At 42.3% G+C, this 72,089-nt stretch overlaps 1 protein-coding gene across 1 annotated transcript; it reads right to left on the bottom strand.

The window, feature by feature from the left end:
• Window positions 1–14,170: 14,170 nt before the first annotated feature.
• On the bottom strand, window positions 14,171–63,044 carry LOC129844180 (NACHT, LRR and PYD domains-containing protein 12-like). Its single transcript, XM_055912601.1, has 12 exons — window positions 62,788–63,044; window positions 61,978–62,094; window positions 60,689–60,773; window positions 53,368–53,599; window positions 51,197–52,988; window positions 50,738–50,911; window positions 27,278–27,451; window positions 20,454–20,510; window positions 20,172–20,288; window positions 17,991–18,164; window positions 17,404–17,450; window positions 14,171–16,992 (listed from the first exon to the last, which is right to left on the bottom strand). Exons 1-12 carry the CDS (start codon window positions 63,003–63,005, stop codon window positions 16,463–16,465), a joined length of 3,717 nt encoding a protein of 1,238 aa, XP_055768576.1. The 5' UTR covers window positions 63,006–63,044; the 3' UTR covers window positions 14,171–16,462.
• Window positions 63,045–72,089: the final 9,045 nt, after the last annotated feature.

Raw genomic sequence — 72,089 nt, 5'->3', positions numbered from 1 at the left:
ACTCTCCTTCTGGATGATAGTGGGGTGAACAGGCAGTGGCTCGAGTGGTGAGGATGCACCTGTACTGACCTCACCTTCTGGATGACAGTGGGGTGAACAGGCAGTGGCTCGGGTGGTGAGGATGCACCTGTACTCTCCTTCTGGATGATAGTGGGGTGAACAGGCAGTAGCTCAGGTGGTGAGGATGCACCTGACCTCTGCTTCTGGATGATAATGGGGTGAACAGGCAGTGGCTCGAGTGGTGAGGATGCACCTGTACTCTCCTTCTGGATGATAGGGGGGTGAACAGGAAGTGACTCGGGTGGTGAGGATGCACCTGTACTCTCCTTCTGGATGATAGTGGGGTGAACAGGAAGTGGCTCGGGTGGTGAGGATGCACCTGTACTCTCCTTCTGGATGATATTGGGGTGAAAAGGCAGTGGCTCGAGTGGTGAGGATGCACCTGTACTCTCCTTCTGGATGATATTGGGGTGAACAGGCAGTGGCTCGAGTGGTGAGGATGCACCTGACCTCTCCTTCTGGATGATAGTGGGGTGAACAGGCAGTGGCTCGAGTGGTGAGGATGCACCTGTACTCTCCTTCTGGATGACAGTGTTGTGAACAGGCAGTGGCTCGGGTGGTGAGGATGCACCTGTACTCTCCTTCTGGATGATAGTGGGGTGAACAGGCAGTGGCTCGAGTGGTGAGGATGCACCTGTACTCTCCTTCTGGATGATAGCGGGGTGAACAGGCAGTGGCTCGGGTGGTGAGGATGCACCTGACCTCTCCTTCTGGATGATAATGGGGTGAACAGGCAGTGGCTCGAGTGGTGAGGATGCACCTGTACTCTCCTTCTGAATGATAGTGGGGTGAACAGGCAGTAGCTCAGGTGGTGAGGATGCACCTGACCTCTCCTTCTGGATGATAGTGGGGTGAACAGGCAGTGGCTCGGGTGGTGAGGATGCACCTGTACTCTCCTTCTGGATGATAGGGGAGTGAACAGGAAGTGACTCGGGTGGTGAGGATGCACCTGTACTCTCCTTCTGGATGATAGGGGGGTGAACAGGAAGTGACTCGAGTGGTGAGGATGCACCTGTACTCTCCTTCTGGATGATAGGGGAGTGAACAGGAAGTGGCTCAGGTGGTGAGGATGCACCTGACCTCTCAATCTGGATGATAGCGGGGTGAACAGGCAGTGGCTCGAGTGGTGAGGATGCACCTGTACTCTCCTTCTGGATGATAGCGGGGTGAACAGGCAGTGGCACAGGTGGTGAGGATGCACCTGACCTCTCCTTCTGGATGATAATGGGGTGAACAGGCAGTGGCTCGAGTGGTGAGGATGCACCTGACCTCTCCTTCTGGATGATAGTGGGGTGAACAGGCAGTGGCTCGAGTGGTGAGGATGCACCTGTACTCTCCTTCTGGATGATAGCGGGGTGAACAGGCAGTGGCTCAGGTGGTGAGGATGCACCTGACCTCTCAATCTGGATGATAGCGGGGTGAACAGGCAGTGGCTCGAGTGGTGAGGATGCACCTGTACTCTCCTTCTGGATGATAGCGGGGTGAACAGGCAGTGGCACAGGTGGTGAGGATGCACCTGACCTCTCCTTCTGGATGATAATGGGTTGAACAGGCAGTGGCTCGAGTGGTGAGGATGCACCTGACCTCTCCTTCTGGATGATAATGGGGTGAACAGGCAGTGGCTCGAGTGGTGAGGATGCACCTGACCTCTCCTTCTGGATGATAATGGGGTGAACAGGCAGTGGCTCGAGTGGTGAGGATGCACCTGTACTCTCCTTCTGTATGATAGTGGGGTGAACAGGCAGTGGCTCGGGTGGTGATGATGCACCTGTACTCTCCTTCTGGATGATAGCGGGTTGAACAGGAAGTGGCTCGGGTGGTGATGATCTTATTGGCCTTCCTGTGACATTGGGTGCTGTAGGTGTCCTGGAGGGCAGGCAGTGTGCCCACGGTGATGCAGTAGGCAGACCGCACCACCCTCTGGTTGTGTTTCGGAGGATGCAAGGCTCTCGACAATCGCCTCTTGTATACACACCTTTTTTGCTGATGGTGGACATCTTGGATGGCTCATCTTGACTGCACTGCACAGGACGAACAAATTACACAGAACGTAATTTCACTTAATACCTAGTACCTTCACCTTGATAAATTGACACAAACAATGTACTGAACACAGTACCGGTTTCTCAGCACACAATAACGTTGGATACCAGCCGCCACCAATAAACCAACAGAAGAAGGTGCTGGAGTGACAACGGTAGCTAGCTAGCCTTACACCGATAAACCAACAGAAGAAGGTGCTGGAGTGACAACGGTAGCTAGCTAGCCGTACACCGATAAACCAACAGAAGAAGTTGCTGGAGTGACAACGGTTGCTAGCTAGCCGTACACCGATAAACCAACAGAAGAAGGTGCTGGAGTGACAACGGTAGCTAACTAGACGTACACCGATAAACCAACAGAAGAAAGTGCTGGGGCGACAATGGTAGCTAGCTAGCCGTACACCGATAAACCAACAGAAGAAGGTGCTGGAGTGACAACGGTAGCTAGCTAGCCGTACACCGATAAACCAACAGAAGAAGGTGCTGGGGCGAAAACGGTAGCTAGCTAGCCGTACACCGATAAACCAACAGAAGAAGGTGCTGGGGCGACAACGGTAGCTAGCTAGCCGTACACCGATAAACCAACAGAAGAAGGTGCTGGGGTGACAACGGTAGCTAGCTAGCCGTACACCGATAAACCAACAGAAGAAGGTGCTGGGGTGACAACGGTAGATAGCTAGCCGTACAACGATAAACCAACAGGAGAAAGTGCTGGGGCGACAACGGTAGCAAGCTAGCCGTACACCGATAAACCAACAGAAGAAGGTGCTGGGGCGACAACGGTAGATAGCTAGCCGTACACCGATAAACCAACAGAAGAAGGTGCTGGAGTGACAACGGTAGTTAGCTAGCCGTACACCGATAAACCAACAGAAGAAGGTGCTGGGGTGACAACGGTAGCTAGCTAGCCGTACACCGATAAATCAACAGAAGAAGGTGCTGGAGTGACAACGGTAGTTAGCTAGCCGTACACCGATAAACCAACAGAAGAAGGTGCTGGAGTGACAACGGTAGCTAGCTAGCCGTACACGATAAACCAACAGAAGAAGGTGCTGGAGTGACAACGGTAGCTAGCTACCCGTACACCGATAAACCAACTGAAGAAGGTGCTGGGGCGACAACGGTAGCTAGCTAGCAGTACATCGATAAACCAACAGAAGAAGGTGCTGGAGTGACAACGGTAGCTAGCTAGCCGTACACCGATAAACCAACAGAAGAAGGTGCTGGAGTGACAACGGTAGCTAACTAGCCGTACACCGATAAACCAACAGAAGAAAGTGCTGGGCCGACAATGGTAGCTAGCTAGCCGTACACCGATAAACCAACAGAAGAAGGTGCTGGAGTGACAACGGTAGCTAGCTAGCCGTACACCGATAAACCAACAGAAGAAGGTGCTGGGGCGACAACGGTAGCTAGCTAACCGTACACCGATAAACCAACAGAAGAAGGTGCTGGGGCGACAACGGTAGATAGCTAGCCGTACACCGATAAACCAACAGAAGAAGGTGCTGGAGTGACAACGGTAGTTAGCTAGCCGTACACCGATAAACCAACAGAAGAAGGTGCTGGGGAGACAACGGTAGCTAGCTAGCCGTACACCGATAAACCAACAGAAGAAGGTGCTGGAGTGACAACGGTAGTTAGCTAGCCGTACACCGATAAACCAACAGAAGAAGGTGCTGGAGTGACAACGGTAGCTAGCTACCCGTACACCGATAAACCAACTGAAGAAGGTGCTGGGGCGACAACGGTAGCTAGCTAGCAGTACATCGATAAAGCAACAGATGAAGGTGCTGGAGTGACAACGGTAGCTAGCTAGCCGTACACTGGTATACAGGGTCCTTCATCCCCGCCTCATCCCCGCCATCCCCGCCAGGGTCCTTCATCCCCGCTTTCCCACAGTTCTGTTAACGAAGGCGAGAGCAGGTAGGCGGGATCGAAGGATGTTGTCTTTTAATTAAATCAAACCCAGTCGGGGGCTGGGAAAGTGGGGGTCCTGTCCCCATACAGAAGGTGGTGGTCCTGTCCCCATACAGAAGGTGGTGGTCCTGTCCCCATACAGAAGGTGGGGGTCCTGTCCCCATACAGAAGGTGGGGGGCCTGTCCCCATACACCATGTGGGGTTCCTGTGCCCATACAGCAAACAAAAAACTCAGAGCTGGTTTAAACTCTGGTTTGGAAACAATGGGGTCGTTGGTATGCAGGAACCAATGGGGTCATTGGTATGCTAGCTACAACATGTTATAATTGACCAGAGGTAATTGACATTAGCTAGCTAAAATTAGCCAGCTAGCTAGCAAAACCTTCCTTGACATTCTTCTCCCTAAAGAATGCAGAACAGGGACTACCACTTAGCAGGAGTTTGTTGTGTAAATTTTGAGAAACTGTTTTCCAGCAAGTGTTGTTGTGTAGCTACCAGTCTGTCCTGGAATGGAATGTTGTTGTGTAGCTACCAGTCTGTCCTGGAATGGAATGTTGTTGTGTAGCTACCAGTCTGTCCTGGAATGGAATGTTGTTGTGTAGCTAGCAGTCTGTCCTAGAATGGAATGTTGTTGTGTAGCTACCAGTCTGTACTGGAATGGAATGTTGATGTGGGTGGTAGTATCTGTTCAGAGACCCTTTCTTCCTAGAATGGGTTGTTGATGTGGGTGGTTGTAGTCATGCGGAAGCTATTGATAATAAGAGGGCGCCAGCATATTTTCGCCTTCAGGTTCCTCCAAGAACCATTTATGATAAGAAAGGTTAAAATATGAATCCGTTGATTAGGAAAGGTTCCCAGAAGAACTCTAAACATGAAAAGGTTCTTGTAAGAATATTTTTTACATTTCAATTTTCCTAACTGAACCCCTAATTATTTACATTTTTTATTATATTTTTTATTTAACTGGGCAAGTCAGTTCTTATATAATACACTGCTCAAAAAAATAAAGGGAACACTAAAATAACACATCCTAGATCTGAATGAATGAACTATTCTTATTAAATACTTTTTTCTTTACATAGTTTAATGTGCTGACAACAAAATCACACAAAAATAATCAATGGAAATCAAATTTATCAACCCATGGAGGTCTGGATTTGGAGTCACACTCAAAATTAAAGTGGAAAACCACACTACAGGCTGATCCAACCTTGATGTAATGTCCTTAAAACAAGTCAAAATGAGGCTCAGTAGTGTGTGTGGCCTCCACGTGCCTGTATGACCTCCCTACAACGCCTGGGCATGCTCCTGATGAGGTGGCGGATGGTCTCCTGAGGGATCTCCTCCCAGACCTGGACTAAAGCATCCGCCAACTCCTGGACAGTCTGTGGTGCAACGTGGCATTGATGGATGGAGCGAGACATGATGTCCCAGATGTGCTCAATTGGATTCAGGTCTGGGGAACGGGCGGGCCAGTCCATAGCATCAATGCCTTCCTCTTTCAGGAACTGCTGACACACTCCAGCCACATGAGGTCTAGCATTGTCTTGCATTAGGAGGAACCCAGGGCCAACCCAGGGCCAACCAGCATATGGTCTCACAAGGGGTCTGAGGATCTCATCTCGGTAACTAATGGCAGTCAGGCTACCTCTGGCGAGCCCATGGAGGGCTGTGCGGCCCCACAAAGAAATGCCACCCCACACCATGACTGACCCACCGCCAAACCGGTCATGCTGGAGGATGTTGCAGGCAGCAAAACGTTCTCCACGGCGTCTCCAGACTGTCACGTCTGTCACATGTGCTCAGTGTGAACCTGCTTCATCTGTGAAGAGCACAGGGCGCCAGTGGCGAATTTGCCAATCTTGGTGTTCTCTGACAAATGCCAAACGTCCTGCACGGTGTTGGGCTGTAAGCACAACCCCCACCTGTCGACGACGGGCCCTCATACCACCCTCATGGAGTCTGTTTCTGACCGTTTGAGCAGACACATGCACATTTGTGGCCTGCTGGAGGTCATTTTGCAGGGCTCTGGCAGTGCACCTCCTTGCACTAAGGCGGAGGTAGTGGTCCTGCTGCTGGGTTGTTGCCTTCCTACGGCCTCCTCCACGTCTCCTGATGTACTGGCCTGTCTCCTGGTAGCGCCTCCATGCTCTGGACACTACGCTGACAGACACAGCAAACCTTCTTGCCACAGCTCGCATTGATGTGCCATCCTGGATGATCTGCACTACCTGAGCCACTTGTGTGGGTTGTAGACTCCGTCTCATGCTACCACTAGAGTGAAAGCACCGCCAGCATTCAAAAGTGACCAAAACATCAGCCAGGAAGCATAGGAACTGAGAAGTGGTCTGTGGTCACCACCTGCAGAACCACTCCTTTATTGGGGGTGTCTTGCTAATTGCCTATAATTTCCACCTTTTGTCTATTCCATTTACATAACAGCATGTGAAATTTATTGTCAATCAGTGTTGCTACCTAAGTGGACATTTTGATTTCACAGAAGTGTGATTGACTTGGAGTTACATTGTGTTGTTTAAGTGTTCCCTTTATTTTTTTGAGCAGTGTATAATAATAAAACGTTCTTATTTACAATGACGGCCTACCCCGGCCAAACCTGGACGACGCTGGGCCAATTGTGCGTTGCCCTATGGGACTCCCAATCACTGTCGGATGTGATACAGCCTGGATTCTTAGTGTGTTCTTCTGAAATAGATTTTCTTCATGTCATGTTTCTTTAGACCTGTCTAAAATTAATAAATAGTTATTGTGATGGTGTAGAATATATTACATGGAGTTATTGTGATGGTGTAGAATATATTACATGGAGTTATTGTGATGGTGTAGAATATATTACATGGAGTTATTGTGATGGTGTAGAATATATTACATGGAGTTATTGTGATGGTGTAGAATATATTACATGGAGTTATTGTGATGGTGTAGAATATATTACATGGAGTTATTGTGATGGTGTAGAATATATTATATGGAGTTATTGTGATGGTGTAGAATATATTATATGGAGTTATTGTGATGGTGTAGAATATATTACATGGAGTTATTGTGATGGTGTAGAATATATTATATGGAGTTATTGTGATGGTGTAGAATATATTACATGGAGTTATTGTGATGGTGTAGAATATATTACATGGAGTTATTGTGATGGTGTAGAATATATTACATGGAGTTATTGTGATGGTGTAGAATATATTACATGGAGTTATTGTGATGGTGTAGAATATATTACATGGAGTTATTGTGATGGTGTAGAATATATTACATGGAGTTATTGTGATGGTGTAGAATATATTACATGGAGTTATTGTGATGGTGTAGAATATATTACATGGAGTTATTGTGATGGTGTAGAATATATTACATGGAGTTATTGTGATGGTGTAGAATATATTACATGGAGTTATTGTGATGGTGTAGAATATATTACATGGAGTTATTGTGATGGTGTAGAATATATTACATGGAGTTATTGTGATGGTGTAGAATATATTACATGGAGTTATTGTGATGGTGTAGGCTATATTACATGGATTTATTCTACTTTTTAAAATGTTAAACAAAGGTCTGTATCAGTGGCTTGTAGGCTGTGAGTGGAATCCAGGAGATGCTTAATGTGTTGATGTTAATTAAGGGTCAATTACCATGAGACTGTCAGTTGTCAGCATGACAATCACCGGCTGACAAAACGTCATGACCGACACAGCCCTAGGTGACATCAATAAGGGATCATAGCTTTCACCTGGATTTACCTGGTCGGTCTATGCCATGGAATAAACAGTTATTCCTAATGTTTTGTACACACAGTGTATATCATGTGTATATAACAAATAAACAAACTTAAACTGAGAAGGGAAGGGGGAGGGCAGCCAGGAAGGGAGGGGAAAAGAACGACAGATTTGTGTTTAGTTTGTAGGTGAACAAAACATGAAAAACACATAGGTCCTTAAATGATGTGTCCTCAAATATTATGTAATCTAAAAACCTCAGATGAGTCAAGGAGGACAGATGACAACAGCAGCAGCCAGGAGGAAATGATATGGTAGATGATGATTTAGGTGACCCAGACACAGACCTAGAGCAGTGGGGTCAGGATGTAGGAGACCCAGAAACAGACCTAGAGCAGTGGGGTCAGGATGTAGGAGACCCAGAAACAGACCTAGAGCAGTGGGGTCATGATTTATTGTCAGCCGTTTATTGTCATGCAAAAGGCTGTTGGTCTCAAGGTAAATGACCGTTAGTTAACATTGACACGTTTATCAACTCCAGGCCTCCACTGTCTACCAGCTGCTGATGAGCACATTTGGAACATCTACATTTTATAAAGTCAGAATTGAATGTTCACCATCACAATAAATCCATTATTTATTTTAGGCAGGTCTAAAGAAACATGATATGAAGAAAATGTTTTTAGAAGAACAGAATATGAGTCGCCTACTTTATGTTAACTGGCTCCATGATATAGACAGTAGGCTTGTTCATTTAGCAGACTAGATACTGTATGTTATCTGGCTAGATACTGTATGTTATCTGACTAGATACTGTATGTTATCTGGCTAGATACTGTGTGTTATCTGACTAGATACTGTATGTTATCTGGCTAGATACTGTGTGTTATCTGACTAGATACTGTATGTTATCTGGCTAGATACTGTGTGTTATCTGACTAGATACTGTATGTTAACTGGCTATGCTCCATGATATAGGATGTAGGCTTGTTCATTTAGCAGACTAGATACTGTATGTTATCTGGCTCCATGATATAGGATGTAGGCTTGTTCATTTAGTAGACTAGATACTGTATGTTATCTGACTAGATACTGTATGTTAACTGGCTATGCTATAGACTATAGGCTTGTTCATTTAGCAGGCTAGATACTGTATGTTATCTGACTAGATACTGTATGTTAACTGGCTATGCTCCATGATATAGGATGTAGGCTTGTTCATTTAGCAGACTAGATACTGTATGTTAACTGGCTATGCTCCATGATATAGGATGTAGGCTTGTTCATTTAGCAGACTAGATACTTTATGTTAACTGGCTATGCTCTGTCACGGTGCTGACTTTTGCCCTTCGCCTGCAGCAAAAGCCTCTATCCCGTCCTCTGGCAGAGTACTTTAGGATTTTAGTCACTTCGGTGTAACCAGGGCCTAGCCGTGCGGCCCTACCAACCCTTCTATTTATTCGTACTGGCCCTTCGCGTGAGTTGGGTTTGTTCCTTCGTTCACGTTGTCACTCCCTTATTTCCCCGGTCTAGTGTGGGGCCTTGGATAGATGAGTACTTTATTACTTTATGTTTATAGATTCCTCCTATACTCCCTTAACCCGTCTCTTCCTCTCTTGTATACCAATACCTAATAATTAACTTCTGTTAGTTATTATGCTCGTCAGCTAGTAGTCACTTGGAAACTAGTATTGTTATATGTTTGATTTTTCCAAAGATATATTATTGTCCACACAATGAAATATTCTTTAGTGCTATCCCTTTAACCTATAACCAGGGTCACTTTCCGTTCAGTGAGAGTGTCAAAGGCGTTCGCTCTCCGGGTAGGTTCCCCGGCCTAGTTGTCAAAGTTTCAAGCATTTATTTAACTCACTCTGTTTTTTGTCATATACTGTTATGCTGATGAAGGAGGACCCAAAAGCGACGTAATAGAAACAGAGTCTTTATTCCAGTCTTAGACAAAAACGATACTCCTGATATATCTAAGGTAAAAACAAAACAGGAAAACTGAAATCCTCTCGTCAGTAGAGATGAACGACTGGAGACGCGACCACTAGACACCTGCTCACATGCAGCATCTGATGAAGGCAAAAACACGACAGGGCGGAACAAGGACACAGAACAGCAAACATCAAACAAGAATCCGACAAGGACTGAAGCGGAAAACAGAGGAAGAAATAGGAACTCTAATGAGGGCAAAAATAGGGGACAGGTGTGAAAGAGTAAATGAGGTCGTTAGGAGAATGAGAAACAGCTGGGAGCAGGAACGGAACGATAGAGAGAGAGCGGGAGAGGGAGAAAGGGAGGAGGAGAGAGAAGGATAGAAAGAGGGAAAGAACCTAATAAGACCAGCAGAGGGAAGCACAGGGACAAGACATGATGATCAAAAACATGACATATACACGTTATTACAGTTAAATGGTTATACAGTCCTAATGCATCAATACTGCTCAATCAATCCTTAACGCGTTATGCTGTGCCAGATACTATTGCAAATATAAATCAGCTTAAACACTTCTTATAACTCTTAAACAAAGCAAATAGCAATATATTTACCTTAAAACTCTATTCCCTTGGTCCTTCCCGAAACTGGCGTCTATAAGAGTAATATTGGCAGCCTCTGCTGTGTATAATATTTCAATCTCTTATTGTCTCCAAATTTCTTAAGGTTACACTTTTCACTGCCTACTGCTTAGATACTGACTCCTTTTTAGTGACTCTGGGCTTTCTACGAGGCTTACTTGTATATGGGCTTTTTTTCAATCCTTCAAATTGGAATTGTTTCTGGTACTCCCAAGAATAGCGCTTGTTGCTCTCTAGGAGATTGCTCTCCTACACAACTGCTTCCTTTAAATGGAGCGACTTTCCAGAATACAACACAACTCTCAAGATATACCAGTCAATATAATGCTCGTGCCTTAATGATAAAGTAGTCAATACAAGCAGAGTATAGTGAAGAGTAATTTACCTTGCCTGATTACATTTACATTTACATTTAAGTCATTTAGCAGACGCTCTTATCCAGAGCGACTTACAAATTGGTGCATTCACCTTATGACATCCAGTGGAACAGCCACTTTACAATAGTGCATCTAGATCTTTTAAGGGGGGGGGGGGGGGGGGGGGGGGGGGGCAGAAGGATTGCTTTATCCTAGGTATTCCTTGAAGAGGTGGGGTTTCAGGTGTCTCCGGAAGGTGGTGATTGACTCCGCTGTCCTGGCGTCGTGAGGGAGTTTGTTCCACCATTGGGGTGCCAGAGCAGCGAACAGTTTTGACTGGGCTGAGCGGGAACTGTACTTCCTCAGTGGTAGGGAGGCGAGCAGGCCAGAGGTGGATGAACGCAGTGCCCTTGTTTGGGTGTAGGGCCTGATCAGAGCCTGAAGGTACTGAGGTGCCGTTCCCCTCACAGCTCCGTAGGCAAGCACCATGGTCTTGTAGCGGATGCGAGCTTCAACTGGAAGCCAGTGGAGAGAGCGGAGGAGCGGGGTGACGTGAGATGTGACGTGAGGGGTGACCTTGCCTGATGATTCTCTATGATGTCCAAATCATATGTGTCGAGGATCATGCCCTAGGCACTGACCTCCCTTTCTTTTATACCTCTCTGTAGACGCTCAGTTTTGGGGGAAGACCCTTAGGAGTGCAATCAATTTCTCACATTGTGCCCCTACTATTTTTCTTATAGCATACTCAAAACGTTTCGGTCTTTCAGCACTGATGCCGATAAGTCTTCTTCCGGCTGGGGCATCAGTTTGGTCGAGCGGTTCATACCACTCTCCCTCAGTCTTCGTGCTGATTGGTTCTTGTTTTATCTCTAGTTATTTTAGGTCCTGTTCATTTGGCTCCCTCTGCTGGTTGATTTCCGTTGTGGCAGTCCTTCCCCAGTCTATAATTGGTCCTAGAGCCCATAGTTGTAGCTCTGGGTCTGGCCCAATTTCTAGGGGAGGGGTCAGATTTCTTTTACTTTTTGTTACAGGGGATATATATACACCTGTGATGGGAGACATGTTGGCTGAATTACAGCTGTACAGAAGCTTTGGGAAGAATTACACTTGGTTAATCTTGAGAATACAGGGGGTGCTGTTTCAACGTTAACATTTTGCGTCTCCAAATTAAACTGCTTCCTACTCAATTCTTGATCGTACAATATGCATATTATTATTACTATTGGAAAGAAAACAATCAGTAGTTTCTAAAACCGTTTAAATTATGTCTGTGGGTGGAACATAACTCCTTTTACAGCGAAAATCCTGACATGACTTGCGATGGTCTGAGAATTATACTCTGATCTGTGCTCAGTTTTAAAGTCTGTGTATATGCCATGGCTGGAAATTAAGTGCACCCGCCTTCCCCTGAATGTCAGTAACCAATGAGAAGTGGAATGGGCTCTCTGCGTAGCTGTCCGAGGTTATAAAGCCATGTGGAACGAGGGGACCTTCCTTTTTCTCCTTCGTCAGGACGCAAGGACAGAGCTCAGGATGAAATTTTGGAACGCTCAGTTATCGACCTTAGATGTATCCCTCTGTAATTTAATTAAATATAGGTGATGGAAACATCATAACGTAGTTATTTTAAACCGAGTTATATCAGTTTATGCGAGTATATTGTTATTTTCGGCATTTTCTTAGTATGCTATTATCAGGGTTAGACGATGTCTGTTCCACATGGCTGTTGTTAGCTGCTACATACGAAGTTGAAGACAATGTTTTACAAGCAAGAAACGATTCTTCTGGACACTGGACACTTTGCCCAAGATACTGATGGAAGCTCGACCAAAAGTAAGAACTATTTATGATGTTATTCTGTATTTATGTGGAAAAATGTAATAGGGTTTGATCAGCATGTTTGCAGGCACTGGTCTGGCTGCAACGCACACTATATGTCTAGTAACGTTAATTTAAAAAATCTACGACAGCGATTGCATTAAGAACTAATTTATCTTTCAATTGGTGTCCAACTTATATTTTTAGTCAAGTTTATGAATAGTTTTTTTATTATAGTAGGCGCTAATTCAAGATGGCGCCGGCAGGAATGCATGCAATGTTTTGATAGATTACATCGATTTATGCTGCTAAATATGCACATTTTCGAACAAAAGCTATATGCATTGTGTAATATGATGTTACAGGACTGTCATCTGAAGAATTCTGAGAAGGTTAGTGAAAAAATTAATATATTTTGGTAATGATAACGTTATGGCTCTCTTTGCCTTGAATTCATGCTGGGGTAACGTTTGCACATGTGGTATGCTAATATAACGATTTATTGTGTTTTCGCTGTAAAACGTTTAGAAAATCTGAAATATTGTCTGAATTCACAAGATCTGTGTCTTTCCATTGCTATGCTTTGTCTGTTTTTATGAAATGTTTTATGATGAGTAAATTGGTAATACACGTTGCTCTCTGTAGTAATTCTAGTCGCTTTGGGGAGATTTGTGATGGTGGCTGCAATGGCAAACTATGATTTATACCTGAAATATGCACATTTAAAAAAAAAAAACTATGCTATACCATAAATATGTTATCAGACTGTCATCTTATGAAGTTGTTTCTTGGTTAGTGGCTATATATATCTTTATTTAGTAGAATTAGTGATAGCTTCTGATGGAGTAAAAAACTGGTGGTGTAAGAAAAGTGGTGTCTTTTGCTAACGTGGTTAGCTAATAGATTTACATATTGTGTCTTCCCTGTAAAACATTTTAAAAATCAGAAATGGTGGCTAGATTCACAAGAAGTGTATCTTTCATCTGGTGTCTTGGACTTGTGATTTAATGATATTTAGATGCTACAATTTACTTGTGACGCTATGCTAGCTATGCTAGTCAGGGGGGGGGGGGGGGGGGTGCTCCCGGATCCGGGATGAGTACCAGGTAAAGGTTAATAAAGCTTCTGTAGTGTCCGTGAGTTATTTACTCTGAAAAATAAGACCCTAACAATACGTAAGTTAGTGTCATTCAACACCAGCACTGTAAGTTCTTGTGAATCAGTTTTGTAAATCAAAGATGGGCAAGTTTGCACTTTCATCCCAGTTTGGATTGGACACGAGTCAAGACGTTAGATCTGAACTAGTGTGTCAGGATAGATGATAACACAGAACGGTTCAGTTTGGATTGGACACAAGTCAAGACGTTAGATCTGGAACTAGTGTGTCAGGATAGATGATAACACAGAACGGATCAGTTTGGACACAAGTCAAGACGTTAGATCTGAACTAGTGTGTCAGGATAGATGATAACACAGAACGGTTCAGTTTGGACACAAGTCAAGACGTTAGATCTGAACTAGTGTGTCAGGATAGATGATAACACAGAACGGTTCAGTTTGGATTGGACACAAGTCAAGACGTTAGATCTGAAATAGTGTGTCAGGATAGATGATAACACAGAAGGATTACCACACTTTACATTGTTTTTCTTGAGGGAGGGAACTTGATTTAATAAGTATTGCTTTTATTAGAAGGTTCACATCGCAAACAGATTGTTGGCGTTAGATTCCAAACAGATTGTTGGGGTTAGATTCCATACAGATTGTTGGGGTTAGATTCCATACAGATTGTTGGCGTTAGATTCCATACAGATTGTTGGGGTTAGATTCCATACAGATTGTTGGGGTTAGATTCCATACAGATTGTTGGCGTTAGATTCCATACAGATTGTTGGGGTTAGATTCCATACAGATTGTTGGGGTTAGATTCCGTACAGATTGTTGGGGTTAGATTCCATACAGATTGTTGGGGTTAGATTCCATACAGATTGTTGGGGTTAGATTCCATACAGATTGTTGGGGTTAGATTCCATACAGATTGTTGGGGTTAGATTCCATACAGATTGTTGGGCTTAGATTCCATACAGATTGTTGGGGTTAGAATCCATACAGATTGTTGGGGTTAGATTCCATACAGATTGTTGGGGTCAGATTCCATACAGATTGTTGGCGTTAGATTCCATACAGATTGTTGGGGTTAGATTCCATACAGATTGTTGGGGTTAGATTCCATACAGATTGTTGGGGTTAGATTCCATACAGATTGTTGGGGTTAGATTCCAAACAGATTGTTGGGGTTAGATTCCATACAGATTGTTGGGGTTAGATTCCATACAGATTGTTGGGGTTAGATTCCATACAGATTGTTGGGGTTAGATTCCATACAGATTGTTGGGGTTAGATTCCATACAGATTGTTGGGGTTAGATTCCATACAGATTGTTGGGGTTAGATTCCATACAGATGGTTGGGGTTAGATTCCAAACAGATGGTTGGGCTTAGATTCCATACAGATTGTTGGCGTTAGATTCCATACAGATTGTTGGGGTTAGATTCCATACAGATTGTTGGGGTTAGATTACATACAGATTGTTGGGGTTAGATTCCATACAGATTGTTGGGGTTAGATTCCAAACAGATTGTTGGGCTTAGATTCCATACAGATTGTTGGCGTTAGATTCCAAACAGATTGTTGGGGTTAGATTCCATTCTGATTGTTGGGGTTAGATTCCATACAGATTGTTGGGGTTAGATTCCATACAGATTGTTGGGGTTAGATTCCAAACAGATTGATGGGGTTAGATTCCATACAGATTGTTGGGGTTTGATTCCATACAGATTGTTGGGGTTAGATTCCATACAGATTGTTGGGGTTAGATTCCATACAGATTGTTGGGGTTAGATTCCATACAGATTGTTGGGGTTAGATTCCATACAGATTGTTGGGGTTAGATTCCATACAGATTGTCGTGGTTAGATTCCATACAGATTGTCGGGGTTAGATTCCATACAGATTGTCGGGGTTTGATTCCATACAGATTGTCGGGGTTTGATTCCATACAGATTGTCGGGGTTAGATTCCATACATATTGTTGGGGTCAGATTCCATACAGATTGTTGGGGTTAGATTCCATACAGATTGTTGGGGTTAGATTCCATACAGATTGTTGGGGTTAGATTCCATACAGATTGTTGGGGTTAGATTCCATACAGATTGTTGGGGTTAGATTCCATACAGATTGTTGGGGTTAGATTCCATACAGATTGTTGGGGTTAGATTCCATACAGATTGTTGGGGTTAGATTCCATACAGATTGTTGTGGTTAGATTCCATACAGATTGTTGGGGTTAGATTCCATACAGATTGTTGGGGTTAGATTCCATACAGATTGTTGGGGTTAGATTCCATACAGATTGTTGGGGTTAGATTCCATACAGATTGATTCTGCCTTGATGTCAGCATTGCACATTCTTCTCTCACATCCTTCTCTATGTAGTTATTTAGTTGGGATTGTTAGTTTAACCTGTGTGTGATTGTGTCCAGTGTGTGTGTGTGTGTGTGTGTCCAGTGTGTGTGTGTGTGTGTGTGTGTGTGTGTGTGTGTGTGTGTGTGTGTGTGTGTGTGTGTGTGTGTGTGTGTGTGTGTGTGTGTGTGTCAGTGTGTGTGTGTCAATGTATGTGAGTCCAGTGTGTGTGTGTGTGTGTGTGTGTCTGTCAATGTGAGTGAGTCCAATGTGTGTGTGTTTGTCTGTGTGTATGTGTTGTGTTTCTAGTGTGTGTGTGTGTGTGTGTGTGTGTGTGTGTCAATGTGTGTGAGTCCAGTGTGTGTGTGTGTGTGTGTGTGTGTGTGTGTGTGTGTGTGTGTGTGTGTGTGTGTGTGTGTGTGTGTGTGTGTGTGTGTGTGTGTGTGTGTGTGTGTGTGTGTGTGTGTGTGTCAGGTTATTATTTCCAGGGACACTGAGGAGTCTTCATGATAAACCCTAAACCCTGGATAGAGGGGCTCAGTGAATTTGGAGGTGAATGTGTACAGGTGGGTCAGTGTGTCAGAGGAGACTCTATAGAAGGACAGAGTGCCGGCTGGCCAGTCCAGATACACTCCTACTCTGTGGGATATGGAGGAGGGGACGTCTATGTGATTATTCTTGTGACTGGCAGTGTAACAGTTGTCAGTGCAGAACAGACACCAGGACTTGTCATTGTATCCAAGAAAACAGTCATTACCCTCTCCTTTCCTGTTGATTCCTTTATATGTCACTCCTATATTAATCCTCCCACTCCACTCTACCTCCCAGTAACAGCGCCCAGTCAGACCCTCTCTACACAGCACCTGTTCCCAGACCTCAAATCTCTCTGGGTGATCAGGATACGGCTGCTCCTCTGTCCTACATGTCACCTTTCTGTTCTCCTCAGACAGAGAGAGGAGTCTGTTTACTGTGTTTGGGTCCAGTGTGAGATCACAGACATCTGATGGATGAAACCAGACACAATATTAGAAATCATCATCATTCACATTAGAATGTTAACTCACTTTTCACTAATTCATTTAATGTAGATGTTTCTAGGTATCAAAAGGAGAAGTTAAGGTAACTTGAGACTTGTTGAATGATCATATGTTATACTGTATGGTAATATAAAACACACTGATTCCCATTAATTACACACACACACACACACACACACACACACACACACACACACACACACACATTGTCAAAGCAACTCTTTGTAAACGTTGGTGTCCCTGATTTCTGCTTCTGTAGAACTACAGCTGATATTTAATATGACCAAGTAAGTAATGATGGTGGTCTTTGACTTTGACTTAACTTGAATTAAGACTTATTCTTAGTCATATTCTTCACAGCAGTCAACACTCACATTTTCTAAGCCCAGGTTTCATTGTGTTCTCTCCACCATGTTCCACACTGTAGCGGTAAGCAGAAGAACAGACAGTCATTGAGGGAGACACCTGAACTCACACACACACACACACACACACACACACACACACACACACACACACACACACACACACACACACACACACACACACACACACACACACACACACACACACACACACACACACACACACACACACACACACACACACACACACACACACTGGACACACACACACACACACACACACAGTCTTGTACAGCTAACCGTGTGTCCAGTGTGTGTCCTGTGTGCGTGCGTGTGTGTCCAGTGTGTGTGTCGAGTGTGTTTGTGTGTATGTGTGTGTCCTTTTGTGTGTGTGTCCAGTGTGTATGTGTCTGTCTGTGTTTGTGTGTGTCCTGTGAGTGAGTGTGTGTGTGTGTGTGTGTGTGTGTGTGTGTGTGTGTGTATGTGTATGAGTCGAGTGTATGTTTCACACTGGACACACACATAGGACACACACAGTAACATGCAACAAAGTCAAACATGTTTGATATGAACATTGATGTAAACCCTCTACATACTTGAGTTTCTCCAGTCTGCAGTGTGGATCCTCCAGTCCAGCAGAGAGCAGTCTGACTCCTGAGTCTCCTGGGTGATTGTAGCTCAGGTCCAGCTCTCTCAGGTGTGAGGGGTTTGACCTCAGAGCTGAGGCCAGAGAAGCACAGCCTTCCTCTGTGACTAGACAGCCTGACAGCCTGCAAAGAGTCAAATCCTATTAAAATCACATTGATATTCTTTGGTGGTGAAAATAGTGGCATTATATTTTTACAAAATGTTCAGATACATCAGTGTCCTGAAACCTGCCATATCTATTCATAAATTAATGTATCATTATTTGTAATAACAAATGATCAATGTATTACTTGTAGATAGAAAAATATATAGTACAAATATTTGAGTAGACTGACCAGACCAATTAAAAAAGCAATATCAGTCAGAAGACAGACAGTGAGGTATCAGATTTAGATTGTATTGAGTATACAGTCCACACCATATCAACTTTGACGGTGAAGCTAACAATTTAAGTGTGTCTCTAAACCAATATTTTTGATTTAATGTATATAATGTCACCTTTTATTTGAGGATATTTTAAAACATATCTGTTTCACCATTTAGAAAAATAAAAGCACTTTATGTATCTAGTCCCCCTATTTGAAGAAGTCATAAGTATTCTGACCAATTCACTCATAGTGTATTAAAGTAGTCAATAGTTTAGTCCATTATCAATAACAGAGGCTACAACAAAACATGCTAACCTCTCACCATTACCAATAACAGAGGTTACAACAAAACATGCTAACCTCTCACCATTACCAATAACAGAGACTACAACAAAACATGCTAACCTCTCACCATTACCAATAACAGAGGATACAACAAAACATGCTAACCTCTCACCATTACCAATAACAGAGGCTACAACAAAACATACTAACCTCTCACCATTACCAATAACAGAGACTACAACAAAACATGCTAACCTCTCACCATTACCAATAACAGAGGCTACAACAACACATGCTAACCTCTCACCATTACCAATAACAGAGGCTACAACAAAACATGCTAACCTCTCACCATTACCAATAGCAGAGGCTACAACAAAACATGCTAACCTCTCACCATCACCAATAACAGAGGCTGCAACAAAACATGCTAACCTCTCACCATTACCAATAACAGAGGCTACAACAAAACATACTAATCTCTCACCATTACCAATAACAGAGGATACAACAAAACATGCTAACCTCTCACCATTACCAATAACAGAGGCTACAACCAAACATGCTAACCTCTCACCATTACCAATAACAGAGGCTACAACAAAACATGCTAACCTCTCACCATTACCAATAACAGAGGCTACAACAACACATGCTAACCTCTCACCATTACCAATAACAGAGGCTACAACAAAACATGCTAACCTCTCACCATTACCAATAACAGAGGCTACAACAAAACATGCTAACCTCTCACCATTACCAATAACAGAGGGGGTATGATCTGTGTGCCTCTGTAACTTTCTCATTCGTCATTATTCACGATTCATTCCTGATTATTCATAATCATGGTAGCATCCACATGAATGTAGAAGTGTTCAGAAACATCTTCTATTCTTACTGACAATACAAGTGAAGTGACTCCAAAATGACAGGACATTATTCACCATTCAGTTTCTATTAGGAAAAACATCATCCAAAACACAACCAAGACAAACTGCAAATGAATTCAACAAGTTAGTAGAATCACAAGCTTGATGTAATCACTGCAGGCAAAGTGGAATATGGGACCAAATACTAAACTTTTGACTAAATTAATTTTCCAAATAATTTAGACTTCTTCAAATGGGAGAACTAGATACATAACGTGCTTTCATTTCTAAACAGTAGCTACGTATGAACAACAGGAGATTTGGGGGTCTGTATGGCTTTGTGACGTTTTCCTTCATCATTATTCACAATTCATTTTGAAACAGTGAAACCGATATGTATAAATACCCTCAAATAAAAGGTGACATACTGTACTGTCACCTAATATGAAACATTCTCAAATCCAAAATGCTGGAGCATAGCACCAAATGTAAAACTGTAAGCTTCACTGTCCAAACACATATGGTGTGGACTATGTGTGTCTGGTAAACACATGTGGATCTGGTGAACAGTTATCACTTGTTGACCAACTACAGGAATACTGACCTCAGAGTCTCCAGTTTACAGTGGGGATTCCCCAGTCCAGCAGAGAGCAGCTTCACTCCTGAATCCTTCAGGTCATTGTTACTCAGATCCAGCTCTCTCAGGTGTGAGGGGTTTGAACTGAGAACTGAGGCCAACACTTTACAGGATGTGTCTGTGAGTTTACAGCCAGCGAGTCTGTCAACACAGAAGAAATACAATGACAGACAGGTTGTATTAAAATGTTACACTTAGCTTTCCCTGCTTACACTGTTACCAGTACACAAATAATGTGTTGGGTTTGACCTCAGAGCTGAGACCAGAGAAGCACAGCCTTCCTCTGTGACTAGACAGCCTGACAACCTGCAAAGAGTCAAATCATATTAAAACCACACTGTTTTTATTTGGTGGTGAAAAAAGTGGCAGTATATTTTTTTCAATATATTCAGATATACTGTATCAGTGTTCTGAAACCTGCCAATTCATAAACGAATGTCTCATTATTAGAAATGACAATTTATCAAATTATTGCTTGTACATTTATTGTCTAAATAATTGAGTAGACTGACCAGACCAGTTTAAAAAGCAGTATCAGTCAAAAGAGAGATAGTGAGGTATCAGATTTAGATTGTATTGAGTAAACAGTGTTCACTCAAAATGACACAACGACTATGTTCCAGTTGATCAACATTTACTAAACCGTACTACCACAATACATGGTTACCATGACACTCAGGCCAGGTCCATCAACACTGACACTCCCAGGCGTACTAATAACAGAGTGATATCACCGTAGTAACAGAAATATAGGGAGACTTAAAACATGAACTTAACAATCTCCCACTTTTCACGATGAAAGACAAACAAAACATCAACATAATGAAATTTCCCAAGTATTATTTAAGTTCCTCATTACAAATGGGTTGTGTGACTCAGTTTATATTTGTATTAGTCAAGCTGCCACTTTCCATTACTGAGTGTCTTTAGGAGCACAAGACCGGATGCTCCCTTTTTAGTCAGACAGTCAGCAAGTTGTTCCTTTGTGGTCGACCAGGAAAACAGCTTTGAGGTGTGGAATCACAGTTGTAGCAAAGGTCTGTGAGCCACCCCAGATGAAGTCATCAACATGACAGGCAAGTACTCCAGTCAAGCCAATAGAAAACTGCAGGATCCACTTGTGACATTTTTCCAGCTGTACTCTGCATTGTTGCCTTGACTTTGCTGTACCAGTAGAGTGATGCACCTGCCAGGCCAGACACACACCTTGTTAGTTTCCACAGTGTTCCTTCACCCTTAGCTTCAGGCGGAGGTCAGATGTGAATGTCCCTTGATGCTCTGTTCCCTGCAAAAATGCAGATTTGATGTCTATGGAATTAAGTTTTCATTGTTTCTGGCAGATCACTGTCAGCAGCAATCTGAGTGACTCTGAGGCGCATGTCGGTGAGTCGTTTGGGAGTTGTTTAGCAGCCAGCTCCTCTAAACCTCTAGCCACTAGATGAGTCTTTTGGGAGTTGTTTAGCAGACAGCTCCTCTAAACCTCTAGCCACTAGATGAGTCTTTTGGGAGTTGTTTAGCAGCCAGCTCCTCTAAACCTCTAGCCACTAGATGAGTCGTTTGGGAGTTGTTTAGCAGCCAGCTCCTCTAAACCTCTAGCCACTAGATGAGTCTTTTGGGAGTTGTTTAGCAGCCAGCTCCTCTAAACCTCTAGCCACTAGATGAGTCGTTTGGGAGTTGTTTAGCAGCCAGCTCCTCTAAACCTCTAGCCACTAGATGAGTCTTTTGGGAGTTGTTTAGCAGCCAGCTCCTCTAAACCTCTAGCCACTAGATGAGTCTTTTGGGAGTTGTTTAGCAGACAGCTCCTCTAAACATCTAGCCACTAGATGAGTCGTTTGGGAGTTGTTTAGCAGCCAGCTCCTCTAAACCTCTAGCCACTAGATGAGTCTTTTGGGAGTTGTTTAGCAGCCAGCTCCTCTAAACCTCTAGCCACTAGATGAGTCTTTTGGGAGTTGTTTAGCAGCCAGCTCCTCTAAACCTCTAGCCACTAGATGAGTCGTTTGGGAGTTGTTTAGCAGACAGCTCCTCTAAACCTCTAGCCACTAGACGTGCTTTTGGCACTATTCCAGTTCTTTAAGGGACACACCCACCTTGTTGAGACACATTTCTGGCCAATGTCTTTGACTTCCTGTTATGAATTTTATGAATAATGACTAAATGATGTGTACATTTAACGTAGAACAGTCACTAACAGAATTCTACCCTGTCTTTCTATAATGATAAATCATGTTTGCTCATAAAGGAATGTATGTGTGTGTCGAAAGAGAACGAAGAGGAGCATTAACCTATGTTTGAACAGACCTGGCTGTAACTCTGGAGAGATAAGATAGGACAGGGAGAGCCCTCCAGAGCTCTCGTATCTGTCGGCTGGTTAGTGAAAAACTGTGAGAATACTGAAGAAATATGCAACTCAAACAATCGTCTGTGTGTGTTTTACTGAGGATGGGCCTCTATGAGATAGCACTGACAGAGGAGATTTACGATATCTGTGGGGGATAATAGCCTGAATAGAGTGGTCTGTTAACTATTGTTTGTGTGACCGTGTGTGCATATGAAAGAGGCTGGGTATAAAATGTATGTCTTGCAATCCGGAGGCAGAGCTGTCGTTAATAAACGTTTCTGACTATTGTAGACTGGCCTCTGTCTGTCATTTCAATAAGAACCTTATGAATTCTTGGGTAACAGACAATATTAATTGAAGTTCAGTTTATGAACATTGATAACAAAATTCCTCAAACACAACATTATTCCTCCAATTACTGAGCTCATCTAGTTTAGCTGAGTCAAATGACACATCCTTTGTTTCAAGTATATCATCATTTTGAATATCATTCTGTTTTTCGCCATTTTCCATTGGTTGAAATCTGATAAGTGACTGGTCAGCTGACCCTGTTGTACCAGAAAGTGTAGCTGTGTCAGCGTCGCGTGTATAGGTGGCAAGGAAGTCAGGCGCAGGAGAGTCAAACAGAGTGTAGAATGGAGTCTTTTAATGAAAGTCCCAGCAATCTGCTCCATAACACTCATAAGAAAATCATAATAACAATATGGGTAAGATGACCCGTCGCACACCTATACACATAAACATAACCCTCACAATAAACAATCTCTGACAAAGACATGAGGGGAAACAGAGGGTTAAATACACAATAGATAATGGATGGGATTGAAAACAGGTGTGTGGGAAGACAAGACAAAACAAATGCAAAATGAAAAAATGGATCGATGATGGCTAGAAGACCGGTGACGTCGACCGCCGAACACCGCCCGAACAAGGAGAGGCAACGACTTCGGTAGAAGACGTGACAAGCTGGTTCAGAGTTCTGCAAGTTGGACCATTTCTGGTGTTTTCCTTTGGCTTTTCCTGCTCGTCCAATGACGGTTGCTTTGTGTGGAATATCACTTTCTCTGTCCATGTATTTAACAGTTTGTCCAGTTTTCAGATTGGAACAACCATGCTGTCTTAACACATGTGGCTGTTGTTGAACGTTTTCCTCATTTGAACCCTCAACAGTATTACCAGTGGCATGGTTGAAGGTCTCTGCTCCATTTCCTGTGTCAGTTTCAGTCTCCATATCATTGGATGACACATCTGGTAGGCTTGTGTCTGTCAATGTGTCCTTTTTGTCATTTTCAGTAGGAGGCTGATTCTCAGCAACCTCCATCTTGTTGATAATTTACTTTCTGCAATCTTGAGTGATGCACCTTACAAATGGTGCCTCCGTGCCTCACAAAATATTACCACACCATCTTCGCCAATGACTACTCCCGGTCCTTTCCACTCTTGACAATCAACTCGTTTGTAGTACACTTTGTTTCCAGTCTCGTACCTCTCATCGGTGGGTCAAAGATGTTTCCGCAGAGCCCTGCGAATTCTCTCTGAACTTTTCTCGCTGCATGTAGTGCTGAAAGGTGCTGTTCCACCCCCATGCACTCACACTGGTCCCTTCTAGTGCTGGTGGCTTGTCAACAGAGGGAAGATTAGGGTTCTGCCCCAACACTAGTTGGTATGGGCTGTAACTATGAACATTGTGCATTGAGTTTTTTGCCATCAAGCCCAATCTAGGGCTGTTTTCCAGTCACATCCATTGTCTTGCTTCACTTTAAGAATAATCTCTGAGTGTTTGATTATGTCTCTCCACAAGTCCATTTCTCCATGGACTGTATGCAGCAGTTGTCTTTACTTCCATGTTGAATTTCTCTGCCATTTCTCTTATTTCATTATTATTGAATTCTCCTCCATTGTCACTGTACAATTTCTGTGTCGGGCCATGCACACTTATCCAGGACTGAATGAAGTGCTTGACCATTTCACTGTGTTTCTTTGTATTCACAATGCTTCCAGCACTGAAGCGTGTGAAGTGGTGGATTATGTGAAGATACCACACACTTGGTCCAGGCTCATGTAGATATACAGCCACTGTTTCATTGTACTTGGAAGCCAGTGACAAACTGCTGGTTTGCTGTATTTCTGGAATGTCTCACAACTGTTAACTATCTGCTGTAGAATGGAAACACTCTCATCATTATTCCCAGAACTGCTGAGTCATTTCTGAAGTCTGTCAACTGTAGCGTGTCCAAACTGTTTGTGAAGTCAACAATACTTTGTGTATTTCCTTTGTGTTCATCTTCTCTGTGCTGTCAGAATCTCCATGTGCTCTGTGTCCCTCAGAATCTAATTTTTACATGGACTCTGTGTAATGTCTTTGTCTAAAATGTTTACACAATAGTGGCCTGAGGTAGTAAGTTCAAGGGTCACTGGTTGTTTAAACATCACTGCCTTGTCATTTTTTATAACCAGTACAGCCCCTGCCTTCTTGAAGGAAGCTTTGCTTAAGAAACACAGAATCCAGTGCTCTGATCAAATTTCCCATGCCGTCATCCTTGTTCAAATCCTCAACGGATATTTCCAGTGCTGTATCTCTCGCTCTTCCTTCGAGCGATAATACCACCGAAGTGCTTTTTCTGGTCCAGATTAGTAACCAGTGTCCAGATTAGTAACCAGTGTCCAGATTCCAAGTTAATTTTTCCAACTTTCTTACAACCTCTTCTCGTCGAAGCGAGGTGGCACATTGTAGTTATTAGCCATCCTCTGCTACCAATGTTAACTTAAAATGACACAACAATGATGTTCCAGTTGAACAACGTTTACTTAACCTCTCTGGTATCAGTGGGACGGTAGCGTCCCACCTCGACAACAGCCAGTGAAATTGCAGGGCGCCAAATTCAAAACAACAGAAATCCCATAATTAAAATTCCTCAAACATACAAGATTTATACACCATTTTAAAGATACACTTCTTGTTAATCCAACCACTGTGAAACCATGCAATCATGTTAGGTCAGCACCTAGCCACAGAAAACCATACAGCCATTTTCCTACCAAGGAGAGGTGTCACAAAAGGCAGAAATAGAGTTCAAATTAATCACTTACCTTTGATGATCTTCATCTGATGGCACTCCCAGGTCTCTTGTTAGACAACAAATGTTAGTTTTGTTCGATAAAGTCTATCATTTATGTCCAAATACCTCCTTTTTGTTCGCACGTTTAGTCCAGTAATCCAAAATGCACACGGCGCGATCACAAAGTCTAGACGAAAAGTCAAAAAAGTGATATTACATTTTGTAGAAACATGTCAAACGATGTATAGAATCAATCTTTAGGATGTTTTTAACATAAATCTTCAATAATATTCCAACTGGACAATTCCTTTGTCTTTAGAAAGGAAAAGGAACGGCGCTTGTGCTCACGGCTTTCAACCAGACCACTGGTTCAAACAAACAACAGAGGCTACAACAAAACATGCTAACCTCTCACCATTACCAATAACAGAGGCTACAACAAAACATGCTAAACTCTCACCATTACCAATAACAGAGACTACAACAAAACATGCTAACCTTTCACCATTACCAATAACAGAGGCTACAACAAAACATACTAACCTCTCACCATTACCAATAACAGAGGCTACAACAAAACATACTAACCTCTCACCATTACCAATAACAGAGGCTACAACAAAACATGCTAACCTCTCACCATTACCAATAACAGAGGCTACAACAAAACATGCTAACCTCTCACCATTACCAATAACAGAGGCTACAACAAAACATGCTAACCTCTCAACATGACCAATAACAGAGACTACAACATAATATGCTAACCTCTCACCATTACCAATAACAGAGGCTACAACAAAACATGCTAACCTCTCACCATTACCAATAATAAAGGCTACAACAAAACATGCTAACCTCTCAACATGACCAATAACAGAGACTACAACATAACATGCTAACCTCTCACCATTACCAATAACAGAGGGGGTCTGATCTTTGTGCATCTAACTTTCTCATTCATCATCATTCTCGATTCATTCATGATTATTCATAATCATGGTAGCATGTAGAATGTAGAAGTGTTCAGAAACATCTTCTATTCTTACTGACAATACAAGTGAAGTGACTCCAAAATGACAGGACATTATTCACCACTCAGTTTCTATTAGGAAAAACATCATCCAAAACACAACCAAAACAAACTGCAAATGCATTCAACATCCTGTGGTGAAACGACTGCTGTGCTGGTATTGGGAAACAGCTTTCGTCCTGTGTTTTTGTGTGTGTGTGTGTGTCCAGTGTGTGTGTGTGTGTTTCCAGTGTGTGTGTGTGTGTTTCCAGTGTGTCCAGTGTGTGTGTGTGTCCAGACTGGCCACCCCTCATAGCCTGGTTCCTCTCTAGGTTTCTTCCTAGGTTTTGGCCTTTCTAGAGAGTTTTTCCTAGCCACCGTGCTTCTACACCTGCATTGCTTGCTGTTTGGGGTTTTAGGCTGGATTTCTGTACAGCACTTTGTATATCAGCTGATGTAAGAAGGGCTATATAAATACATTTGATTTGACTTGTATGTGTGTGTGTGTCCAGTGTGTCCAGTCTGTGTTTGAGAGGACACACACACTGGACACACACACAGTCAGCATATAACTTTGTCCAAGTGTTGGTACGAATGTTTGTCTTAACTAGCCTGATAAGTCAAACATGTCTGATATGAACATTGACATAAACCCTCTACATACTTGAGTTTCTCCAGTCTGCAGTGTGGATCCTCCAGTTCAGCAGAGAGCAGTCTGACTCCTGAGTCTCCTGGGTGATTGTAGCTCAGATCCAGCTCTCTCAGGTGTGAGGGGTTTGACCTCAGAGCTGAGACCAGAGAAGCACAGCCTTCCTCTGTGACTAGACAGCCTGACAGCCTGCAAAGAGTATAATCATATTTAAATCACACTGCTATTCTTTGGTGGTGAAAATAGTGGCAGTATATTTTTCAACATATTCAGATATATCAGTGTCCTGAAACCTGCCATATCTATTCATAAATGAATGTATCATTATTATAAATTATCATAATATTACTTGTAGAGAGAAAAATGTATAGTACGAATATTTGAGTAGACTGACCAGACCAGTTTAAAAAGCAGTATCAGTCAAAAGACAGACAGTGAGGTATCATATTTAGATTGTATTGAGTATACAGTCCACACCATATCTATTTTGACAGTGAAGCTAACATTTTAAATGTGGCTCTATACTCCAACATTTTGGATTTTAGATCAAATGTTGTTTCATATGAGGTGACAGTATATAATGTCACCTTTTATTTGAGGGTATTTTCATACATATCTGTTTCACCGTTTAGAACTGAAAGCAGTCATAGTGTATTAAAGTCAAAAGTTGAGTATTTGGTTGTAAACTCGTTGGAAGCATTTGCAGGTTGTTTTGGTTGTGTTTTGGGTTTGTTTGTTGGGTTATGAATTTCCCAATAGTAACTGAATGGTGGATGATGATTGGAGTAATTTTCTGTCTATGTGAGTATATGACATGTTTCTAATCACTACTAAATTAATCCTGATGATGCCATGATTAAGAAAAACCATGAATGAATTATTAATAAGAATGAGTGAGAAAGTTACAGAGGCTACAACAAAACATGCTAACCTCTCACCATTACCAATAACAGAGGCTACAACAAAACATGCTAACCTCTCACCATTACCAATAACAGAGGCTACAACAAAACATGCTAACCTCTCACCACCAATAACAGAGGGGGTATGATAGAGAGAATACAGTAGACGGCACACGTCAAACGTGTGATTTATGACCCTACATGATGGGTCAGGTGTGTATGCCCATATATGGGCATCCTGCAGGACATCCTGCCTTCCGTTCTCACTGTAGGGGGAGGGTGTTTATTTAACCAGATAGTGCATCTGTTCCTTTGAAGCTGTCGTGATAATTGATGTGTAGGGACCTCGTTGAACTGGGGGATGTGTTTCAACATTTCAAAGAGTATGGCCCCCACCCTGTTGTGGGGGCCACTGTCAAAATAGATATGGTGTGGACTGTATACTCAATACAATCTAAATATGATACCTCACTGTCTGTCTTTTGACTGATACTGCTTTTTAAACTGGTCTGGTCAGTCTACTAAGGGCTGTTGTCTATGAAACAGGAATGTCCGGGGTTATTGGGGGGCAGACGCATTATAAATAAACCCCAGAACACCAAAGAGGAAATTAAAATAAACCCAGAACACTAAACAACAAATTAAACATGTCTCCTAGGCCAATTGTAGATGTACTGTGTTCCTCGTGCCAAGAACACAATGACAAAAACATAGAGGACATTCTGTTTGAGGCCCCTGAATGTTTTAAAGGAGTGCTGGATATGAATGATGGACATATGGGTTACATTTTCCAACCGGAGGATTCAACTGTGAAGATTTTCACATACAGCGGCCACAGCCCCCTTTTATCAAACAAAACCCGGGAGTCTTTCTCATGCGCTGCATATGAGAGCATGGCTTAACTTCATGTGGGTACCTGGCCAACATCCGGTGAAATTGCAGAGCGCCAAATTCAAATGAAATTACGATACATATTTAACTTTCATGAAATCACAAGTGTAATACATCAAAATAAAGCTTAACTTGTTGTTAATCCAGCCCCTGTCTCAGATTTCAAAAAGGCTTTACGGCGAAAGAAAACCATGCGATTATCTGAGGACAGCGTTCAGCACACAAAACATTACATACAGTTACCAGCCAAGTAGATTAGTCACGAAAGTCAGAAATAGCAATAAAGTTAATCACTTACCTTTGATGGTCTTCATATGGTTGCACTCACAAGACTCCAAGTTACCCAATAAATGTTTGTTTTGTTCGATAAAGTCCCTCTTTATATCCAAAAACCTCCATTTGTTGGCGCGTTTTGTTCAGGAATCCAATGGCTCAAAGGCAGTCACAAAAGGCAGATGAAAATTCCAAATAGTACCGGTAAAGTTCGTAGAAACATGTCAAACGATGTTTATAATCAATCCTCTGGTTGTTTTTAGCCTAAATAATCAATAATATTTCAACCAGACAATAGCGTCGTCAATATAAAAGAAAAACAAGAAAGGCGCGCTCTCGGTCTTGCGCAGCATACAGCTCTTGGGACATCCCACTATCCACTCACTCAAAGTCATTCTCCCTAATTTTTCAGAACAAAAGCCTGAAACACTGTTTAAAGACTGTTCACAACTAGTGGAAGCCATAGGGAATGAAATCTGGGCCATATCCCTTTAAAATGGTGGATAGGCTTTCATTGGAAAAACAGCCATTTCAAAATAATGGCACTCCCTGGATGAATTTCTCAGGTTTTCACCTGCCATTTCAGTTCTGTTATATTCACAGACATTATTTTAACAGTTTCAGAAACTTTGGAGTGTTTTCTATCCGAATCTACCAATTATAGGCATATCCTAACTTTTGGGCCTGAGTAGCAGGCAGTTTACTTTGGGCACGCTTTTCATCCGGAGGTGAAAATGGTCCCCCCTACCCTAGTGAGGTTTTAAGATACAGCCCGGGCTATGCCAGATCAAACACGCCCTGAGTGGAAGTATGCGGGCGAGATGATTTGAATGGCGTATAGTCCAGACTCCAAAGTGACAATTTTAGCATGTGAACAATATGGTAGCTCAAATGCTACAAAATCGGTTATCATATGTATTTTCCAAATGGATGTGAACTATTTTATGCCTGTGTTAAGCTTTCGATTATCATATATTCCTGGCCATGATGCAACATGATGAAACAGCTGGACAATTACATCGCTGGGCACTTCTATCCTTAAGACAGACCCGGGGTCTAAATGCAAGACGTTTGATCTATCCTGGTAAAGAAAACTTACGGAACCTGGAGGGTGCGCGATATCGTGCAGGGAAGAGACCCTGTCAGGAAGATGGTGAATTAGAAAAGGATGGGTGTCTGGGTTAAACATATAGCCGTCCCCTTTATCTGTAAGAAAGGAATAGTACAATTGTTTAACTAATAATAGCATGTTTAAAAGGTCTTTAGAAAAAAATAAAGGGTTTTAAAATTGTATCTCACCTTTAACGAATGGAATATCCGGCTCTCTCTCTCTCAGTCTGTCTCGGAAAAATGCTGCAGGAAAGACGCGTGTGTGCGTTTCAAAACAATGGGTTTTTCGGGGGGGGTGTCTGCAGTTGTTTTCAAACATTGTTTTTTAATTTTATATGAATACAGTCTTTCCTACAACAGACAGTTATAAATATAAGCATTTAAAAGGTATTAAAGTGTTTTTACTGTGCTGTAATAATATCTATTGTCACGTTCCTGACCTTATTTGCTTTGTTTAGTATGTGTTTTAGTGGTCAGGACGTGAGCTGGGTGGGCATTCTATGTTTTGTGTTTCTATGTTGGGTTAATTGTATTTGCCTGATATGGTTCTCAATCAGGGGCAGGTGTTTTACGTTTCCTCTGATTGAGAACCATATTAAGGTAGGCTGTTCTCACTGTTTGTTTGTGGGTGATTGTCTTCCGTGTCAGTTTATGTACCACACGGGACTGTTTCGTTTTGTCTATGTCTAAACGTTAGTAGCTTGTGTATGCACTTTCGTTTTGTAGCTTCACGGTCGTTTGTTTTGTTAGTTTGTAAAGTGTTTCGTTTCGTGTTCATCTGCTTCTCTCATTAAAAAGAGGATGTATTTATATCACGCTACACCTTGGTCCACTCATTCACCAAAAGACGATCGTGACATCTATATATATTTATCGGATGTATAAATTATTATTTATTTTTTTGTATGTGTATAAAAACATTCTGGCTTGGTTAAAAATGTTTTAACTAATTATGACATGTTTTAAAAGGTCTCTACTAAATATTTATAATTAAATAAAGGGTTTTAAAATTGTGTCTCACCTTTTAACGAAAGGAATCTGTCTTTTCTCTCTCCCAGCGTGTCTCAGAGAAAGGCTTTCAGGAAAGATGTGTGTGTGCGTGTGCGGGCGTGTGTGTGTTTCAAAACAATGTTTTTTTCGGGGTTGTGTGTCTATGTGTGTGTGTCTCTTCAATTGTGCTTGAAACAATATCAGCACTATCGGAGTCACAACTAGTGGTTGTCTCCAAAAACAACAGGTGTTATTTCCTGGGCTGTAGGAAGCAAAAGGCAATCCCAACAACCAGCATAGAAAATGTCTAGACACCCCTAAGGTTTAAAAACAATGTTTTTTTTCTAAACAATATCGGCACTATAGATTAATTTGCAGAGGCTCTCTCCAGAAAAAACGGTCAAACAACAATAAACCAACCCCACAGGTCTGTACATTTGTTCCATACATTTGCGCCGTTAGGACACAGCGGCTCATCTGAAAAGTATTTTCCAGCTTTTCTGCAAGTCTTTACACATGGAGAATTTTGAAGTTGAGGATTTGGAATTAGTATATCAGATTTCTATGTGTGCATGAGGTAGTTTGTGGTAAATGTATGATATTACAAAATTACTGCACCGTTTGTAACACCCTCTCTCTAATATTAAACCGGTGTTATATGTTTTACAAATATTCTTAAAGGGGTGGACATCGATTTTTCAGGTATGTATTTATGTCAATTGTATGTTCTTTTTTTAAAGTTAAAATGTATATATTTCATATAAATATATGTTAATATTATTTAAAAAACAGGATACCCGACAATTATAAATCTGCTACCTGGAATAATTGATTTGGATCATCCAACATTAGATGAGAAACCCAAGGTGCAAACCGAAACCGGTTCTTCTTTACTCAGCCCGTCACCATCACGCTATTTTTGACGTAAGGCCAAAAATAAAAAGCGTAATAATATTTATACATTAAAACAAAAAGTGTGTACCCTATTTTAAAAGCTAATCTTGTGTTTACAGCGGACAACCCCGAACATGATGCATTATTCTGAACGACTTCGGAGGAGCAGATGAAACAGACGGTGTTCTACTCCAAACACCCCAAGAAGCGTAGCTTTAACAAACAGATACACACCCCCGGGAACCTCAAGCCAATCGCTACATAATCTAGCATTTACGTTGCATCACAGTCCTTCAAGACTCCACACTACTTTGGCACAAGTGCATCGCGCCGAATCACCCCGGCCCGAGAAGGGCTACTGGTCTGAAAACGCACAGATTCAAGAACATCAAATCAAATCAAATGTATTTATATAGCCCTTCGTACATCAGCTGATATCTCAAAGTGCTGTACAGAAACCCAGCCTAAAACCCCAAACAGCAAGCAATGCAGGTGTAGAAGCACGTTGGCTAGGAAAAACTCCCTAGAAAGGCCAAAACCTAGGAAGAAACTTAGAGAGGAACCAGGCAATGAGGGGTGGCCAGTCCTCTGGAGGTGGAGATTATAATAGAACATGGCCAAGATGTTCAAATTTTCATAAATGACCAGCATGGTCAAATAATAATAATCACAGTAGTTGTCGAGGGTGCAGCAAGTCAGCACCTCAGGAGTAAATGTCAGCTGGCTTTTCATAGCAGATAATTTGCGCTCTATGGATACGGTATGACCCCATTATACATTTTTTATTAGTTATACATTTTTTTGATGGAATGTGTTATTAAAACAATGTCAAATAATGTTGTTTTTTTCAGACTACAACGATACAAACCCTGCAGAATCTGCAAAGCCAGAGGAAAAAGGGTTAGGACCCGCGGTATCCAGGATTCCTCAGAACAGCACGTGTCAAAAAACTGTTGAGGTTTATTTTACTAGGCAAGTCAGTTAAGAACAAATTATTATTTTCAATGACGGCCTAGGAACAGCGGGTTAACTGCCTGGTTCAGGGGCAGAACGACAGACTTGTACTTTGTCAGCTCGGGGATTCGAACTTGCAACCTTTCGGTTACTAGTCCAAAGCTCTAACAACTAGGCTACCCTGCCCGCCCTGAGTTAATTTAACTATATATATATATTGTTAATATATTAATCTATCTGAAATGTATTTTAACACTTGTATATAATATATATTTTATTTTTAATACCCTATTTTGTATATATTTTTCTTTCAGACTCCTCCCCGGCGTATACCGACATAGAAGGCCCAATATGGCGAGAGGATGTGGTCGAGGAAGAATTCGGCGCACAGGACATACCTAGTAAAACATTGAAACAGGATCATTTCAATGCTTTAAATGACAATTCTGAGGTAGACGATTTGTTGCTGAATGAGGCAGCCAGACAGCTTGATACAGCCAATTCTGAGGTAGAAACAATATTCAATCACGATATTCTAAAACTGGAGGACACCGAATTTTCCGATATGTCTTTATGTCAATTGTATGTATTTTTATGATAAAATGTACATATTATGTATAAATATATTTTAAAAACCTCTACTTCATCACCCTCCCGGATCCGGGATCCTCCTCATCAAAAAAGCTGACTAGCATAGCCTAGCCTAACGGGACAGGGATATCATATAATATAATTTTCATGAAATCACAAGTCCAATACAGCAAATGAAAGATAAACATCTTGTGAATCCAGCCATCATTTCCAATTTTAAATGTTTTACAGCGAAAACACAATATGTATTTCTATTAGCTAACCACAATAGCCAAACACACAACCGGGTATTTTCACCATGTTTCCACCGCATAGGTAGCTTTCACAAAACCGACAAAATAGAGATAAAATTAATCACTAACCTTGAACAACTTCATCAATGACAGTCTTATAACATGTTAAACAATACATTTATGTTTTGTTCGAAAATTTGCATATTTGAGGTATAAATCATAGTTTTACATTGCAGCCACCATAAAAAATAGCACCAAAGCAGCCGGAATAATTACAGAGAGCAACGTGAAATACATAAATACTCATCATAGAACATTTATGAAAAATACATGGTGTACAGCAAATGAAAGATAAACATCTTGTGAATCCAGCCAATATTTCCGATTTTTTAAGTGTTTTACAGCGAAAACACAATATAGAATTATATTAGCTTACCACAATAGCCAAACACACAAAGGCATTTATTCACCGCAAAGGTAGCTTTCGCAAAAATCAGCAATCGATATAAAATTAATCACTAACCTTTGGACAAGTTCATCAGAGGACAGTCTTATAACATCATGTTATACAGTACATTTATGTTTTGTTTGAAAATGTGCATATTTAGAGCTTCAAATCGTGGTTATACGTTGTGAATACGTAGCAACATTTCCCCAGAATGTCCGGAGATATTTTGGACACTCACCTAATCTGACCAAAGAACTCATCATAAACTTTACATAAAAATACTTGTTGTATGGCAAATGAAAGATACACTGGTTCTTAATGTAACCGCTGTGTTCGATTTAAAAAAATAACTTTACCACAACATACAGCTTGGGTTATTGTGAGACAGCGCTCACCAACACGGCGGAGAATAGGCATCAACATATTACACAGAAATACGAAATAACATCATAAATGTTTTCTTACTTTTGCTAAGCTTCCATCAGAATGTTGTACAAGGAGTACTATTTCCAGAATAAATCGTTGTTTGGTTTTAGAATGTCCATTTCTTCTGTCGAATTAGCAACCTTGGCTAGCATTGTGAAGCGAACATTCCCATCCTCTCTTGGCGCAAAGAAGGGAAAATTCCAAAAGTCCCATTAAACTTTGAATAAACTGATATATTGGTATACTGGTATTGAGATAAACTTTTGTTATTGACCAAATACTTATTTTCCACCATAATTTGCAAATAAATTCATAAAAAATCCTACAATGTGATTTTCTGGATTTTTTTTCCTAATTTTGTCTGTCATAGTTGAAGTGTACCTGTGATGAAAATTGCAGGCCTCTCTCATATTTTTAAATGGGAGAACTTGCACAATTGGTGGCTGACTAAATACTTTTTTGCCCCACTGTATGTCAAAATAGCTCCTTTTGTTAGCGCGTTCAGTCCAGTAATCCACATTCATGACGCGCATTCACTAGTTTCAGACGAAATGTCAAAAAGTTCCGTTACAGTCCGTAGAAACATGTCAAACGATGTATAGAATCAATCTTTAGGATGTTTTTAACATTAATGTTCCAACCGGAGAATTCCTTTGTCTGTAGAAAAGCAATGGAATGCGAGGTAACTTTCACATGGACGCGCGTCACGAGCTCAAGGCATTCTGGCAGACCTCTGACTTATTCCCCTTTCATACGGCCCCTCTTCACAGTAGAAGCATTAAACAAGGTTCTAGAGACTGTTGACATCTAGTGGAAGCCTTACGAAGTGCAACATGACCAATATCCCACTGTATCTTCAACAGGGAGTGAGTTGAAAAACGACCAACCTCAGATTTCCCACTTCCTGGTTGGATTTTTTCTCAGGTTTTTGCCTGCCATATGAGTTCTGTTATACTCACAGACACCATTCAAACAGGTTTAGAAACTTCAGAGTGTTTTATATACTAATAATATGCATATGTTAGCAACTGGGACTGAGTAGCAAGCAGTTTACTCTGGGCACCTTATTCATCCAAGCTACTCAATACTACCCCCAGCCATAAGTTAAGATATAATGGCTGCTGTAGAAGGTTTTGATCCCAGGTTGCAACTACCATTTACGGCCTTAATCGCAGGCCCATCCAAAAAACTTGTAAAACTTGTTTTGTAAAAAGTATTTTAGAGAATTCTGAACATGTATTATCTCAGAAACCTGACAATATTGTGTGGTGTTATTCATGTTACCAACATTTGTATGATGAGCTGTTGAAGAAAATAAAAATCAAGTTTGTTGAAGGAATACCCGCATCCCTGTCTGATGATGAAATTTAACCTCCTCATAAAAACAATCTGCTGGTTTTGGACAATATGCCGGTAGACATCCTGAAATTGCACGAGCTTTTACCCAATATACTCATAATCGAAACCTGTCCATGCTTTACTTGGTACAAAATGTGTTTCACCAAGGTAAAAATAGCCGTACCATTAGTTTGAATGCCAATTACATGATTTTGTTCAAAAACCCTAGAGACAAACTACAAATAAACACTCTAGCTCAGCAGATGTACCCTGGAAGGAAATCCTACTTTATGGAGAGCTATGAGGACGCTAACAAAGCGCCATTTTCTTATTTAATCGTGGATTTAAAATAAAATACTTCAGAACACCTGAGGCTCCGAACAGGCTTGTTCCCGTGGGAGTGGCCGGCGGTTTGCATTCCTAAAAAGTAACCGATATGTCTCTGTGTTTAAAAAGAAACCTACCGCTCTTGAGAACCCTAGTTGGTGCTACCCCTAAAGAACGGAAGGCCATCTTGGGTCACTGTTCTTCAGATCTCATATTATCCCTATGTGAGATTGCTTTGAATCTTCTCAAAGGACGCATTCCACTCACCCTGACCCAATTAAAACAATTAAAGAGCCAAAAGACCGCGATCAAACTCTTTGCCAATAAAAGGGCCAGTCTTCAAAAGAAAAGACATAACATACAACAGTCTGGGGGTTTGTATAGCTGGGGGTTTGTATAGCCTTTACTAAGTATAGCTGTGCCCTTCATCACCAGCCTTATTGCTGCCAGACGTGGGGTTTGAACACTGAGTGTGATGGCAAATAAAATGTACTTGGTGCTTCAACAAGAGTTGGATAGACTTAAACAGCAATTACAGGATCCTGAAAATATCATACTGTCACGTTCCTGACCTGTTTTCTGTTGTTTTGTATGTGTGTGACGGTCAGGGCGTGAGTGTTGGGTGGGCAGTCTATGTTTGCTGTTTCTATGTTGGTTTTGGGTTGTCTGGTATGGCTCTTAATTAGAGGCAGGTGTTTTGCGTTTTCCTCTAATTGAGAGTCATATTAAGGTAGGTTGTTCTCACTGTTTGTTGGTGGGTGATTGTCTCCTGTGTCGTCGATGTATGTACCATACGGGACTGTTTGGCTGTTCGTTCGTTTTGATGTAGTCTGTTCCTGTCCGTGAGTTCTACGTTTAGTTAGTTTAATTCATGTTCAGGTTTCGTCTACGTCGTTTTCTTGTTTTGTAATTTTGTAAGTGTTTGTTTTTGTGTTGCCATCGTTTCAAATAAAGAGATGGCTTATTTCCCTAATGCTGCGTATTGGTCCACTGATCCTTCTCTCCTCTCCTCATCTGAGGAAGAGGAGGACAACAGCCCTTACAGAATCACCCACCAACCTAGGACCAAGCGGCAAGGGAATGCTCAACAGAGCAACCAGGACTTCTGGACTTGGGAGGAGATCCTGGACGGTAGAGGACCCTGGGCTCAGCCAGGGGAATATCGCCGTCCCAAGGAGGAGAAGGAGGCAGCCACAGCCCAGGAGCGCTGGTATGAGGAGGCAGCGCGGCGACGCGGTTGGGAGCCCGTGAGTCAGACCCAAAAATTTCTTGGGGGGGGGCACACGAGGAGTGTGGCAAAGCCGGGTAGGATACCTGAGCCAACTCCCCGTGCTTACCGTGGAGGTAGAAGGCGTCGTACAGGTAAGACACCGTGTTATGCGGTAAAGCGCACGGTGTCCCCAGTACGCGTGCTTAGCCCAGTGCGGGCTATACCACCTTGCCGCACTGGGAGGGCTAGGTTGGGCATCGAGCCGGATGTCATGAAGCCGGCCCAACGCATCTGGCCACCAGTGCGTCTCCTCGGGCCGGCGTACATGGCACCAGCCTTACAGGTGGTGTCCCCGGTTCGCCTGCATAGCCCAGTGCGGGCTATTCCACCTCGCCGCACTGGCAGGGCTACGGGGACCATTCAACCTGGTAAGGTTGGGGAGGCTCGGTGCTCAAGAGCACGTGTCCTCCTTCACGGTCCGGTATACCCGGTGCCACCTCCAAGTACCAGTCCACCGGTGGCAGCCCCCCGCACCAGGCTGTCTCTCCGGGTTCTCTCTCCAGCTGTTTCCTCCTCTCCAGCGCAGCCAGTGCCTATACCACGCACCAGGCTGTCTCTCCTTCTCCTCCCTACAGAGCCGTCCTGCCATGACCAGCCAGAGCCGTCCTGCCATGACCAGCCAGAGCCGTCCTGCCATGACCTGCCAGAGCCGTCCTGCCATGACCTGCCAGAGCCGTCCTGCCATGACCTGCCAGAGCCGTCCAGCCAGGACCTGCCAGAGCCGTCCAGCCAGGACCTGCCAGAGCCGTCCAGCCAGGACCTGCCAGAGCCGTCCAGCCAGGACCTGCCAGAGCCGTCCAGCCAGGACCTGCCAGAGCCGTCCAGCCAGGACCTGCCAGAGCCGTCCAGCCAGGACCTGCCAGAGCCCCTCAGCCAGGACCTGCCAGAGCCCCTCAGCCAGGACCTGCCAGAGCCCCTCAGCCAGGACCTGCCAGAGCCCCTCAGCCAGGACCTGCCAGAGCCCCTCAGCCAGGACCTGCCAGAGCCCCTCAGCCAGGACCTGCCAGAGCCCCTCAGCCAGGACCTGCCAGAGCCCCTCAGCCAGGACCTGCCAGAGCATCTCAGCCGGGACCTGCCAGAGTATCTCAGCCGGGACCTGCCCCTTGTCCCGGTGCTGCCCCTTGTCCCGGTGCTGCCCCTTGTCCCGGTGCTGCCCCTTGTCCCGGTGCTGCCCCTTGTCCCGGTGCTGCCCCTTGTCCCGGTGCTGCCCCTTGTCCCGGTGCTGCCCCTTGTCCCGGTGCTGCCCCTTGTCCCGGTGCTGCCCCTTGTCCCGGTGCTGGCCGTTCATTTAGGGGATGTTAGTTTGAGGGTGGTCATTGGGAGGGGAAGACAGAAGCGGGGAGTGACTATGGTGGTGTGGGGACAGCGTCCGGAGCCTGAGCCACCACCGTGGTCAACTGCCCACCCAGACCCTCCCCTGGACTTTGTGCTGGTGCGCCCGGCGTTCGCACCTTGAGGGGGGGGTTCTGTAACGTTCCTGACCTGTTTTCTGTTGTTTTTGTATGTGTATGTTGGTCAGGGCGTGAGTTTTGGGTGGGCAGTCTATGTTTGCTGTTTCTATGTTGGTTTTGGGTTGCCTGGTATGGCTCTTAATTAGAGGCAGGTGTTTTGCGTTTTCCTCTAATTGAGAGTCATATTAAGGTAGGTTGTTCTCACTGTTTGTTTGTGGGTGATTGTCTCCTGTGTCAGTATGTTACGCTACACGGGACTGTTCCGGGTTTTGTTAGTTCGTTCGTTTTATGTAGTCTGTTTTCCTGGTTCATGCGTTCTACACGTTGTATGTAAGTTCCTGTCCAGGTCTGTCTACATTCGTTTATTTGTTTTGTAATTATTCAAGTGTTTGTCGTGTTTTTCCGTTTTGTACATTAAATCAATATGTATTCACAACCCGCTGCATTTTGGTCAAATCCCTGCTACTCCTCTTCGGATGAGGAGAAGGAGGAAGCCCGTTACACATACAAACAGAGGAAAATTATTTGGATACGGGCATGAAGGATATTTTGAACCAAAAAGAATTGAACCCGTATGATAAGGTCCAAAAATACACAAACCTCTTGCAAAGGTATTTGGCCTTGGTAAAACAAGGTGAGACCAACCATTTAACGCTTCCCTACCGGACCCTTTAAAAGATGACGTGCCTAGAGAGAGCCAAGCCCCTGTAATGCCTGGACCGGTGATCTTACCGGTTGAAGATCAAATGCCTGTTGAAGATAACGTTATGCATGACATGTTGACACATGTTCCGGCACGTAACAGGAAAAATGTTATATACATTACTTGGAATGACAAAGGAGAGTTTATCCTTCAGGGCTCTGTTGTCAGAGGTTCACATATGACTTGCTTAAAAGTACCACAGCAGCCCACAAGGTTGCTGATGTCAGAAGACCTCCTGGGTGGCGTCAGTTTCTTAAAACCCTGGCAGTCCTCAACATTCCCCTATCAGGTACCAAACTATAAGCTTCACCACCAGATTGTTGATGATAGAAGACCTCCTGGGTGGAGTCAGTTTCTTAAAGCCCTGCAGTCCTCACCAACAGATTCAAACTTTAAAACAAAAACCTTCAACGAGCTACAGCACTCCGAAAGATGTTCTAACAACCCCTCCCCCCTTTGAAAGGGCTGATAACTCAATCATGGATGAGTCCTCAGGGTGGTTAGACTTTTGAATTACTTTTTTGAATGACTATGATTAAATTTAATAAATTGTATTTGATAAAATTATACAACTTAACATTTGTCACATTCTTGAAACATTTTACTTGATTACAGGGTCTTAAAGGACACATACTTGAACACTTTTGATATTTTCTAACAAAACAATCTACGACGCTATCATTACTTCTTAAATCATCATTATAAAGAGACATAACATCTTCAAAAGAAACTCGACGGGCTCTTTGGCACAGATAGAATACACAGTGTTGACCACATGTAGAATACACAGTGTTGACCACATGTAGAATACACAGTGTTGACAACATGTAGAATACACAGTGTTGACAACATGTAGAATACACAGTGTTGACAACATGTAGAATACACAGTGTTGACAACATGTAGAATACACAGTGTTGACAACATGTAGAATACACAGTGTTGACAACATGTAGAATACACAGTGTTGACAACATGTAGAATACACAGTGTTGACCACATGTAGAATACACAGTGTTGACAACATGTAGAATACACAGTGTTGACAACATGTAGAATACACAGTGTTGATAACATGTAGAATACACAGTGTTGACCACATGTAGAATACACAGTGTTGACAACATGTAGAATACACAGTGTTGACAACATGTAGAATACACAGTGTTGACAACATGTAGAATACACAGTGTTGACCACATGTAGAATGTAGAATTGACATCCGGTTTGGGGCGAGCGGTCGCATTTGCATTCGCTCTGCAGGTAGTATAACTTTTATAACTTTTCATTACATTTCATTATAGTACAACGATTTAATTTGTCCAACCTTAGCAATTTCTTCTTAACTAGCTACATAGCCGTCTGTGTATCAAAGATAACTGCGTAATTATCGTATTTCGTCGTCTCGTTGTCCACTGCTATCTGCCAGCAGCTAGCAAACGTCCACCGTCTACCGAATAGTAGTATAACTTTTCATTACATTTCATTATAGTACAACGGTCTGATTTTCATTTTCATTACAGTACAACGGTTTGATTTGTTTGATCTTAGCTAGCTACATAGCCGTCTTTTATCAAACATAATTGCGTCGTTATTGAGGTTCGCTAGCGAGCTATTTTCGTTCGAAATTAACGCAACGTAGCCAACACTGCTAGCTAGCCAGCTTGCCACCGAAGAGCATTGTAGAAACGATTACAATACAACGGAACGACTTGTTTTGTGTAGTGTTAGCTAGCTACATAGTTTTCTTTGCTAGCTTTGTATCTAAGATAATTGTGTAACTTTGAGTAATTATCGGTTAGCTAGCCAGCTAGTTTCGCCTGCCGCGCTGCTGTCCTCCTACCTAGCCAACACTGCTAGCTAACACTGCTAGCTAGCCAACTTCTACCGAATAGCAGCACTGTAGAAACTTACATTACAACGGAACGACTTGATTAGCGTAGTGTTAGCTAGTTGTCTTTGCTGTCCTTGTATCCATGATAATTGTGTAGTTTAGAGAAATTTAGAGAAACTGTCGAGGTCACCTAGCCAGCTTCACTTTCAACAACGCAGCTACTGCTAGCCAGGCTACTTCACCAGCCAGCAGTACTATATCATTTTAGTCAATAAGATTTGTAATTTTATTGATTTTTTGCTACGTAAGCTTAACTTTCTGAACATTCGAGACGTGTAGCCCACTTGTCATTCTAATCTCCTTTGCTTTAGCGTAGCCTCTTCTGTAGCCTGTCAAATATGTGTCTGTCTATCCCTGTTCTCTCCTCTCTGCACAGACCATACAAACGCCTCACACCGCGTGGCCGCGCCCACCCTAACCTGGTGGTCCCAGCCCGCACGACCCACGTGGAGTTCCAGGTCTCCGGTAGCCTCTGGAACTGCCGATCCGCGGCCAACAAGGCAGAGCTCATCTCAGCCTATGCGTCCCTCCAGTCCCTCGACTTCTTGGCACTGACGGAAACATGGCTCACCACAGATAACACTGCTACTCCTACTGCTCTCTCTTCGTCTGCCCACGTGTTCTCGCACACCCCGAGAGCTTCTGGTCAGCGGGGTGGTGGCACCGGGATCCTCATCTCTCCCAAGTGGTCATTCTCTCTTTCTCCCCTTACCCATCTGTCTATCGCCTCCTTTGAATTCCATGCTGTCACAGTTACCAGCCCTTTCAAGCTTAACATCCTTATCATTTATCGCCCTCCAGGTTCCCTTGGAGAGTTCATCAATGAGCTTGATGCCTTGATAAGCTCCTTTCCTGAGGACGGCTCACCTCTCACAGTTCTGGGTGACTTTAACCTCCCCATGTCTACCTTTGACTCATTCCTCTCTGCCTCCTTCTTTCCACTCCTCTCCTCTTTTGACCTCACCCTCTCACCTTCCCCCCCTACTCACAAGGCAGGCAATACGCTTGACCTCATCTTTACTAGATGCTGTTCTTCCACTAACCTCATTGCAACTCCCCTCCAAGTCTCCGACCACTACCTTGTATCCTTTTCCCTCTCGCTCTCGTCCAACACTTCCCACACTGCCCCTACTCGGATGGTATCGCGCCGTCCCAACCTTCGCTCTCTCTCCCCCGCTACTCTCTCCTCTTCCATCCTATCATCTCTTCCCTCTGCCCAAACCTTCTCCAACCTATCTCCTGATTCTGCCTCCTCAACCCTCCTCTCCTCCCTTTCTGCATCCTTTGACTCTCTATGTCCCCTATCCTCCAGGCCGGCTCGGTCCTCCCCTCCCGCTCCGTGGCTCGACGACTCATTGCGAGCTCACAGAACAGGGCTCCGGGCAGCCGAGCGGAAATGGAGGAAAACTCGCCTCCCTGCGGACCTGGCATCCTTTCACTCCCTCCTCTCTACATTTTCCTCTTCTGTCTCTGCTGCTAAAGCCACTTTCTACCACTCTAAATTCCAAGCATCTGCCTCTAACCCTAGGAAGCTCTTTGCCACCTTCTCCTCCCTCCTGAATCCTCCTCCCCCTCCCCCCCCCCTCCTCCCTCTCTGCAGACGACTTCGTCAACCATTTTGAAAAGAAGGTCGACGACATCCGATCCTCGTTTGCTAAGTCAAACGACACCGCTGGTTCTGCTCACACTGCCCTACCCTGTGCTTTGACCTCTTTCTCTCCCCTCTCTCCAGATGAAATCTCGCGTCTTGTGACGGCCGGCCGCCCAACAACCTGCCCGCTTGACCCTATCCCCTCCTCTCTTCTCCAGACCATTTCCGGAGACCTTCTCCCTTACCTCACCTCGCTCATCAACTCATCCCTGACCGCTGGCTACGTCCCTTCCGTCTTCAAGAGAGCGAGAGTTGCACCCCTTCTGAAAAAACCTACACTCGATCCCTCCGATGTCAACAACTACAGACCAGTATCCCTTCTTTCTTTTCTCTCCAAAACTCTTGAACGTGCCGTCCTTGGCCAGCTCTCCTGCTATCTCTCTCAGAATGACCTTCTTGATCCAAATCAGTCAGGTTTCAAGACTAGTCACTCAACTGAGACTGCTCTTCTCTGTATCACGGAGGCGCTCCGCACTGCTAAAGCTAACTCTCTTTCCTCTGCTCTCATCCTTCTAGACCTATCGGCTGCCTTCGATACTGTGAACCATCAAATCCTCCTCTCCACCCTCTCCGAGCTGGGCATCTCCGGCGCGGCCCACGCTTGGATTGCGTCCTACCTGACAGGTCGCTCCTACCAGGTGGCGTGGCGAGAATCTGTCTCCTCACCACGCGCTCTCACCACTGGTGTCCCCCAGGGCTCTGTTCTAGGCCCTCTCCTATTCTCGCTATACACCAAGTCACTTGGCTCTGTCATAACCTCACATGGTCTCTCCTATCATTGCTATGCAGACGACACACAACTAATCTTCTCCTTTCCCCCTTCTGATGACCAGGTGGCGAATCGCATCTCTGCATGTCTGGCAGACATATCAGTGTGGATGACGGATCACCACCTCAAGCTGAACCTCGGCAAGACGGAGCTGCTCTTCCTCCCGGGGAAGGACTGCCCGTTCCATGATCTCGCCATCACGGTTGACAACTCCATTGTGTCCTCCTCCCAGAGCGCTAAGAACCTTGGCGTGATCCTGGACAACACCCTGTCGTTCTCAACTAACATCAAGGCGGTGGCCCGTTCCTGTAGGTTCATGCTCTACAACATCCGCAGAGTACGACCCTGCCTCACACAGGAAGCGGCACAGGTCCTAATCCAGGCACTTGTCATCTCCCGTCTGGATTACTGCAACTCGCTGTTGGCTGGGCTCCCTGCCTGTGCCATCAAACCCCTACAACTCATCCAGAACGCCGCAGCCCGTCTGGTGTTCAACCTTCCCAAGTTCTCTCACGTCACCCCGCTCCTCCGCTCTCTCCACTGGCTTCCAGTTGAAGCTCGCATCCGCTACAAGACCATGGTGCTTGCCTACGGAGCTGTGAGGGGAACGGCACCTCAGTACCTTCAGGCTCTGATCAGGCCCTACACCCAAACAAGGGCACTGCGTTCATCCACCTCTGGCCTGCTCGCCTCCCTACCACTGAGGAAGTACAGTTCCCGCTCAGCCCAGTCAAAACTGTTCGCTGCTCTGGCACCCCAATGGTGGAACAAACTCCCTCACGACGCCAGGACAGCGGAGTCAATCACCACCTTCCGGAGACACCTGAAACCCCACCTCTTCAAGGAATACCTAGGATAGGATAAAGCAATCCTTCTGCCCCCCCCCCCCCCCCTTAAAAGATGTAGATGCACTATTGTAAAGTGGCTGTTCCACTGGATGTCATTAGGTGAATGCACCAATTTGTAAGTCGCTCTGGATAAGAGCGTCTGCTAAATGACTTAAATGTAAATGTAAATGTAGAATACACAGTGTTGACAACATGTAGAATACACAGTGTTGACAACATGTAGAATACACAGTGTTGACCACATGTAGAATACACAGTGTTGACCACATGTAGAATACACAGTGTTGACAACATGTAGAATACACAGTGTTGACCACATGTAGAATACACAGTGTTGACAACATGTAGAATACACAGTGTTGACAACATGTAGAATACACAGTGTTGACAACATGTAGAATACAAAGTGTTGACAACATGTAGAATACACAGTGTTGACAACATGTAGAATACACAGTGTTGATAACATGTAGAATACACAGTGTTGACAACATGTAGAATACACAGTGTTGACAACATGTAGAATACACAGTGTTGACAACATGTAGAATACACAGTGTTGACAACATGTAGAATACACAGTGTTGACAACATGTAGAATACACAGTGTTGACAACATGTAGAATACACAGTGTTGACAACATGTAGAATACACAGTGTTGACAACATGTAGAATACACAGTGTTGACAACATGTAGAATACACAGTGTTGACAACATGTAGAATACACAGTGTTGACAACATGTAGAATACACAGTGTTGATAACATGTAGAATACACAGTGTTGACAACATGTAGAATACACAGTGTTGACAACATGTAGAATACACAGTGTTGACAACATGTAGAATACACAGTGTTGACAACATGTAGAATACACAGTGTTGACAACATGTAGAATACACAGTGTTGACAACATGTAGAATACACAGTGTTGACAACATGTAGAATACACAGTGTTGACAACATGTAGAATACACAGTGTTGACAACATGTAGAATACACAGTGTTGACAACATGTAGAATACACAGTGTTGACAACATGTAGAATACACAGTGTTGACAACATGTAGAATACACCGTGTTGATAACATGTAGAATACACAGTGTTGACAACATGTAGAATACACAGTGTTGACAACATGTAGAATACACAGTGTTGACAACATGTAGAATACACAGTGTTGACAACATGTAGAATACACAGTGTTGACAACATGTAGAATACACAGTGTTGACAACATGTAGAATACACAGTGTTGACAACATGTAGAATACACAGTGTTGACAACATGTAGAATACACAGTGTTGATAACATGTAGAATACACAGTGTTGACAACATGTAGAATACACAGTGTTGACAACATGTAGAATACACAGTGTTGACAACATGTAGAATACACAGTGTTGACAACATGTAGAATACACAGTGTTGACAACATGTAGAATACACAGTGTTGACAACATGTAGAATACACAGTGTTGATAACATGTAGAATACACAGTGTTGACAACATGTAGAATACACAGTGTTGACAACATGTAGAATACACAGTGTTGATAACATGTAGAATACACAGTGTTGACAACATGTAGAATACACAGTGTTGACAACATGTAGAATACACAGTGTTGACAACATGTAGAATACACAGTGTTGACAACATGTAGAATACACAGTGTTGATAACATGTAGAATACACAGTGTTGACAACATGTAGAATACACAGTGTTGACAACATGTAGAATACACAGTGTTGATAACATGTAGAATACACAGTGTTGACAACATGTAGAATACACAGTGTTGACAACATGTAGAATACACAGTGTTGACAACATGTAGAATACACAGTGTTGATAACATGTAGAATACACAGTGTTGACAACATGTAGAATACACAGTGTTGACAACATGTAGAATACACAGTGTTGACAACATGTAGAATACACAGTGTTGACAACATGTAGAATACACAGTGTTGACAACATGTAGAATACACAGTGTTGACAACATGTAGAATACACAGTGTTGACAACATGTAGAATACACAGTGTTGACAACATGTAGAATACACAGTGTTGACAACATGTAGAATACACAGTGTTGACAACATGTAGAATACACAGTGTTGACAACATGTAGAATACACAGTGTTGACAACATGTAGAATACACAGTGTTGACAACATGTAGAATACACAGTGTTGACAACATGTAGAATACACAGTGTTGACAACATGTAGAATACACAGTGTTGACAACATGTAGAATACACAGTGTTGACAACATGTAGAATACACAGTGTTGACAACATGTAGAATACACAGTGTTGACAACATGTAGAATACACAGTGTTGACAACATGTAGAATACACAGTGTTGACAACATGTAGAATACACAGTGTTGACAACATGTAGAATACACAGTGTTGACAACATGTAGAATACACAGTGTTGACAACATGTAGAATACACAGTGTTGACAACATGTAGAATACACAGTGTTGACAACATGTAGAATACACAGTGTTGACAACATGTAGAATACACAGTGTTGACAACATGTAGAATACACAGTGTTGACAACATGTAGAATACACAGTGTTGACAACATGTAGAATACACAGTGTTGACAACATGTAGAATACACAGTGTTGATAACATGTAGAATACACAGTGTTGACAACATGTAGAATACACAGTGTTGACAACATGTAGAATACACAGTGTTGACAACATGTAGAATACACAGTGTTGACAACATGTAGAATACACAGTGTTGACAACATGTAGAATACACAGTGTTGACAACATGTAGAATACACAGTGTTGACAACATGTAGAATACACAGTGTTGACAACATGTAGAATACACAGTGTTGACAACATGTAGAATACACAGTGTTGACAACATGTAGAATACACAGTGTTGACAACATGTAGAATACACAGTGTTGACAACATGTAGAATACACAGTGTTGACAACATGTAGAATACACAGTGTTGACAACATGTAGAATACACAGTGTTGACAACATGTAGAATACACAGTGTTGACAACATGTAGAATACACAGTGTTGACAACATGTAGAATACACAGTGTTGACAACATGTAGAATACACAGTGTTGACAACATGTAGAATACACAGTGTTGATAACATGTAGTGGAAAGGTTATCTGGCACTTTGATGCTGTTTGATGCTGTAGTGTATCTTTGATTCGTTTTTGGTCAAAAACTCTTTAATAGATTTGGGGAAATGGGAAAAACCGGGGGGAAAGCCGTAGGAATAAAAAAAGTTGAGATTTTTCTTCCTCCTTCGTCTTCTAATGTCACAGCTAGCCAATGTTCACCAGGCATGTGTTTAGGATGGGTATTGACAATAAACATGGCCGGCCACTCAGGCCATTTCTCAGTAGGTAATTCATCGCAAGCCCACACTCCACAAAATTGTTTTCCAATCAAGCGGGTCATGAGCCCTTCCAATTCTTGAGTATTAATGTATTTGCTCAACGATCCTTAATAGTAATCCACTAAGACTTGTCTTCGGGCATTCACTTCCAATATTTAATCAGGTTAGGAATCAGAGAATCAGAGCATAAACAATCATACTAACTGTACAGGCTAAAGGTGTACGGAAAAGCATTTCCAGCCTGAGGTTACCTTGGGACACCACAGACAGATTTCCTGAGGTGTCATCATCAGGTGATAAATTGAAAGCATACAATGTGTAACCCTCTGCAAAATCATTTCTGTCAATAGGTAAAGAGAGATCTTTTAGATGCCTCCCTGTAGCCAGGAATAGATTGTAAAATTCTCACACAGATATCCGGTTATTAAATTGCGGTTGGAAAGCCTTAGCAGGGACCTGACGTCGGTCCTGACAGAGAGCTACATACTCTGCATTGAAATGTTGAAAGTTAATTTTTTTTTAATGTAAGCTGCCCGTATTAGAGGCGTGGTCAACCAAGCCTATAACCATGTAGCGGGGTAAAGGGCCTAGAAAAAATATTTTCTTGACTACAGATTCTACTGCCCACCGGTAGGCAAAAGGTTTTCATGGTAATTCTTTGGAGAGGGTAAAGGGCATTTCCTTTCATCAAAGCCTGTGAATGACAGGCTTTGTGTGCCGTCAACTGTATTCTCTCTTATGATCCTTGTGCCTCTGTAACTTACTCATTCATCATCATTCACGATTCATTCCTGATTATTCATAATCTTGGTAGCATCCACATGAATGTAGAAGTGTTCAGAAACATCTTCTATTCTTACTGACAATACAAGTGAAGTGACTCCAAAATGACAGGACATTATTCACTATTCAGTTTCTATTAGGAAAAACATAATTCAAAACACCACCAAGACAAACTGCAAATGAATTGAACAAGTTAGTAGAATCACAAGCTTGATGTCATCACTGCAGGCATGGAATATGGGACCAAATACTAAACTTTTGTACTTTAATACAATATAAGTGAATATGTCCAAATTATTAAGACTGCTTCAAATGGGAGAACTACGTACATAAAGTGATTTAATTTCTAAACGGTAAAATATATATGCATGAATACCTTTAAATAAAAGGTGACATTCTGTACTGTCGCCTAATATGAAACATTCTACCTCAAATCCAAAATGCTGGAGCATAGCACCAAATGTAAAACTGTAAGCTTCACTGTCCAAACACATACAGTGAGGAAAAAAGTATTTGATCCCCTGCTGATTTTGTATGTTTGCCCACTGACAAAGAAATGATCAGTCTATAATTTTAATGGTAGGTTTATTTGAAAAGTGAGAGACAGAATAACAACAAAAAAAATACAGAAAAACACATGTCAAAAATGTTATAAATTGATTTGCATTTTAATGAGGGAAATAAGTATTTGACCCCTCTGCAAAACATGACTTAGTACTTGGTGGCAAAACCCTTGTTGGCAATCACAGAGGTCAGACGTTTCTTGTAGTTGACCACCAGGTTTGCACCAACTGTTGTCACCTTCTCACCAAGCTGCTTGGCGATGGTCTTGTAGCCCATTCCAGCCTTGTGTAGGTCTACAATCTTGTCCCTGACATCCTTGGAGAGCTCTTTGGTCTTGGACATGGAGGAGAGTTTGGAATCTGATTGATTGATTGCTTCTGTGGACAGGTATCTTTTATACAGGTAACAAGCTGAGATTAGGAGCACTCCCTTTAAGAGTGTGCTCCTTATCTCAGCTCGTTACCTGTATAAAAGACACCTGGGAGCCAGAAGCCTTTCTGATTGAGAGGGGGTCAAATACTTATTTCCCTCATTAAAATGCAAATCAATTTAGAACATTTTTGACATGCGTTTATCTGGATTTTTTTATGTTGTTATTCTGTCTCTCACTGTTCGAATAAACCTACCATTAAAATTATAGACTGATCATTTCTCCCTCACTGTATGCTGTGGACTATGTGTGTCTGGTAAGCACATGTGGATCTGGTGAACAGTTATCACTTGTTGACCAACTACAGGAATACTGACCTCAGAGTCTCCAGTTTACAGTGGGGATTCCCCAGTCCAGCAGAGAGCAGCTTCACTCCTGAATCCTTCAAATCATTGTTACTCAGATCCAGCTCTCTCAGGTGTGAGGGGTTTGACCTCAGAGCTGAGACCAGAGAAGCACAGCCTTCCTCTGTGACTCCACAGCCTGACAGCCTGACGAAGAGATCATCATGATTTCAAAAACACACTGTTAATTTAACACCAGTAGTGTAGAAGGACAATGGCAGATGCATTTGGTTTATTCTCCCAAACGACATATAGAGTCATCTTCCATCTCCTAGAATTGTATGGTCATAATGTTATACTAATGAGAAAATAAATGCATTGATTCAATATGTTTTTCAACATAATATTATAAACATATTATAATACAGATTTTCACAAAACTTAATATTTCTTCCTGATGATTAGTTCTTATATGTCATTTGATGTACTCACAGAACAGCTCTGGAGGCTTTGACCACTGGCAGCAGCCTCAGAAGACCTTCCTCTGATCTGGAGTATTTCTTCAGGTCAAACACATCCAGCTCATTTTCTGAAGTCAGCAACACAAAGACCAGAGCTGACCACTGTGCAGGTGACAGTTTGGGTTTTGAGAGACTTCCTGATCTCAGGTATCTTTGGATCTCCTCCACTAGAGAATGGTCATTCAGTTCATTCAGACAGTGGAACAGATTGATGCTCCTCTCTGAAGAGGGATTCTTCCTGATCTTCTCCTTGATGTACTTCACTGTTTCGTCATGGCTCTGTGAGCTGCTTCTTGTCTTTGTCAGTAGACCTCGTAAGTGCTTCTGATTGGACTCCAGTGAGAGGCCCAGAAGGAAGCGGAGGAACAGGTCCAGGTTTCCTGTCTCACTTTGTAAGGATTTATCCACAGCACTCTTGTAGAAAGTAACTTCAGGCTTGTCTCTGAAGAGCAACGAAAAGTATCTGAACATTGATTGAGGTTCGTCCATTAGATTCTCATTGTTGTTGATGAATGAGAGGAACACATATAGAGCAGCCAGAAACTCCTGAATGCTCAGATGAACAAAGCAGTACACCTTGTCCTGGTACTGCCCACATTCCTCTTTAAAGAGCTGTGTGCACAATCCTGAGTACACTGAGGCGTCATTGACATCAATGCCAGAATCTTTCAGGTCTTCTTCATAGAAAATCAGATTGCCCTTCACAAGCTGTTGAAAAGCCAGTTTTCCCAGTGACAGAATGCTCTCTTTATTCCAGTGTGGACCAGTCTCTTCTTTCCCAATATACTTTTCATTCTTCTGTTTGGTATGAAACACCACAAGGTGTGTGTACATCTCAGTCAGACTCTTGGGCATCTCTTCTCTCTTATGTTTCAGCATGTGTTCAAGGACAGTTGCAGAAATCCAACAGAAGACTGGAATGTGGCACATGATGTGGAGGCTCCTTGATGTCTTTATGTGTGAGATGATTCTGCTGGCCAGGTCCTCATCACTGAATCTCTTCCTGAAGTACTCCTCCTTCTGTGGGTCATTGAAGCCTCGTACCTCTGTCACCTGGTCAACACACCCTGAAGGTATCTTATTGGCTGCTGCAGGTCGGGTAGTTATCCAGAGGAGAGCAGAGGCAAGCAGATTTCCCTTGATGAGATTTGTCAGCAGAACATCCACTGAGGTTGACTCTGTGACGTCACAACAGATCTTGTTCTTCTGGAAGTCTAGGGGCAGTCGGCACTCATCCAGACCATCAAAGATGAACAGAACTTTGTACTTGTCGTAGTTGGAGATTCTTGATTGTTTGGTTTCCATTGAGAAGTGATTGAGAAGTTCAATCAAAGTGTGTTCTTCCCCTTTAATAAAATTCAGCTCCCGAAAAGGGAATGAAAATACAAATTGGACATCCTGATTTGCTTTTCCTTCAGCCCAGTCCAGAATGAACTTCTGCACAGAGACTGTTTTTCCAATGCCAGCGACTCCCTTTGTCAGCACAGTTCTGATAGGTTTGTCTTGTCCAGTTAAGGGTTTGAAGATGTCGGTACATTTGATTGCAGTCTCTGGTCTTGCTTGTTTCCTGGTTGTTGTCTCAATCTGTCTCAGCTCATGTTCATTATTGACCTCTCCTGTTCCACCCTCTGTGATGTAGAGCTCTGTGTAGATCTTATTGAGAAGTGTTGGGTTTCCTTGTTGAGCGATCCCCTCAAATACGCATTGAAACTTCTTCTTTAGATTAGATTTGAGTTCACGTTGGCAAATCACAGCAAGCTCATCTGAATCTAGAAATAACAGAGAGGATATTATAATTAAGTCTGTTTTAATGCCTACAGTATTGTAGGACAGTTATAAAGTTCTAAATTATAATAATGTCTTCTCTTAACAGACTGTATAAATGTGTAAATGTTTTCATAATGCATTACAGACTGGTGTGACTGATTATATTATTATTGGTATTATTGATGGTATTATTAATGTTGTCTCTCTCTCTAAATTAATCACCACAACACATCCTGCTGCTACTTGATGAGGTCACTAGGTGTTGTGTTAAGGCTGCTACAATATCATTGAGTTACACAGCTACTTTAGCTGTACTTTAGCTACAACTTTTAAATGTCATAAAACATCATTCAATATGAGGCAGACAGATCTTACATTTCTCCAGTGTGTCAGCAAGGTCCTTCTGGTTCATTTTCCTCAGGACGTGCAGTGTGATCTTCAGAGCCCCCTCTCTGGCACTGCTCTCCTGCTTCTCATCTTCAGCATCCACCACTTCCTTATCCTGCTTCTGACTCTCAAACTCGCCTTCTGGGAGTTCTGGACTAAGAATCCTCTTGAACATCTTCAGCTCGTTCTTCACAAATGTCATAATTTTCTCTTCAAGCAACTGAAATAAATCAAGTAAATAAGTTAAGCAAGAGAAGAAATGCTTTCTCATTAACACATTAATGAGGGGCTGCTGTGCTCCCTCCCTGCTTGAACACAGACTGTACAGCCACTCAGATCAATCCCATGTACGCACGCCAAGCTCCGATTCAGTCAACACTTTGGAACGTAGCAACGTAATGACGTAAAGGTAACGTAAGGGTAATGGCGGGCTGAAGGGATTTATGTAGAGCACCTCAAGATAAAACATAATATTCGAATTATCTGCTAAATTAGACTAAAATATTAGCACTACATAATCTGGTGAGTGATAACCTTCAATCTGGACAATAACACAAAACAAATTCTAAAACTAGAGACATTTATCGACAAATATTACGAAAACAGGCAACAAACAAACATGACGGAGAGTAAGACAGGGGAACCGATTACAAAACGTAAACGTGACTCTTCTACAGACACTGATGATTTAATATTCTCACCACCGGGAATGGTAAAGGTCGAAACCGATCTGTTAAAATCAATAAATGACAAACTGGGTATTCTGGAATTAGTTAGTAAGGATATAAAAGAGTTGAAGGCAAGCCTAGAGATGAGTGATGAAAAAGCTGCGACATTGGAGAAGGAAACACACAAGCTAAAAGGGACAGTCAATAAGATTGAAACCGAAATGAATGGAATTAAAAAGGAGAACACCGTTCTGAAGGAAGCCTTACTGGACATACAAACTAGATCCATGAGAGAGAATTTGGTACTTACAGGTATCCAAGAAAAAGAAGGAGAAGTTCCTGAATCTATAGTTAGAGAGTTCCTCCTTACAGCGCTTCAGATTCCACGCGAAGTTATCGACAAAATCCAACTTGAACGTGTTCACCGCTTCGGACAGAGAGGGCAGAGGTACGAACGCCCAATTGTTGCCAAATTTGCTTCATTTAAAGATAAAATAATGGTTAAAAGCCTGGGTAAAAGACTTGCTGGGACCAAAATTGGCATGAATGATCAGTTTCCGAAGGAAATTGCAGAACGGCGCAAAGTTCTGTATCCAATTTTCAAAGAAAATAGATTAAAAGCGAAACGAGTAGCTCTCGTCGTTGATAAACTATATATTGATAACCAGTTGTTCAGAGACACAAAGACTACTCCATGGTTATTTTAAAATTTACAAAGTTCTCATAGACGAGGAAAATAAACACAATTCAAGCCCGGTTACTGATTGTAACAATACAACAAAAATATATAGCTTTTCTATAAATCTTCACATATAACTAATTGAACACACAAGCACTATTTTTACATAGTGAAGATAAAAACTAAGTTAACAGAAGGCACAGTATGTGTGGATGGTATGGTTTGTGTTTATTTTTTATTTAATTTGTTATGTTTGGAAAGTTGAGTAAGTGAGTAATGAAATGGTTGCATATCCCAGAGCCAATGTATTGCTGTGAGCCGGGTATGAGAGGGATTTCAAGGTTGTTCAGATGATGGATATACTTTTATAATGAATTATACGTCTTATTTATTGTCCTATCATGGAGAACTACATTTATTTTTAATTTTAAATTAATTATATCTAAGTATTTATTATCCTATTTTAATGGTACGGTCCATGGCCCTATACCCTAGACACCCACCTGAATGACCCAGATACTAAGGAGAAGTCCCTAACTGTTTTATGTGCTCGCTGTAAGCGGTCTGTATGCAGCTAAAATGAGGTCAGAGACCAAGAGCAGCACTGCCCCCTCAAGATTCTGAGCCTGCTTGGCAGGGTTGGTCCTGCAAAGCCAAAGCCCCCTAAAGGGAGAGCATAATATACAAGGAAATTCTCAAAGCTGCTAATGAGAACCTTGACAACCTTATACCTAGCCGGTGGGGATTCCGGTGGGGTGCCCCCACCCAGGCAGTGGCAGTGCTGGCAACACTAGCTGCAGTAACCCATGGGGAGGGGGTCACACTCGGACATTCAGAGAGGGGGTATATTATTGTGGCCCTGGCGGCACAAAATCAAAGTCGGACTGCATGGAGATGCGTGGGGACATGGTCATGACGGGTGGCCATATTGTGGGTGTTTCAGGAATAAGGTGTACATTTGACCACCATTATCTAGGATGTGACAATGGTAAATAAATCTCTCAATTTTTGCTCATTATTTTGCGCGGTCTTGCAGGCCTTCTCATGCAGCTGCAACTGCAGTAACATTTGTAAATCATGACCCATCTTGAGTTGGGCTCTGGGATGGTGCAATTGTTGAGAAAGTGAGCTTATGGTTGTGTGGGGGTAAGGGCTGAGTGTGTGTGTGTGAGTGTATGTGTGTATCCCACAACTGTTGCGAAGGAAGAAGTAAAAGATGTTAGGTACAATAGAGGATGATCCACAGCTATATATAATACAAATCGAGGTGAGGGCGATGGAAATGCATATGGCAACTGATCTACTACAATCCGGTAAATGGCACTGTATTCTCTTTTCAAAGGATGGATCCCAGTCGGTTCAGGGCTATGGGATACAGGGGGTCGAGGGTGGTCTGCCGGGCATTGGGATGACAACCCAACTCGGGTTGAGGAGGGCTTTTAGCGCGTGGAATAGTAGGGACCAATTGGAGGTTTACTTAGTAGAAATGCAAATATCATGGTACAACTATATAGACACTCAATCATTATGTTACTTTTTAATAGTACGTTTACAAAAATATATTCTGATTAAAAGAATGAAAGGTGTGTCTCATTATGGTAAGTGGTGAAATAAGTATAGCCAGTTACAATTGTAATGGCTTAGCAGATAATAAGAAAAGACGATCAGTATTTACCTGGCTAAAAGAGAAGGATTATAATATCTATTGTTTACAGGAAACCCATTCAATGGTTTTAGATTAAGTTTTGTGGAAAAAGAACTGGGGGGGCAAAATATATTTCTCCCATGGGCAAAGAAATTCAAAAGGGGTGATGGTCTTAATTAACAATAATTTTGATCCAAATGTGCAAATTGTCCAAACAGATCCTCAAGGTAGATGGATTATTTTAAATATGTTATTGGACAATAAACAAATATGGCTTGTTAACCTATACGGTCCGAATAATGATGATCCAAGCTTCTTTGAAAATATATATAAGAATTTATCAACTCTACAAGCAACACTAGACTCTATTATTATAGTGGGAGATTTTAATACGGTCTTAAATACCTCTATAGACCGGAAAGGAAATCACACTACAAACTATCACCCTCAGGCACTTAAGGAAATCATGAATGTCATGGATATATTGGAATTAGTGGATATATGGAGACTTAAATACCCTGATTTAGTGAGATATACATGGCGGAGGCTGAATCAAGCTAGTCGTCTTGACTACTTTCTTATACCATTCTCTCTGGCACCAAAAGTTAAAAAAGTGTTGATAGGGGATAGAATGCGGTCGGATCATCACATAATTGGCATATATATTTCTCTTACAGAATTTCCACGTGGGCGAGGATATTGGAAATTTAATCAAAGTCTACTAGATGATAAATTGTTTAGAACTAGGACAGAAGATTTTATAACTGACTTTTTCAGACATAACATAGGTACAGCAGATCCCCTTATTGTATGGGACACTTTTAAGTGTGCCTTTAGAGGCCATGCAATTCAGTACTCATCTATAAAACAAAAGCAATTTAGATCAAAAGAGTCCATATTAACAAAGGAAATTGAAGGACTAACAGTACAGTTAGATAGCAATAAAAACGGTACCATAGAGGCACAGAATAAGTTAGAGGAAAAACAAAAAGAAATGGAGGAACTTATTCAAGAAAGATCCAGTGTAATATATTATAAAAATAAAGCGAACTGGATGGAATATGGGGAAAAATGCACCAAATTCTTTTTCAATCTTCAATATAGAAATGCTACCAAAAATGTTTTATTAAAACTTGTTACAAATGATGGAGTCACGCATGATTCACCAAAAGATATTTTGAAAGAGGAAGTAAAGTACTTTAAGAATATGTTTTCGTTTCAGGCTCCTCCATCTCCGCTAACTGAAACTAATTGTATGGATTTTTTTCCTATTAATAATGTAAAATTAACATCTGTACAGAAAGACTCATGTGAAGGCCAAATTACAGAGGAGGAACTGCTTGATGCAATTGGGGCCTTTAAAGATGGGAAAACTCCAGGGCTGGATGGCATACCAGTGGAAGTATACAAAACTTTTTTTGATATACTCAAAGGACCATTATTAGCTTGTTTTAACCACTCCTATATAAATGGTAGATTATCAGACACGCAACAAGGTCTGATATCGTTATTACTGAAACAGGACCCAAGTGGTATATATAAAGATCCAGTCCAATTAAGAAATTGGAGACCTCTTACACTTCAGTGTTGTGATGCAAAAATCCTAGCAAAATGCTTGGCGCCTAGAATAAAAAAAGTTTTGGCAGATATTATTCATCCTAATCAGACAGGTTTTTTACATGGACGATACATTGGAGATAATATAAGGCAAGTACTGGAAACAATAGAACACTATGAAATATCGGGGACACCAGGCCTAGTTTTCATAGCTGATTTTGAAAAGGCTTTTGATAAAGTACGACTGGAGTTTATATATAAATGCCTAGAATATTTCAATTTTGGGGAATCTCTTATAAAATGGGTTAAAATTATGTATAGTAACCCTAGGTGTAAAATAGTAAATAATGGCTACATCTCAGAAAGTTTTAAACTATCTAGAGGAGTAAAACAAGGTTGTCCACTATCGGCATATCTATTTATTATTGCCATCGAAATGTTAGCTGTTAAAATTAGATCAAACATTAATATTAAGGGATTAGAAATCCGTGGCTTAAAAACTAAGGTGTCATTGTACGCTGATGATTCATGTTTTCTTTTAAAACCACAACTAGAGTCTCTCCAGGGCCTCATAGAGGATCTAGATACCTTTGCTATCCTCTCTGGATTAAAACCAAATTATGATAAATGTACCATATTACGTATTGGATCACTAAAAAATACACATTTTATATTGCCATGTAGTTTACCAATTAAATGGTCTAACGGAGATGTGGACATACTCGGTATAAAAATCCCAAAAGAAAGAAATGATCTCACTCCAATAAATTTTTATAGAAAGTTAGCAAAAATAGATAAGATCTTGCTACCATGGAAAGGAAAATACCTGTCTATTTGTGGAAAAATCACCCTGATTAACTCTTTAGTCATATCACAGTTTACCTATTTGCTTATGGTTTTGCCTACACCTAGTGACCTGCTTTTTAAATTATATGAACAAAAAATATTCCATTTTATTTGGAACGGCAAGCCAGATAAAATTAAAAGGGCCTATTTATATAACGAATATGAATTCGGAGGGCAGAAATTATTAAATATTAAAGCATTAGACCTCTCACTAAAGGCATCAGTCATACAAAAGTTATACTTAAATCCAAACTGGTTCTCTAGTAAATTGGTACGAATGTCTCATCCTATATTCAAGAATGGCCTTTTCCCCTTTATTCAGATTACACCTGCTCACTTTCGGTTGTTTGAAAAGGAAATAATCTCCAAAATATCCTTATTTTTTAAACAAGCCTTAGAAAGTTGGTTGCAATTTCAGTTTAATCCACCTGAAAGGACGGAACAAATAGTACAACAAATATTGTGGTTAAATTCAAATATAGTAATTGATAAAAAAACTGTATTTATTGAAGAAATGTTTAAAAAAGGTATAATTTTTGTGAATGATGTCATAAATAGGACTGGTGGAGTTATGTCACACATGCAGCTAACACAGACATATGGAAATGTCTGCTCTACCCAAAATTACAACCAATTAATTGCAGCATTACCACAAAAATGGAAGAGGCAAGTAGAAGGGGAAAAAAGTAAGGAACTTGTATGTCGGCCCTGTATTAAAGAACATAAATGGTTAAAGAAAAGTGTGATAAATAAAAACATATACCAATTTCATTTAAGGACCAAGAAACTGACAGCTGTGCCATATAAATTGCAAAATAGTTGGGAAGAGATTTTCGATGTACCCATTCCATGGCACATGGTTTATGAATTGATACGCAAAACAACGCCGGATTCAAAACTTCGAATTTTTCAATTTAAAATACTGTACAAAATTCTTGCAACTAATAGAATGTTATATATGGGGTATACAATCTTCCCAGCTCTGCAGATTCTGTTGTGAGGAGGCAGAGTCATTAGATCATTTATTTTGGTATTGTCCATTTGTAGCTCGTTTTTGGTCACAGGTCCAGGAATGGCTGAAGAATTGCAACATTTGCCTAAAACTAACGCTACAGATAGCAATACTGGGGGATTTGAAAAGCCATAGTCAATCAATCAATAATATAATAATTATTTTAGCAAAAATGTTTATTTTTAATTTACAATCTATAGAAGCTATGAGAATAGGAAGGTTCAAGTCTTTTGTGAAGCATCACAGCACAGTTGAAAAATATATGGCAAATAAAAATCCGAAATGGATGATGTTGGAAGATAGATGGGAGGGGTTGAGTGGAACTGAAGGGTGGGACTAATAACAAGATAAACAATGTAGGGCATACGGGATCTGTGAAATGTGTATAGGTGCGGAGCTTTTGTGAAATAGCACAGTTACAAGTGGAAATAAAATTGGATGGACAACAGAAATAGAGGAAGGACTAAGAACAAATAAGAGAGAACTATTGTAAAGTGGACTGTGTCTGTAAGATGGGTATAAGATGTATAAATTGAAGGTAAAAGCAGAAGTGTTTATTAGTTTACTCCAATTGGGGGATCGGTGGTAGGGTGCGGGGAATAATAATAAAGGTATATTCTTTAAAAAAGTATGTATGTCTATATAGGTATGTGTATGTATATATGTGTATATGTATGCATGCGTGTATGGATATATATATTTACCCCCAAAAAATATGGGGGATTGGAAATGATGCAGACAATTACATTGGAAGCAACATTCTTTCCGCAAGATTAAGCTGATCCACCCCAAAGAAAAAAAAGAAGAAAAAAAAGAAGAAAAAAAAACACATTAATTAATGATTGACGGATCAACTTCACTTGAGGTAAACAAAAACAAATGTACATAACAGGACCACATACACTGAATATGGAGGCCAGGTCTGTTTGATGACTCTGGGAAGACTGACCACTGAGAATCTCTGACTCTGATCTCTCCTGTTGGTTTCTGTGGACAAAACATGAGATTACATCTCCTCATCCAGGGAGTGCACACACACACACACACACACACACACACACACACACACACACACACACACACACACACACACACACACACACACACACACACACACACACACACACACACACACACACACACACACACACACACACACACACACACACACACACACACACACACACACACACACGGAGGGAATATTGTGTTTGTTTAATATTGTTTTTGGACTATGAAAATGGCCTATGGATTTTGAAAACAAGAAAAAGAAATGGGATAGGAGAAACATTTTTTTATTTTACCTTTATTTAATTAACCAGCTAGTTGAGAACACGTTCTTATTTACAATTGCGACCTGGCCAATATAAAGCAAAGCAGTGCGACACAAACAACGACACAGCTTCTGTGACTAGAGACAGTGTTGTTTAACTCAATGACCATGACCCATGAGTTCTTCTTACCTTTGTTCAGTAGAACAGTCTCCCTCTCTATTAAACTCTATAGGTTGTTGTAAAATCGATATTCTGAATTTGGGAAATAGAAACTCAATAAAACTACTTTTCCAATGGTGCCCATTGGAATTGGTTAATGAGTTAATAATCGCTGATTAATTTAATCATGCAATTAGAAACGTTTAATCATTCGATGAGCAACAGTCGTTACATTAACTAATACAACGTCACGACATCACTGACACACAGCTGGGGAGGCTGGTCTATTTTGGAGTCTTAACCTATGTATCTGTTGTTCGTCATGTAGTTTGAAAGGGGCTATAAAATACCTTTGTACTTTTGTTTTGACTCTCAACGGATCATTAGAAATGGTGAATCATTGAAAGTCATTGCTATTGCAAAGCTCTTATTAAAGATTTAGTTTAAGTATAACTCTGACTTGGGTGATAAGTTCGTCTCCTCATTTGACAGTAAAGAAATTAACCACCACACTCTTCATCCAGGGAGTGCACACACACACGCACGCACGCACGCACGCACGCACACACGCACGCACGCACACAGGGACGGAGGGAATGTTGTGTTTGTTTAATATTGTTTTAGGACTATGAAAATGGACAATAGGATTAGCATATGGATTATGAAAACAACCAAAAGAAATGGGAAAATGGGAGAGGAGAAATGACTAGTGACAGTGTTGTTTAACTCACTGACCATGACCCATGAGTTCTTCTTACCTTTGTTCTGGAGAAAAATCTCCCTCTCTAAACAGTATAGGTAGATCCATAGACTTGTCACTCGACATGGACACACAGCTGGGTACAGGGGAGGCTGGTCTCTCCTGCTTGATTGGGCTTCAACACAACAGAGACAAACATTACATCTCATCTACTCTGAGCTCAGATGGGGAAACAGAAGAAGAGTTTCATTCGAACACGCTATATATCCATTTTTAGAAATGTTGGTAAATTATCTCATATTGTTTAAAGAAATGATTAAACCACTACAAGGCTTTATAAATACTTCTAAAGTGGGTAATTTACACATTAAATGCACTTTTGCTGTTATTTTCCTGCCGTGAGAAACAGGGTGAAATTAACATGGCATCTGTAAGTGCATTCATCTTTAGATATCTAGGTGAGACAACCACATATCACAGTCAGATATACAGGATACCAACATTACATTCCAGCTAATCAATGGATATATAGATATCTAGGTGAGACAATCACATATCACAGTCAAATATACAGGATACCAACATTACATTCCAGCTAATCAATGGAGATATAGATATCTTGGTGAGACAACCACATATCACAGCCAGATATACAGGATACCAACATTACATTCTTGTTAAATAATGGATATATAGATATCTAGGTGGATATATAGATATCTAGGTGGATAAATAGCATTTAGCAAAAAAACACATTTTCCTACACATCTGAAATCTAGGACAGTTATATAGAATGTACCCATAAGCAATAATTTCTCATTAAAAAACTATTTAGAATATACATTCTTAAACAATACTGTCAGCTCACCTCTTAGTTTTGGTGTCATGTTCCCCAGAGAGACTCATTTTAGAGGCAGGGCCACCATCCTCTCTCTCCCCAGAGAGACTCATTTTAGAGGCAGAGCCACCCTCCTCTCTCTCCCCAGAGAGACTCATTTTAGAGGCAGGGCCACCCTCCTCTCTCTCCCCAGAAAGACTCATTTTAGAGGCAGGGCCACCCTCCTCTCTCTCCCCAGAGAGACTCATTTTGGAGCACTGACCCCTAAACAGAGATCCAGCATGTTGGTTGTGGTTAACACAGTGATCCCTAAACAGAAATTGAACATGTTGATTGTGGTTAACACAGTGACAACTAATTATTTTATTCATTATCTCTTAGAAATAAAACAGTTTACTAACAGACACATTCAAACAGTCAGGTTATTTAACGTAATTACTTTTTCTAGCCCAATGACCACTCAAAACCCGCCCACAAGGCCTGAAAATTAGCCCCTGATAGGCCTACATCTTATTTTGGGGCGGCAGATAGCCTAGTGGTTAGAGTGTTGGGGCGGCAAGTAGCCTAGTGGTTAGAGTGTTGGGGCGGCAGGTAGCCTAGTGGTTAGAGTGTAGGGGCGGCAGGTAGCCTAGTGGTTAGAGTGTTGGGGCGGCAGGTAGCCTAGTAGTTAGAGTGTTGGGGCAGCAGGTAGCCTAGTGGTTAGAGCGTTGGGGCGGCAGGTAGCCTAGTGGTTAAAGTGTTGGGGCGGCAGGTAGCCTAGTGGTTAGAGTGTTGGGGCGGCAGGTAGCCTCGTGGTTAGAGCGTTGGGGCGGCAGGTAGCCTAGTGGTTAAAACATTGGGGCGGCAGGTAGCCTAGTGGTTAGAGCGTTGGTGCAGCAGGTAGTGTCACGCCCTGACCTTAGTATTCTATGTTTTCTGTATTATTTTGGTCAGGTCAGGGTGTGACGAGGGTGGGTATGTGTGTTTTCGTCTTGTCTAGGATTTGTGTTTATCTATGGGGATTTTGTATGTCTAGGTAATGTAGGTCTATGGTGGCCTGAATTGGTTCTCAATCAGAGGCAGCTGTTTATCGTTGTCTCTGATTGGGGATCCTATTTAGGTTGCCATTTTCCATTTAGGTTTTGTGGGTTATTGTCTATGTGTAGTTGCATGTCAGCACTCGTTTGAGTAGCTTCACGTTAGTTTTGTTATTTTGTTAGTTTGTTTAGTGATCTTCGTTAATAAAAGAAGAATGTATTCAAATCACGCTGCGCATTGGTCTCCTCGATACGACCAACGTGACAGGTAGCCTAGTGGTTAGAGCGTTGGGGTGGCAAGGGGCCTAGTGGTTAGAGCGTTGGGGTGGCAAGGGGCCTAGTGGTTAGAGTGTTGGGGTGGCAAGGGGCCTAGTGGTTAGAGCGTTGGGGCGGCAGGTAGCTGACCAACGTGACAGGTAGCCTAGTGGTTAGAGCGTTGGGGCGGCAAGGGGCCTAGTGGTTAGAGCGTTGGGGTGGCAAGGGGCCTAGTGGTTAGAGCGTTGGGGCGGCAAGGGGCCCAGTGGTTAGAGCGTTGGGGCGGCAAGGGGCCTAGTGGTTAGAGCGTTGGGGTGGCAAGGGGCCTAGTGGTTAGAGCGTTGGGGCGGCAAGGGGCCTAGTGGTTAGAGCGTTGGGGCGGCAAGGGGCCCAGTGGTTAGAGCGTTGGGGCGGCAAGGGGCCTAGTGGTTAGAGCGTTGGGGCGGCAAGGGGCCTAGTGGTTAGAGCGTTGGGGCGGCAAGGGGCCTAGTGGTTAGAGCGTTGGGGCGGCAAGGGGCCCAGTGGTTAGAGCGTTGGGGCGGCAAGGGGCCTAGTGGTTAGAGCGTTGGGGCGGCAAGGGGCCCAGTGGTTAGAGCGTTGGGGCGGCAAGGGGCCTAGTGGTTAGAGCGTTGGGGCGGCAGGTAGCTGTCACAATCGTCTTTAGGTGAAAGAGAGGACCAAGGCGCAGCGTGATATAAATATATCTTCTTTTTTAATAGAAGAAGAAACGAACACTAATACAAACTAGACAAAACAACAAACGACCGTGAAGCTACAAAAACGAAAGTGCAGACACAAGCAACTAACGTTGAGACATAGACAATTACCCACAACCTACCTAATGCCTATGGCTGCCTAAATATGGCTCTCAATCAGAGACAACGATAGACAGCTGTCTCTAATTGAGAACCAATCCAGGCAACCATAGACTTACATAAACACCTACACTGAATACAACCCCATGAACTCTACAAAACCCCCTAGACCAGAATGTGTCAAACTCATTCCACGGAGGGCCTAGTGTCTGCAGGTTTTTGGTTTTTCCTTTCAATAAAGCCCTAGACAACCAGGTGTGGGGAGTTCCTAACTAATTAGTGATGTTAATTCATCAATCAAGTACAAGGGAGGAGCGAAAACCCGCAGACACTCGGCCCCCCCGTGGAATGAGTTTGACACCTGTGCCCTAGACAAAACACACACCCTAGACTAGACAAAAAACACACAAACTTCCCCCATGTCACACCCTGACCTAACTAAAATAATAAAGAAAAAAAAGATAACTAAGGCCAGGGCGTGACAGTACCCCCCCCCCCAAAAGGTGCGGACTCCGGCCGCAAAACCTGACACAGAAGGGGAGGGTCCGGGTGGGCCTTACGGCGGCGGCTCGGGTGCGGGACGTGGACCCCACTCCACCATAGTCAATACCCGCTTTGGTGGCGCCTCTGGAGCGGCGACCCTTTCAGCGAGTCCCGGACTGAAGACCATCCTAGAGGGAGCCACTGGACGGAGGGGCGGCTCCGGACTGAGGGGCGGCTCCGGACTGAGGGGCGGCTCCGGACTGAGGGGCGGCTCCGGACTGAGGGGCGGCTCCGGACTGAGGGGCGGCTCCGGACTGAGGGGCGGCTCCGGACTGTAAGGCAACTCATGACTGGCGGGCGGCTCATGACTGGCGGGCGGCTCCTGGCTGACTGACGGCTCTGGCAGATCCTGGCTGGCTGGCGGCTCTGGCAGAGCCTGGCTGGCTGGCGGCTCTGGCAGAGCCTGGCTGGCTGGCGGCTCTGGCAGAGCCTGGCTGGCTGGCGGCTCTGGCAGAGCCTGGCTGGCTGGCGTCTCTGGCAGATCCTGGCTGGCTGGCGGCTCTGGCAGATCCTGGCTGGCTGGCGGCTCTGGCAGATCCTGGCTGGCTGGCGGCTCTGGCTGCTCCTGACTGGCGGGCTGATCCTGACTGGCGGGCGGCTCTGGCTGCTCCTGACTGGCGGGCGGCTCTAGCGGCTCCTGACTGACGGACCGCTCTGAAGGTTCAGGACAGACGGGCGGCTCAGAAGGCTCAGGACAGACGGGCGGCTCAGAAGGCTCAGGACAGACGGGCGGCTCAGAAGGCTCAGGACAGACGGGCGGCTCAGACGGTGCTGGGCAGACGGGCAGCGCAGGCGGCGCTTGGCAGACGGACAGCTCAGACGGCGTTGGGCAGATGGGCAGTGCAGGCGACGCTGGGCAGACGGACAGCGCAGACGGCGCTGGGCAGATGGCAGACTCTTGCCGGCTTAGGCGCACAGTAGTCCTGGTGCGTGGTGCCGGAACTGGTGGTACCGGGCTAAGGACACGCACCTCAAAGCTAGTGCGGGGAGCAGCAACAGGACGCATAGGGCTCTGGAGACGCACAGGAGGCTTGGTGCGTGGTGCCGGAACTGGTGGTACCGGGCTGGAGACACGCACCATAGGGCGAGTGCGTGGAGGAGGAACAGGGCTCTGGAGACACACTGGAAGCCTGGTGCGTGGTGTTGGCACTGGTGGTACTGGGCTGGGGCGGGGAGGTGGCGCCGGATATACCGGACCGTGCAGGCGTACTGGCTCCCTTGAGCACCGAGCCTGCCCAGCCTTACCTGGTTGAATGCTCCCCGTAGCCCGACCAGTGCGGGGAGGTGGAATAACCCGCACTGGGCTGTGTTGGCGAACCGGGGACACCATGCGTAAGGCTGGTGCCATGTATGCCGGCCCGAGGAGACACACTGGAGACCAGACGCGTTGAGCCGGCTTCATAGCACCTAGCTCAATGTTCAATCTAGCCCGGCCGATACGTGGAGCTGGAATGTACCGCACCGGGCTATGCACACGTACAGGAGACCCCGTGCGTTTTACCGCATAACACGGTGTCTGTCCGTACCTTTGCTCTCCACGGTAAGCTCGGGGAGTTGGCGCAGGTCTCCTACCTGACTACGCCACAGTCCCTTGTATCCCCCTCCCAAGAAATTTTTGGGCTTGACTCTCGGGCTTCCTACCGCGTCGTCGTGCTGCCTCCATTCGCCGGTATCCCTCCTCACACTGCTCCAGAGAATCCCAGGTGGGCTCCGGCATTCTCCCTGGGTCGATCGCCCACCTGTCGATCTCCTCCCACGTAGTGTAGTCCAGACTCTGCTCCCATTGCCATTCCTCCTTGCGCTGCTCCTGCTGCCGCTGCCTGTTACCACGCTGCTTGGTCCTTTTGTGGTAGGTGAAAGAGAGGACCAAGTCGCAGCGTGATATAAATACATCTTTTTTAATAGAAGAAGAAACGAACACGAACACTAATACAAACTAGACAAAACAACAAACGACCGTGAAGCTACAAAAATGAAAGTGCAGACACAAGCAACTAACGTTGAGACATAGACAATTACCCACAACCTACCTAATGCCTATGGCTGCCTAAATATGGCTCTCAATCAGAGACAATGATAGACAGCTGTATCTAATTGAGAACCAATCCAGGCAACCATAGACTTACATAAACACCTACACTGAACACAACCCCATGAACTCTACAAACACCCCCTAGACAATACAAACACCCTAGACTAGACTAAAAACACACAAACTTCCCCCATGTCACACAAACTTCCCCCATGTCACACCCGGACCTAACTAAAATAATAAACAATACAAAGATAACTAAGGCCAGGGCGTGACAGTAGCTTAGTGGTTAGAGTGTTGGGGCAGTAACCGAAAAGTAGCAGGATTGAATCCCAGAGCTGACAAGGTAAAAATCTGTTGTTCTGCCCCTGAACAAGGCAGTTAACCCACTGTTCCCCGGTAGGCCGTCATTGTAAATAAGATTTTGATATTAACTGACTTGCCTAGTTAAATACAGGTTAAATAAAATAAAATAAAATAAAATTTCAGATAACCTACAGTAGCCTGGCCAAGATGATTTAGCAGCTTGTTTAGTACAAATTGACAGAATAATTTATTTAACATGAAAAACAAGGAGATTTGGAGGTAAGAAGTGCTTCTGTTGCCCAGTAACCTGCTGCTATAGAATACTGAGGATGAGGTCATCATTTCAATCAATTAATCTAATATTAATACTATGGTAATGAACTGAACAGGTCTATGAATCTAATATTAATACTATGGTAATGAACTGAACAGGTCTAATATTAATACTATGGTAATGAACTGAACAGGTCTATGAATCTAACATTAATACTATGGTAATGAACTGAACAGGTCTAATATTAATACTATGGTAATGAACTGAACAAGTCTATGAATCTAACATTAATACTATGGTGATGAACTGAACAGGTCTAATATTAATACTATGGTTATGAACTGAACAGGTCTAATATTAATACTATGGTGATGAACTGAACAAGTCTATGAATTTAATATTAATACTATGGTAATGAACTGAACAGGTCTATGAATCTAATATTAATACTATGGTAATGAACTGAACAGGTCTATGAATCTAATATTAATACTATGGTAATGAACTGAACAGGTCTAATATTAATACTATGGTAATGAACTGAACAGGGCTATGAATCTAATATTAATACTACGGTAATGAACTGAACAGGTCTAATATTAATACTATGGTAATGAACTGAACAGGTCTAATATTAATACTATGGTAATGAACTGAACAGGTCTAATATTAATACTATGGTAATGAACTGAACAGGTCTAATATTAATACTATGGTAATGAACTGAACAGGTCTATGAATCTAATATTAATACTATGGTAATGAACTGACCAGGTCTATGAATCTAATATTAATACTATGGTAATGAACTGAACAGGTCTATGAATCTAATATTAATACTATGGTAATGAACTGAACAGGTCTATGAATCTAATATTAATACTATGGTAATGAACTGGACCGGTCTAATATTAATACTATGGTAATGAACTGAACAGGTCTATGAATCTAATATTAATACTACGGTAATGAACTGAACAGGTCTAATATTAATACTATGGTAATGAACTGAACAGGTCTAATATTAATACTATGGTAATGAACTGAACAGGTCTAATATTAATACTATGGTAATGAACTGAACAGGTCTAATATTAATACTATGGTAATGAACTGAACAGGTCTATGAATCTAATATTAATACTATGGTAATGAACTGAACAGGTCTAATATTAATACTATGGTAATGAACTGAACAGGTCTAATATTAATACTATGGATATGAACTGAACAGGTCTAATATTAATACTATGGTAATGAACTGAACAGGTCTAATATTAATACTATGGTAATGAACTGAACAGGGCTGTGAATCTAATATTAATACTATGGTAATGAACTGAACAGGTCTAATATTAATACTATGGTAATGAACTGAACAGGTCTAATATTAATACTATGGATATGAACTGAACAGGTCTAATATTAATACTATTGTTATGAACTGAACAGGTCTATGAATCTAATATTAATGCTATGGTAATGAACTGAACAGGTATAATATTAATACTATGGTAATGAACTGAACAGGTCTAATATTAATACCATGGTAATGAACTGAACAGGTCTATGAATCTAATACTAATACTATGGTAATGAACTGAACAGGTCTAATATTAATACTATGGTAATGAACTGAACAGGTCTAATATTAATACTATGGTTATGAACTGAACAGGTCTATGAATCTAATATTAATACTATGGTAATGAACTGAACAGGTCTAATATTAATATTATGGTTATGAACTGAACAGGTCTATGAATCTAATATTAATACTATGGTTATGAACTGAACAGGTCTATGAATCTAATATTAATACTATGGTAATGAACTGAACAGGTCTAATATTAATACTATGGTAATGAACTGAACAGGTCTATGAATCTAATATTAATACTATGGTAATGAACTGAACAGGTCTAATATTAATACTATGGTAATGAACTGAACAGGTCTATGAATCTAATATTAATACTATGGTAATGAACGGAATAGGTTGATGCTTGTCAACAACAGCCAGGGTTTTATTACCTGTTGCCTAATCTGACTGTTACCTTCAATCTAATGCATTCTAACATCTGATCAGCCATGGAGATAGAACTGTTACCTTCAATCTAATACATTCTAACATCTGATCAGCCATGGAGATAGAACTGTTACCTTCATTCTAATACATTCTAACATCTGATCAGCCATGGAGATAGAACTGTTACCTTCATTCTAATACATTCTAACATCTGATCAGCCATGGAGATAGAACTGTTACCTTCAATCTAATACATTCTAACATCTGATCAGCCACAATGAGATAGAACTGTTACCTTCAATCTAATACATTCTAACATCTGATCAGCCATGGAGATAGAACTGTTACCTTCAATCTAATACATTCTAACATCTGATCAGCCATGGAGATAGAACTGTTACCTTCAATCTAATACATTCTAACATCTGATCAGCCATGGAGATAGAACTGTTACCTTCAATCTAATCCATTCTAACATCTGATCAGCCATGGAGATAGAACTGTTACCTTCATTCTAATACATTCTAACATCTGATCAGCCATGGAGATAGAACTGTTACCTTCATTCTAATACATTCTAACATCTGATCAGCCATGGAGATAGAACTGTTACCTTCAATCTAATACATTCTAACATCTGATCAGCCATGGAGATAGAACTGTTACCTTCAATCTAATACATTCTAACATCTGATCAGCCATGGAGATAGAACTGTTACCTTCAATCTAATACATTCTAACATCTGATCAGCCACATTGAGATAGAACTGTTACCTTCAATCTAATACATTCTAACATCTGATCAGCCACATTGAGATAGAACTGTTACCTTCAATCTAATACATTCTAACATCTGATCAGCCACATTGAGATAGAACTGTTACCTTCAATCTAATACATTCTAACATCTGATCAGCCATGGAGATAGAACTGTTACCTTCAATCTAATACATTCTAACATCTGATCAGCCACATTGAGATAGAACTGTTACCTTCAATCTAATACATTCTAACATCTGATCAGCCACATTGAGATAGAACTGTTACCTTCAATCTAATACATTCTAACATCTGATCAGCCATGGAGATAGAACTGTTACCTTCAATCTAATACATTCTAACATCTGATCAGCCATGGAGATAGAACTGTTACCTTCAATCTAATACATTCTAACATCTGATCAGCCATGGAGATAGAACTGTTACCTTCAATCTAATACATTCTAACATCTGATCAGCCATGGAGATAGAACTGTTACCTTCAATCTAATACATTCTAACATCTGATCAGCCATGGAGATAGAACTGTTACCTTCAATCTAATACATTCTAACATCTGATCAGCCATGGAGATAGAACTGTTACCTTCAATCTAATACATTCTAACATCTGATCAGCCATGGAGATAGAACTGTTACCTTCAATCTAATACATTCTAACATCTGATCAGCCATGGAGATAGAACTGTTACTTTCAATCTAATACATTCTAACATCTGATCAGCCATGGAGATAGAACTGTTACCTTCAATCTAATACATTCTAACATCTGATCAGCCATGGAGATAGAACTGTTACCTTCAATCTAATACATTCTAACATCTGATCAGCCATGGAGATAGAACTGTTACCTTCAATCTAATGCATTCTAACATCTGATCAGCCATGGAGATAGAACTGTTACCTTCAATCTAATACATTCTAACATCTGATCAGCCACATTGAGATAGAACTGTTACCTTCAATCTAATACATTCTAACATCTGATCAGCCATGGAGATAGAACTGTTACCTTCAATCTAATACATTCTAACATCTGATCAGCCATGGAGATAGAACTGAGTAAAAACAAGACCCAATAACTGAGCAGGAGTAAAAACAAGACACAAGAACTGAGCATGAATAAAAACAAGACCCAATAACTGAGCATGAGTCAAAACAAGACCCAATAACTGAGCATGAATAAAAACAAGACCCAATAACTGAGCATGAGTCAAAACAAGACACAATAACTGAGCATGAGTAAAAACAAGACCCAATAACTGAGCATGAGTAAAAACAAG

This window comes from Salvelinus fontinalis, unplaced genomic scaffold (genome assembly GCF_029448725.1).
Source record: "Salvelinus fontinalis isolate EN_2023a unplaced genomic scaffold, ASM2944872v1 scaffold_0190, whole genome shotgun sequence".
In the NCBI taxonomy this organism is placed as follows: Eukaryota; Metazoa; Chordata; class Actinopteri; order Salmoniformes; family Salmonidae; genus Salvelinus; species Salvelinus fontinalis.
The sequence above is the reverse complement of the archived record's forward strand: the minus strand, read 5'-3'. Positions and strand labels throughout refer to the sequence as shown.

What these genes read in the sequence shown, in the direction of transcription:
- LOC129844180 (XM_055912601.1), bottom strand. Translation starts at nt 63,005, where the DNA reads ATGAGTCTCTCTGGGGAGAGAGAGGAGGGTGGCCCTGCCTCTAAAATG. An exon ending in CATGACACCAAAACTAAGAG is followed by an intron (nt 62,095 to 62,787) that starts GTGAGCTGACAG and finishes GTTGTGTTGAAG; the next exon opens with CCCAATCAAGCAGGAGAGAC. An exon ending in TCTCTGGTCTCAGCTCTGAG is followed by an intron (nt 20,289 to 20,453) that starts GTCAAACCCAAC and finishes CTCAGTTCTCAG; the next exon opens with TTCAAACCCCTCACACCTGA.